The 72089-nt window shown below is 36.6% G+C and overlaps 5 protein-coding genes across 7 annotated transcripts in view; 4 read left to right on the forward strand and 1 right to left on the reverse strand.

Moving 5' to 3' along the window:
- Positions 1–2981: 2981 nt before the first annotated feature.
- Positions 2982–10648, forward strand: LOC144704565 (Molybdenum cofactor sulfurase family protein). The gene is made up of 8 exons (XM_078577027.1): positions 2982–3156; positions 3773–3922; positions 5264–5440; positions 7494–7582; positions 7675–7739; positions 8613–8715; positions 9116–9226; positions 10364–10648. The coding sequence occupies exons 1-8, from the start codon at positions 3063–3065 to the stop codon at positions 10490–10492; spliced, it is 918 nt and encodes a 305-aa protein (XP_078433153.1). The 5' UTR covers positions 2982–3062; the 3' UTR covers positions 10493–10648.
- An 8349-nt stretch (positions 10649–18997) lies between these two features.
- On the reverse strand, positions 18998–25375 carry LOC144704133 (ALA-interacting subunit 3-like). The gene is made up of 8 exons (XM_078576395.1): positions 25002–25375; positions 24855–24913; positions 24689–24763; positions 24066–24182; positions 23118–23188; positions 21912–22209; positions 19938–20227; positions 18998–19228 (listed from the first exon to the last, which is right to left on the reverse strand). The coding sequence occupies exons 1-8, from the start codon at positions 25105–25107 to the stop codon at positions 19174–19176; spliced, it is 1071 nt and encodes a 356-aa protein (XP_078432521.1). The 5' UTR covers positions 25108–25375; the 3' UTR covers positions 18998–19173.
- A 10079-nt stretch (positions 25376–35454) lies between these two features.
- Positions 35455–41486, forward strand: LOC144704858 (S-adenosyl-L-methionine-dependent methyltransferases superfamily protein). The gene is made up of 8 exons (XM_078577418.1): positions 35455–35605; positions 36139–36364; positions 37215–37349; positions 38297–38519; positions 39331–39517; positions 39629–39813; positions 40284–40421; positions 41250–41486. The coding sequence occupies exons 1-8, from the start codon at positions 35491–35493 to the stop codon at positions 41376–41378; spliced, it is 1338 nt and encodes a 445-aa protein (XP_078433544.1). The 5' UTR covers positions 35455–35490; the 3' UTR covers positions 41379–41486.
- An 11094-nt stretch (positions 41487–52580) lies between these two features.
- CTF7 (protein) lies at positions 52581–55471 on the forward strand. Of its 2 annotated transcripts, none has more exons than XM_078576875.1 (7): positions 52581–52669; positions 52819–53064; positions 53431–53926; positions 54058–54153; positions 54618–54692; positions 54787–55133; positions 55224–55471. In XM_078576875.1, the coding sequence occupies exons 2-7, from the start codon at positions 52895–52897 to the stop codon at positions 55360–55362; spliced, it is 1323 nt and encodes a 440-aa protein (XP_078433001.1). In that variant the 5' UTR covers positions 52581–52669; positions 52819–52894; the 3' UTR covers positions 55363–55471. The 2 variants fall into 2 exon arrangements, with proteins under 2 accessions (XP_078433001.1, XP_078433003.1); XM_078576877.1 differs by having other exon boundaries at positions 55208–55346.
- A 14168-nt stretch (positions 55472–69639) lies between these two features.
- The window catches only part of LOC144704429 (uncharacterized), a 5768-nt gene continuing 3318 nt past the window's right edge, over positions 69640–72089 (forward strand). For both annotated transcript variants that reach the window (XM_078576847.1, XM_078576848.1), the window contains exons 1-3: positions 69640–70619; positions 71581–71702; positions 71865–72089. The exon at positions 71865–72089 is cut by the window's right edge and continues 108 nt beyond it. In XM_078576847.1, coding sequence (XP_078432973.1) covers positions 69933–70619; positions 71581–71702; positions 71865–72089 — 1034 coding nt within the window. In that variant the 5' untranslated portion in view covers positions 69640–69932. The remainder of the gene's footprint in view (positions 70620–71580; positions 71703–71864) is intronic.

Consider the following 72089-nt stretch of genomic DNA (forward strand, 5'->3'; position numbering starts at 1 on the left):
AACGATTCGAAAACGCCTTGGCATGGGCGAAATGTACATGCCCTAGATTCATGTTTTGAATGCATCAGCACTTCTTTTTGATTTGGCTTTGAGATCTGACTTTTGATAATTAATTCTTAATCATTTTAGGACATTTCTGCTTCATTACATTTTTAATTTAGGGTTAAATTGGGGCTTTCCCCAATTTCTTCACTTTCTCTCTAGGTTAAATTGATTTGTTTCTCGCTCTACATTTCGGTTTTTATTGTTTAGGAATGATATTTAATCTACAAAGAAAACCCCAAAATAAAATTTGAACCGAAAATTCATCCATTTTGAACTCCAATTCAAAAATCACTTTCTTGATTATTAATTTCCCAATTTTAATTCTGAAAATTATTATAAATTTTATTAAATTGGGAAATTAATAATTTATATTTTTATGAGCTTAAAATAATAATAATATTCTTATCTGGAATTATCTGACCAAAATCAAAATTAAGTTTTACTTAATTTTGATTATTTTAAGAATATTATTTAATATTAATTGAATTAAATATTGCAAAATTCAAAATTACTTGACTTGATTCATAAAAATTGTTTGAAAATTCTGAATTGTTGCCTCCTTGCGGATCGACCCCTTGCTTGCTCTATATTCTTATTTAGTAATTAAGGGAATTATAAATTTATTGCATAAGTCTAAAAAGCGCAACGACCACGTAATTTTACGTGATTTTTCGGCTTATCAACGTATACAGAAAAGAGAGATACACATATAGAAGAGTGAGAGAGATACAGATAGGAAAGATAGGATAGATAAATACATATAGGGAAGAGAGATATAATTATAGGGAAGAGAGAGATATATAGAGGAAGAGAGAGATACATATAGAGAAGAGGGCAAGAGATACATATAGGGAATAGAGAGATACATTTAGAGAAAAGTGAGAGAGATAACTATTGGGAACATAAACGGATAAATAAAGCGAAGAAAGATATATACATATAGATAAGAGTGAGAGAGATACATGTAGGGAAGAGAGACAGGTACCTGTAGCGAAGAGAGATATATACATATAGAGAAGAGAGATACATAAAGAGAAGAAAGAACAGAGAAACATGTGAAGAAAAGATCTCTAGAGAAAAGATATGCATATAAAGAGAGAGAGTTGTAGAGAGAAGAGATGGATATGAAAAGAGAGAGAGTTGTAGAGAGAAAGATGTGTATGAAGAGAAAAACGAGTTGTACAGAAAAGAGATGTATATATATAGAGAGAGAGAGTTGTAGAGAGAAGAGATGTATACAAAGAAAGAGAGAGAGAGTTGTAGAGAGAAGAGATGTATATTATGAGACAGAGATTTCTAGAGAGAAGAGATGTATATTAAGAGAGAGAGAGAGAGCTGTACAGATAAGAGATGTATACAAAGAGAAAGAGATTTTTAGAGAGAAGGGATGTATATAAAGAGAGAGAGAGAGAGAGAGTTGTTTAAGAGATGTATACAAAGAGAAAGAAAGAGTTGTAGAGAGAAGAGATGTATATAATAAGAGAGAGAGTTGTAGAGAGAAGAAATGTATATAAAGAGAGCGAGAGTTGTAGAGCGATGAGATGTATGTAAAGAGAGAGAGTTGTAGAGGTAAGAGATGTATATCAAGAGAGAGAGAGAGAGTTGTAGAGAGAAGATATGTATATGTATTATATATAGAGAGAGAGAGTTGTAGAGAGAAGATATATATATCAAGAGAAAGGGAGAGAGATTGTAGAGAGAAGAGATGTACATAAAGATAGAAAGAGAGTTGCAGAGAGAAGAGATGTACATAAAGAGAGAAAGAGAGAGTTGAAAAAAAAAGAAGAGATGTATATAAAGAGAGAGAGAGAGAGTTGTAGAGGATGAGATGTATATGAAGAGAGACAGAGAGATGTATAGAGAGAGAGTTATAGAGAGATATGATGTATATAAAGAGAGAGAGAGAGTTGTAGAGATAAGAGATGTATATAAAGAGAGAGAGTTGTAGAGAGAAGATATGAATATCAAGAAAGACAGAGAGTTGTAGAGAGAAGAAATGTATATACAGAGAGAGAGAGTTGTGATATATATAAAGAGAGAGAGAATTGTAGAGATAAATGATGTATATAAAGAGAAAGAGAATTGTAGAGAGAAGAAATGTATATAAATTGGGAGAGAGTTGTAGAGAGATGTATATAAAGAGAGAGAGAGAGAGTTGTAGAGAGAAGAGATGTATATATAAGAGCGAGAGAGAGTTGTCAAAAGAAGTGATGTATATAAAGAGAGAGAGAGAGAAAGAGAGAGTTGTAGAGAGAAGAGATGTAAATAAAGAAATAGAGAGAGTTGTAGAGAGAAGAGACGTATATAAAGAGAGAGAGAGAGAGAGAGAGAGAGAGTTGTAGAGAGAAAAGATGAATATAAAGAAAGAGAGCAAGAGTTGTAGAGAGAAGAGATGTATATAAAGAGAGAGATAGAGAGTTGTAGAGAGAAGAGATGTATCTAAAGAGACAGAGAGTTAAGGGAAAAAGAGATGTATATAAAGAATGATATAGAGATTGTACAGAGAAGAGATGTATATAAAGAATGACATAGAGATTGTACAGAGAAGAGATGTATATAAAGAATGATAGAGAGAGAGTTGTAGAGAGAAGAAACGTATATATATATATATATATATATATATATATATATATATAGAGAGAGAGAGAGAGAGAGAGAGAGAGAGAGAGAGAGAGAGAGAGAGAGATAGATGTAGAGAGAAGAGATGTATATAAAGAGAGAGAGAGAGAGAGAGAGAGTTGGAGGTAAGAGATGTATATCAAGAGAGAGAGATGTAGAGAGAAGAAACGTATATAAAGAGAGAGAGAGAGAGTTGGAGGTAAGAGATGTATATCAAGAGAGAGAGATGTAGAGAGAAGATATGTATATAAAGAGAGAGAGAGAGAGTTGGGGGTAAGAGTTGTATATCAAGAGAGAGAGAGAGTTGTAGAGATAGAGTGTGTGTGTGTTTGTTGTAGAGAGAGAGAGAGAGAGAGAGAGAGAGAGAGAGAGAGAGAGAGAGAGCTTGGCAGGAAGCCATGGAGCTCGCCGCTACAGTTTCTGGTCTGTTCATCTACCCAATCAAAGGGTGCCGCGGAATTTCTGTATCCCAGGCTTGCATCTCGTCGACTGGTTTGCTACTCTCTCTCTCTCTCTCTCTCTCAAAGAACTCCATTCTGCATGATGTGCCAGAAACTCACATCTCTTTACTCGGTTGAAACTGCTTATGATCGAAAAATTTCTTTTTCTGGTTTAAATAAGATTTGAGAACGCAATAAATGTTTGAAAACGCAGAAATTTTGGCGCGAAGGAAGCGTGGGATGAAGAAAAAACGAAGAAATTGGTCTGGCTAATTTTTTGAAGCGATAGACTGTAGGAAAAACCAAACAGCTTTAAAATCAGTCTAAATTCGACATTAAACTTAGAAAGAAAAGTTAAGATGATCTTAAAATTTATACCATGGTTATGTAGAGACGAGGAAGAATTCGATTTTAGTCATTATACCATGGTTATATTTCAGAGAGGGTTCAAATTCAATGAATTATCTCTGGTTGTATCTTTTCTCGCTTAACATTTGCAGGTTTTATAATTTCTCTCAATAGATGGCCTTGTTTAAAAGTTTCCAAAATTTTGACTGGTGTAAATCAAATTTATAATCCGCTAATACATCTCTTTACGTGCTCGGTTTGACGTTCTTTTGTGGATGTGATCAGATAAATTTAATTTTTTTCTTGTTAATCGAATTTAGGTTTCAGATGGGATAGACAATGGATGGTTGTAAATTCAAAGCTAAGATCATGTACGCAGAGAGTTGAACCCAAGCTTGCGCTCGTTGAGGTAGAGTTACCAGCTGAAGCATTTTCAGGAGGATGGGAGCCTGAAGGGGATTCTGTCATGGGTAAAATTCTCAATAATTCTAGTTAAACAAAAAATTTTGAGGTCATTTAGCTGAAATTTCAGTTTTCTAGTACACTCCTATTTTTATGATTCCTTTGTCATCAGGTTATATCATTCTAGCATGTTAGGTTTTGGATTGTCTCTTGGGCCACTGGTGGTCCGAAATCATCACAAAACAATATAATTATATTGATCTAGAAAATTTATCAACCAAAGTAGCCATTAGTAGTTTATAAACTGTATTTTTGGATAAAGCCTGCCAATGTGGATGGGGGAAAATGACAGAAATGATTATTTTCCCTGGCATTGGTCATGGGGACTAAATTTTCAACATGAAATTTTGAAATTTCTTCTAATGCGAATTCTTTTCTTTAGAACTTCAATCATAGAAGAGTCCTCTTGACTACTTGTACATAGAGAAAATTATATTTTGAAATAGCAACATAATTCATGGATAATATATTAAATGAGAGAACAAAAATCTGGGGTCATGCCACAACCCTAGATTAAGAGTTTAGAGCCCTTTTCTGTTTCAAACAAATTGCAGAACAGCCTTTCCATTAATGGGCTAGGATATGCCCATTTGGTCCATCCAATAACTTGTTTTCCATCTCTTCCATGTTATAGCATATTTTGGGATTTCTGCTTTAATCTTTGGATATATGTTTTTGTTTTTGCCATGTTATCTTAAACATTCGAATATTTATTCTCTTTCACTGTAATGATCAAGGCCCCAGGAATGAACCCTTTAATCTAAACTGTATTTGTTTCTTTACTACTCCATTAGTAAGATTGAAATGGTCCTTATCCATATGCTCCTTATTTGAATTTTCTTTCTCTGGCTTTTGTGTTGTGAGCCCATTAGCCCCTCTCCTCTTCTCTTTAAATGGCTGTACTGGAACCCTAATTAATTGACTTGTTCAGTTCCCTCCTCTTTGGGTGTCATAATCCTCTCCCTCAACTTCTACGCATGGAAGAATTTTCTTGTGTTCTCTAGTTAAGATTGAGCATAGTGTACCCGGAAATAGCGACAGAACTCATAAATAAGTTTATTAAACAAGAGAGAACAAAAGATGGGTCCAAGAAACTACATGAGCTCAAGATTTAGGATCCATCTTCTGTTTTAAATTAATTATGTGGTAACATTACTTTAAATGGGCTGGGATAGGCCTGATTAACAAATCCAATAACTCGATTTCTCTAGATGTTCCCACCTTCGATCGTATTCTTGTCTCTGCTGATTAAAACTTTGGATATATATTTTTTTCTCCATGCTATTTCCAATATTTTAATATTTCCTTCATTTTGTGTAGTTATTTTTTTAAAAGATATGTTTCTGCAGTTATTAGGGCCCCAGGAATGTATGCACTCAAGATTCCACTAAAGAAAGAGCATTTAGTTGTAGACAATGTTTCTGTCTGGGAATGGTCTGGTTCTGTGCTGGATGAAGGCCATGAAGCATCAGAATGGTTTTCTAATTATCTTGGAAACCATTGTCGTCTTGTACGATTCAACTCAGGTCAGTGTCTTCTTTTTTCTTTTTTTGAAAGATGATTTGGGCGGCCTCGGACAAAGCAATAACTACCCAATTTTATTGTCTTATCTTTTTCCTTTTTACTAACTTTACAAGTAATAAAATAAATATTTTTTACTTCACTTTCTTGTTGGGTAAATGAAATGACATTCAGAGGAAAACTTTAGAGAAGTGTCAACTAATTTTTATAATTTGAAAAGTTATAAAATTTTCCAGCTGACTGACATTTATTCATATTTTATTATAATTCAAAGAAATGTTTATTAATAATCTTAAAATTTTTTATGTACTTCTGTAATTTTCATTTCATTGTTATTGTCTATCTTATCCAGATACGGTATGTTGTAGTCAGCTGGAATACTCAGATTTCTTTCTTGAAAATGTCAATATCATCTCATTTATGTGTCAACTTGAGCATTGGATCAAGTGCAAGAGAAGAGAAAATGGGTTATGCTGAGTAAAAGAGAAAGAAGCCAGTTAGGTTTTCCATTTACTTCAAAACATATATGATAAGAGCTTCAAGCAGGCTTATCGGAGACGCCGTTTTAGGAGGGCGGGAAACGGCACAACGGGCGTCGTTTCAACTTCAACTAACTTATAAATTAAGTGGGTTTAGAAGGAGCGGGCATGAAAGATTTTGACTAGAAGCCCAAGAGGCTAGAGGGGGCCCGGAAGCTGGAGCAGTCAGAGCAGTTCCTGTCGGCCAGCAAGAGATTGAGATCGATCTCTGATAAGTCCCTTACAAGAATGTACCAATCGAAGAAGAGGAGGACTAAGTCTACGTCCGTCACACATGCGAGCTGATCTGGCACATGCGAGTTTGGAATAAAGATGCGCGGGAAAGGGGCGTCGCAAGGGGGATGATAAATAGCCAAGAGGGAGTCAAGAACGGGGGATGAGATTCTTTGTTCGTGAACTACCGGAGATCCTCCGCGCTGGTGCTGCCCGATCCAGACGGCAACTCTCCCAATTCAGGGAGCTGTCTCTTTCTTTTATTCGATTGTTTTTTCTATTTGTGACCTCGACACTCATTTCTATCTCTCATAACGGATCGTGAATGGTGAATTGGAATGATATGATTCCATTCTGATTGTGAGCGAAGACATTGTGATTTTATTGATCTGAAGTGAAGAACATTGTCGAACTCTTATTTCTTCCATATAACGGTTCCCGTCGGCCAGCAAGAGATCGAGATCGATCTCTCCCGTCATCAACTATCTTCTTCTTTCCTTTTGATTTGAGTTCTCTACTTGTTGGACTGGTTATCTACGTGAATTTTCATTGTTACTGAGATGTCGTAACAATTTATAAATACTGAGTTGTAGTGGGTTGAGTCAGGCACAACCCAATACAAAGTTACAATGGCTAATTCAACAAGAAAATCTGCCACGAACTGTGTGTAGCACATGCTACGAAATAACACCATAAAAATCTGAAACCTATCAATCAAAAACATTTGAAAATAGGTTAAAGTGTTTCTTTTCCTGTGTTTGTGTATTTTGCTCTTTTAAGATGATTGGCGCATGAAAGTAAACCATCAAAACTCATTAAACTTGGGTAACGAGTGTTTTAGAGTTGCTCTTTCCAAACCTGTCTACCATTTTCTTACGTCTAGAGGAAAACTATTAATTTTTTGAGGAATCAAGGTCATGATGAGAGCTTGTTATTGTATCTTGTGTGTGTGGCAACTATGCCATGGTTCCATGGCGCTCTTTTTTTAATTTTCTGGCAATTTATTTTTCCGAGATGTGAATGTTTCAGTGTCAGTGTGCTGAATAAAATATTGAAGTTTTCCTCGTTATAAAACGCCTACAGCTGAGTGACCGATGGGGAACTATGATATTGTTATCAGTTATTATTCTTCTTCGCATTTACTTGATTTTTAAATTAATGGACTGGTTATGAAGGTGAAAAGGAGGAATGCTTCATCAAGATTCAAAATTTATATTTTCCTTTGATTCATGTTTCGGTGAAAGCTTGGTTTCCAGGTCAAATCTAGATCATCCTACAATTTACTGGTTGCCAAATTATGTGACAGATTCAGAGGTCAGGGCTGTGGATCCCAAATACTCTCCTGGTTACAAAACGATGTTCTCAGATGGGTTTCCGTTTTTGTTGATATCCCAGGTTTTTTCGATACAGTTTTGATTTTTTTCATTAAATTAAAGGTATAAAAGATAAATGAGAGACTAAACCTGTTAAGTATTTTTTTATTTCAGGGTTCTTTGGATGCATTAAATGAACGCCTTGAAGGAACTGTACCTATAAATCGTTTCAGGCCAAAGTGGGTTAACTAATCGTTTCAGGTTTTTTTAGTATCACTTTTTTTTACAACTCAATGCATTCTTCTTTATTACCACTATGTAGTGTAGGCCGATTGCCGACAGACAGGCACCATTTTTTTGGGGTTCTGAGGGCTTAGTATTGATTTTTCCTATAATTTAGTACCTTTATTATGAATAGGCGACCATATTTATTACCATAATATATAGGATCCGCCCACGACAATCCTTAGAGGCAGTCCCATCTTGAAGCCAAAAGGGTTTTTCATGTCTTTCCCTGAAGGATAGCAGCCAGGGAAAGAATTATTATGAAGTTGAAGCTCTCTTGTCTCTCCTCCCTTCAACATCAACATCACATGTCTCCCTCTATGATTATCATCCCTTCTGATCATCTCTATCTCACTGCATCTTAGGCGGCTTGTCCCTGGTCAATCCCTACCTCATCCGTTTGACCTCTTCTCTGACCATTCCTGTTCAACTCTCGACCTAAGGAACCCATGATCTCTCTTCTTCCTCGTCTTTTATCATTCAGCATGGGAGTGACAGAGAAGACGATGCAACCTACTTGGATCATATAGATGTCCTATGAAGAATGAGTTGAATCATGATGCCTAACAAATTATGAATGACATACGTGATCATAGGATATTGAAGGGTTTGAATTTTTTCAGTTGCGTTTATTTTTTTTGTTTCCTGGATCTTAGGGCATTAAATCAATATCTACTCTTCAATGCTTCTTTGTGTTGCATAGGCTACCATATTTGTTACAATTATAATATGTAGATTGATTATTGTAATATTTCCTAGGAAGAAATCCATAGATCGTGGTGCATATGAGGTTATGATTGATGTAAACGGTCATTTTGGTCATTTAGCATCGTCGTTGATGGATGTGACCCATTCTCGGAGGACCTTTGGACTGTGTTCAAAATCTGCGAGATTGAGTTCCACGGTGTAAAGCTCTGCTCCCGCTGTAAGGTGAATCATTCCGTTATGTTTGTAATTATGAGTTAAAAAGTTTGGGCCATGTATTCTTTACAAATTTTTGATTTCTGAGTTGAATATTCAGGGACAAATATTGCATCGCGTCCGTAATTTTGAGTTATGAATAGATCGCTTGTCAGTTATTCTCTTTTGGCGAAAATATTGTAAATTAAATCATGGCTTCTTGTTCTTTGTCAAGACTAAAGAATTCAGTGATCAGAAATGTGCATTTAAAAAAATCAAGACAAATCTGTCTGCTCTTTCTTAGGTTGATTCAAGAATAGTTTATTGTCAATTGGTTCTATTTTTGTTGAATGACGCTGAAAAATTGCAAGTAAACGTGCGATTTGGCTGTTTTCCAAAATAAAACAAATTTGAGCTTTTTTCTCTGTAGGTGCCCACAATAGATCAGGAAACTGGAGAAGGAGGCGTTGAGCCCACAGAAACACTCTTGAAGTTTAGGTCAGATATTATCTTACGACCTGGGAAGAATCACAAAGGAAAGGTAATTTATGCCCCATAGAATTTCTGTCCTTACAATGTAAGGAGAGGACTAGAGAAAGAGAGAGAGAAGAAAAATGGAATAACTGATTTATATTTATTATTATGTTGGAGGCATAGAGAGAGATAGAAAGGTAAAGACACAGATGAATGGCGGGATGGATGAAGTATTGAATAGATGAACTCATGGATGGATGTCTTGACAGATGGATGGTATGCTGGCTAAATGGAGCACGGATGGATGACAAATGGGTAGATAAATAGATGGAGAAAAGGATGGATAAGTGGGCATATGGATGGATGGATGGATGGATGGATGTGTCGATTAGTCAATAGATGCACAAATGTCAAATGGGATGGATGGATGGATGGATGTGTCGATTAGTCAATAGATGGACAAATGCTAAATGGGATGGATGGATGGATGGATGTGTCGATTAGTCAATAGATGGACAAATGCTAAACGGGATGGATGGATGGATGGATGGATGTGTCGATTAGTCAATAGATGCGCAAATGTCAAATGGGATGGATGGATGGATGGATGTGTCGATTAGTCAATAGATGGACAAATGCTAAACGGGATGGATGGATGGATGGATGGATGTGTCGATTAGTCAATAGATGGACAAATGCTAAATGGGATGGATGGATGGATGGATATGTCGATTAGTCAATAGATGGACAAATGCCAAATGGGATGGATGGATGGATGGATTGGGGGGTGGATGGATGGACAGATGAACCAACAGATGAATTGATGGATGACTGGTTTGTCCAATGGATTAATAGAGGGATGAATTAATAGATGGATGGACGTATGGATGAACAGACAGAGGATGATTGTTAGAAAATTAGGTGGAACAGAAGAGAGATAACGAGATGAGTGTATGGATGGACAAATGGATACCTGGTAAGGTAAGGAGATATTCAAATTGGTAGTTATAGAGATGGATAGATGGAGAGAGAGGTCGGTCTTTGTTGCCATTTGGATATGTGCCTGTCTTCTGAGATAGTCCAGAGTCGACAGGCGAGAAAAAAAAACGAAAGGTTATTGGATTATGTTAGTGGTTTTTCATTTGAGGGTATATGTTTATTTGTAAAAATGTAGGTGTTATTTTGACTTTGGAAGTATTCACAGGTATACTTTGGTCAAAACCTCATCTGCAAGGATTCCCCCATTTTGGGTGAAAATTGGCCCACTGTCAAGGTTGGTGATCCTATTCATGTCTTGCAAAAGCTCTCCTGTTTTGCTGATGCTGCTGTCTGACCCATGATATATTAACATATATTAACATATGTTAACATATAGAGATAGAGAGAGACATAAAGACCTATGTAATGTTTATTCAAGTAAGTTTTTCCCCTTAGACCATAAGGGAAAGAGACCTTTGTAGTCTTAAATCATTACATTTTTTTCCTTAGAGCATAAAGAGTAAGAGAGGCCGATGTTGTCCTTTTTCATGTAGTTTTTTTTCCCCATAGACTAAGTGTTTAAGATTATGCCTAAACTAATCTCCATATGCTTGAAATGACATGAATAGTGAGAGGAAAATTCAGTACAATCCAAAATAATACAGTGACCTTAACCGTGTTCTTCCAAATATCACAACCCTGACAAATTTAGTCAAAAAATTCAAGGTATTAGTGGTATTGATCCTTCGCATTCAATTAACCAAATGATCTAGTTCAATCAAAAAATAACAAGTTCTTTATTGATTATTATCATCCGGTCTAGTTTATTCTCTTCCTAAGAACATCCTTATTTTTCTAACTTCTATTTCATATTCAGTGTTACATCATAATTGGTCGGGCCAGTCGATGGCGATACACAGTCGATGGCATTTTTTCTTTCAGGTTTTAATACATGTGAGATTTAAACTCAAATCTTTACTTGCTTCCCATGTCAAGTGGAGTGGAAATTAGATGAACTTCTGCACATGATGAGAGATAACAAGAATCAGCTTAAAATTTTGGAAGAAAAATGTATTTGGAGCTATTGAGTAAATGATTGAATATATTACTGAAAATTAGCACATCTAGAAGAGGATCCCAGATTAATAGTCTCTGTTATGATTCAAAATGTAGTAATCCCTGGGTAATATGAATTAATCCCTGGGTAATATGCTATCTTGAGTCTCTATAAACTTTGGCTACATTATAGATGGGTTGATATCAGAGAAGATTTTAGTAACAATGATGTTAATATCAAAGATGAATGATTTGACAGACTTAAAAAGATATTTTCTTAAAAAATGCCGTAGATAGACCAATAAATAATGAGTGAACGACTATCAAAGAAGAAATGTAACATGACTTTACGACTAAATAATAATGAAAGCGAACAAGTGATCTAGACCATGACCTAAGATAGTGCAAAAATTCACATGATTTAAGAGTATGAATTCAATTATATTTTTGGTAATTATTAAACAATATATCTCTTTAGCTGATCATATTTTTAATCTGAAGAAGCAATTTCTACTACGGTATGGAAAGCTATTATCATAGCCCTTTTCTTAATAAAAGATGGACCTTAACATTTTGCATATTCATAATCTAAGACCATAGAATATAAGACAAAATATATTGGTCAAACCACTAAACACATAGGATTTTTTTTTTAAAAAAAAATAATTAAAATGAAGAAATTTTATGGAAGGATTAAATACATATGAAAATTAATACCAATGAAATGGATTTGGAAAAAATTAAATATGTTTTAGATAATAGGAAACTATTCAAAATAAATTAATCTTCAATATCAAGTTTTAAATTTACCATGAAAATTGGTTTTGAAATTGAATAGTAATGTAAATTATTCTAGGGACCTTTTAACAAAGTCAATTATGTTCATTTGTCGCATAGTGTTCCAAGTTGATCTACAGGGATCATGAGCCTGGCTTTCATTGTAAAATTTACTTGAAATAATTGTAAGTTTAGCCAATTTTCCTTATACCTCAAAACATGAAATTAAGAAGAGATAGAAGTGATGACCAAAACTACATATGTTTTCTCCAAGATTAAGGGGTGTTTGTGTGTAAGGTTACCTCCAGGTCCACCTCCAGAATGTAATGGACAGTCATGATCATCAGGAGCTCCAGGCATGGTACTCGTTGTCGTGCACTTTTCTTGGATGCTGACATAGAGACCCAACCCTGATGCTACAAGGATGGGTATGGAAAGGAAAACCCTTGGAGATAGATGGGGGTAAGGAAATAGAAATTCTCTCACTGTGTTGATGTGGAAAAATTATTCATTCTTATGGGCATTTTGGCACTTATTTGCAATACCAGGTCATTTAATATATATATATATACATTTATATTTATATTTATATTTATATTTATATTTATATTTATATTTATATTTATATTTATATTTATATTTATATTTATATTTATATTTATATTTATATTTATATTTATATTTATATTTATATTTATATTTATATTTATATTTATATTTATATTTATATTTATATTTATATTTATATTTATATTTATATTTATATTTATATTTATATTTATATTTATATTTATATTTATATTTATATTTATATTTATATTTATATTTATATTTATATTTATATTTATATTAGTTTATATTTATATTTATTTATATTTATATTTATATATGTTACCCATAAATTAAAAAATGGAAACTGATATTTACTGTAGTCATTCTATTTATTTTACATTGAATATTTTTTATTTATAAATATGATGCAAATTTAGATTTAACAGGTGGCTAGTGTTCATCAATCCACAACCTCATAATCCAAAAATGGCAATAGAGTCTCAAAAACTGTCAAATGCTTTATTTTATAGTCTGCTGGCTATATTATTTATCACTGAAAAGCACCATAACACTGAAGATAAGTAATAATTTCTAAGATGAAACAAAAGTGCAAATAAAAATGATGGAGTCAACCAAGAATATGTCATCCCGTAGTTCAAACAACATGTCAATTCACTACTGCTAGTGGATGACCCATCTATAAATGGGCATCATGTTGTGAAAAAAAATCAGCTAATCTTTCTTGTGCAAAAACTGTTGGGTTCTAGAGGCCTTGATAAGGATGAACATATGGATTCCATGCAATGGAAGACTTATACAGAATCACAATTGCATCAATAAAACGTGATTACTTGGATCACATGTGCATGGATCATATACGTGATCACTTGGATCCCCGAGTGAGACATGCCAAGCTTCTCATGTGTGCAGTCTCTAGGCGTATGCACGCAGTCCATGGCATTGATAAGCATAAAAAGTGCTTGATCAAATTCAATTAATTGTGTCCTTAGATTTAGACATGGAATAAAATTTGTAATGCTTCCCTTTATCAAAATATAACAAGAATAGGATGAGAAAGGGGTCGGTCCACAAGGAGGCAACTTTTTACAAAATTATCATGTTTTTCTTTTGAATAAAATTTGAGAAGCCAAAGATGTACTTAGTGAGCTTCCTCATTATGATTTATGTTGTTGTGTAGTAACTGGAATGTATTTATATATTTTTTATTGGTAGTTAAAATTTTGGCCAAAGAAGTTCAGACATGAAATTAATGACCTATAGTGTTAGTAAAACCGAGATCAACATGATGCAGCAAAAGGACTATATGAAAAATTTTATGGTATTTAATTGAGAACGATTAAACAAAACAATTGAATTTAAAATTGGAATTCAAAATGAATGAAATTTTGTGTAAAATTTTTGGGGTTTGGTAGAGTATATATGGAATTGAATTGTTCAACAATTAATTTCCAAGTCTAGAGAGAGACAGCCGACGAAATAACCTAGAGAGAGAAAGTAGAGAAAATTGGGGTAATGAATTTTAGGTTAAATTCGAATTGGATCTACAGATCTAAGATAACAGATGAGATGAGAAACAGAGTAGGAACATATTTTTGCACTAAAATCTTGTTCCAGAATCAATATGCAATGCTCTTCACCATTCAAAAACCTCGAAGGGCATGTATATCTTGCCCATGCCTTGACATTTTGGAAACATTGAAGAAAGTATTCATAGGTGAAGAAGAAACTTTAAAAAAGAACTCAGGAATTAAGAAGACTCGACTTCAAAAGCAGCTTTTGTGTCCTTCATGGCCAACCAAGTTGGGGGAGAGCTTATGATCCAACTGTATGGGTTGTGGAGGGTGAAAAGACACATAATCTCCAAATTTGGGCCCAATCTGACAGTTAGATCTCAAGATATCACGATTTTTAATTTTGTTTAATCTCGGCCGTTAGATTCATTTTCTATCTCCTCCAGGGGGGGCACCACTCAGATAAAATACGTGTTCTGATTCACCAGAAAGTTTCCTTATTTTTTCTGCCATCAGATCATGTGCCACCACCTGTCCTGTGCGCTAAAAAAAACGTAATCAAGGACCGTTTATAAAGAAAATTTCACCTATTGGACAGCTGAGAGCATTCCCCATGTTCTGATCTGCATCCGCACTGCGGTGTAATTAATGCAAAAAGCTACTTTCAAATTCTTTCTATGTATAAAAAAATTTATCTGTCGCGTGCATTTATTAAACAAAAAGTGAGGATTTTTTTATCGGGCTACATTTGTGTCATCATTACATTTAATTATAAAAAACAAAGGTCAATGTCGAGCCATGGACAACATGTACATAGACTAGCGATGCCATAGTTATTCTATGGTGAATGTTGGCTATGCCAATCTTTGGCCGAGAGATTGGCGAAATGTATGTACATGTGGCGGTAAGTTTAAAACCCTTTAAAAATAATTAAATGCATTTAATAATCATAAAATATAGTCCCTTAATTCTATAATGTATTTTATCAGCTAAATACCAGTCAGTAAATTATAAAACAATAAGTAAAATTCCAAAAAAAATAGTAAATGCCTTTATAACTTCTAAAAAATTATTTTCTTACCTGCAAAAATTAATTCCTCAACAAAGTTTGAAATGTTATGTAAAAAAAGAATCTTAAAATGTGAAAAAAAATGTAAAATCATAATAGGAACTATTTTGGTTTGTTTAACCATGATAACATGCAAATATGGACAATAGGTCGCATATATTTATGAAATATGCATAAGTTTTCAAAGTTATTTTGCAAGTTATCAAGCACCCACTATCTATCCTTAGTGTATCTACACTAATTCCTACAGCACAAGCCGTACTCATCATATAAGTAAGGGTAGATAGTGTTAGTCTATCCAGATACTTAGATACCGTTCTGAAGTATCCTTCGAATACGAATATTTAGAATACATGCTTAAAGACTAGTGATCCCTGTATTAGAATCCCATCATAATTCCATAAGTCCAATCATGTATTCATGTACTTCTTTATAACCATCACACGTGCACTATAATGAATATGTTCTATTGATGAACATCCAACGAGATATGGAATGAGTGATTGGCTTGCCGACCACATGAATGATAATCAGAAGAACCTCATGCATTAAGAGTTGGATCCTGGCTCAGGATCACGTTCATTCGGCTGACCTGGATTCAATTACATACAAGTTCGGCATAGTGAGAGTAAGTTACGAAGTAAATAAAGAGAACAAGCAACACAGTCTAACTGCTTGTGTCAACAAGGTGGAAATTCTCGTATTTCGTATGTACATGTTCCTGCGGCTCGGATGAGTATAGTTGTATATATAGCAACGGCTATAAACAGTTCCTTGTTCCCATTAACAAAACATCCCCTTTATCTTCGCTTTTCCGGAACCGGTACAGAAATTGGTGCTTTTTCTACGTTGTTTACCTTAGTTACTGGGGGGTTTCGGGGAAGACCTATGTGGGGTACCTTTCGGGTGTGGGATGCTCGTTTAACTTCTGTATTCATCTCGTTCCTTATTTACCTGGGTGCACTGCGTTTTCAAAAGCTTCCTGTCGAACCGGCTCCTATTTCAATCCGTGCTGGACCGATCGATATACCAATAATAAAGTCTTCAGTCAACTGGTGGAATACGTCGCATCAACCTGGGAGCATTAGCCGATCTGGTACATCAATACATGTTCCTATGCTCATTCCAATCTTGTCCAACTTTGCTAACTCCCCCTTCTCAACCCGTATCTTGTTCGTTCTGGAAACACGTCTTCCTATTTCATCTTTTCCCGAATCTCATAATTTCCATAAAAAAACACTGCTTAAAAATTATTCGAGATGCTCACGGATGTGAAGAAAATAGTCTAAAGCACTTTGCACTAGACAGGCCAAGTTTTTCTCATCGATAGTGGTAATACAGTCAATAATTGTCAATTGGATCAATGATCAGTACACTATGAGCGAATGTGTTTTGAGCTTAGAAGATCTATTTGGCTACCATTCTAGTTAGATGATGGGAAACATCTTAATGAAATCATTACATGAACTTGAGATCTCCAACAAGGTGAAACATGTTTTTAGCATTTTGAATTACCATTTCGTCATTTAATATATTTATTAAAATCATGTTTATTTATTAAAATCACACTTCGGCGTTTAAGATATTTATTAAAATCATATATTTTTTTAATTGTGAATAGTTGGATACCACCATAACTGAACACATATGAAATAGTGCAGTGTTGTCGTGATGTGAAAAAAGGATTAAAGGAAAAGGGTAACACATTTAATGCAAGATATTAGATGGTGTGTATTTCTCGTGTCTTAAATTTCGCTGCACAAGAAGGATTGAAGAATCTAGGCATTCCAACATAAAGTATCAATGATGAAGGCTATCAACTAATGGATAATTCTTCACTGAACAAGTACAAACGTTTGGGACGAGTAACTTATATACATTAGGTGAGTAATAAATGTGATCAAGAAGTCACCACAGAAGTTTTAAATATACAAAAATATGTGAAAAAATGTACAACTTCAATATTAAAAGAGGGTAACATTGGATACCATACCAAGGTGTAACTCAAAATTGAAAATGTTAGATGGTGTCTTTACCAAAGAAGAGGGTTCTTGATAAAATTTCACAAGATCTCTCAAATATACATGATGAGAATAATAGATATTATGTGGCCTTCAAGCTAATCACCATACCATTTCTTGTTTAAGTTTACTGAATTTAGTCTTATGCATTATCATTATTCCTCTTTATGTTTATACTGAAGTCCTTGAATACATGAAATGACCAAGGGCATTATTTTGCGATCATAATATGGAAATCCCTGATCTTTACACATGTGTTCTTAATTTTCCTACTTGAAAGATACTTCTAGGAAAAATGAGTGATTAGTACATACACGGTAACTAATGACAGAAAGTTTCCTTGAGAGAGTTATCAAGTTCCTTTGTATCTTCTGGGGCATAATGTGTAGCTTGGCACCCCATGGGTCAATGACCTAAACAACCTATTTGGTTAAATTGATATCATTAATTAATAAAATAAGGTTAACTAATCGAGATAGTAATTAGTTAATTAATGAGGCCTTAAAATTATTAATTATACTAATACATGGCCCTCGAGTGTCACACACAATAGATTTTTGGGTGTAGGATGATAAGCTCTAAGTTTGGAAACTTTTATTATATATTCCCAAATATGTGAGCTTTTGTGATTTTTTTCCGTACAATATAAATGCAAGTCATTGTTGAGTGCCCCCTTTGTTCTCTTGCTCTTTCTTATTGAGTGTTGCTTCCGGAGAGACTAGTTGGTGAGAAAATCCTCTCAGAATTCCAGGTGTCCCAGTTCAAGGGATCGAAGTGGAGATCTGGCGCATTGAAGATTGCATGGGTACTTCTAGAAAATCGTGCATCTGAATGGGTTAAAAAAACCAAATTAGAATCGTAGAGTGGTTACAGAAGTCATCCCATGCTAGGTGGTATGATAATTCCTGTGTTTGATCTTAAGATCCATTTTCAATCAAATCGTCTGCTGCACAATCAATTTCAGATTTTTGATCAAAGCCACAAAACCTAAGAAAGAACCACTCTTTGATAAGCAAAGAGTGAGGCCTGATAGATGTGTTTTTTTAGGATTTATGGTATCTTCTGTGATGACAGCAAATTATTTTGCAATTTGAAATCAGTATTTGCCTTAGGTGAGTTATTAGTTTTTTAATGCTAGATAAAATGGTGAAAGAGAGTATGGATTCTCTAGGTAGTGTGGGAACTTAGCATGGGGCATCTATTACATGCCAACATTTGGAGTCTAGTCAATTACCCAACCTCAAAAAGATAGATGAACTATTCTTCTAGAAACAACTTTCATTTTCAAAATCTAGAGAGAGAACTCAGATTACCATCTTTTTCCATTGCGGTTAACTTACAAAATCTACTAAGAGAAATTAGATTAAAACATTGAAACTCCATTTCTAAAATTTCGAGCTTAAGAGCAGATTTTGCCGTTCATTTCATCGAAGCCAGTGTCTAAAGTTTTCGAGAGAGAAAGAGCACAGCCCAAGTCATTACCTTCATTGTTTATTTTCATAATCAAAATAAATCAAAGTCATTTATTATTCTCTAATTAACTGTGGCAATCAGGAGAAAAACATATGTTTATGATCTCTGTTTCAAGAGAGAGAGAGAGAGAGAGAGAATGAGACACAGAAACAGTGAAGGAGCCGACAAAAAAGCTCGTATGATGTTCCCGAAGTTTTGAGATATTCTAGAGAGAGAAAGAGAGCTTCACCACTGGATCTGGGTCAGTGAGGGACTGTCTAGAGACCAAAACGATGCATGGACATTTCAGAGAGAGAGAGAGGTCAAGGGCAACATAGCACCCAATTTTTAGAGAGAGAGTAAGAGAGAGAGAGAGAGTGAGTGAGAGATTGGCAAAGATGAACAATCCAAACGCATTATACATAAAATTCAAAGGTCTCTTACAAACCCAAGAAAGTGGTTCCCCTTAATAAAAAAATTCTGCACAGTGTGTTAAACAGGCAGAAACATATGATAGAGAGATAGATAGCAAACCTGGAATGCTACAAATGTTTGATTCATGTCTAGATCCATGAGGCTAGTGTCCCCCAGGATTTCTATTCCATGATAGGTACGAAGGATCTCCCAATTTCCTGAAAAATGGGTGTATTAACAAATTTTTCAAATTTGCGTACTTCGACGAAGAGAACAGAAAATTTGTGTTCAACTAAATTGGAAGAAAATGGAAAATTTTCAAATCAAGCAGAAATCCAGAGACAAACTTTGGTCATGTCAAGGATGGGTTTCGAGAAAATTAAACAAACACAAGGAATTTAAACCAAAATTCAAACTTACCACGCTCGAGCATTAATAGCTAAAGATGAAAACTGTGCAACTCAAGACAAGGACAAAAAATACTGAACATAAAAAGTTTCAACCGTCGTCCAAAGCTCACCTAGCTTTTATGTGCTCGAGAATGAGAAATTTTGAACGCACATGCATGCATAAATTTAACAAAATTTAATATTTCCGTGCTCGAGGATGAATTTGCAAAGAATCTTAAAGGGTATAACTCAAAATGAGGGGAAATATCATGACACGAGAAAAGTTTCACCAGTCGTACAAACTCAACGCGATTTAATAAACCTGAACATGAATAAATTTGAACATACAAGCATTAAAATTGTCCAGGTTCAAGCATAAATAGGAGAAGAATAGTAAACTGTACTGCTCAAAATGAGGAAAACTAGAACACAAAATAAAAGCTACAACAGTCGTTCAAAGCTCACCCACGTTTTCTAGGCTCTGCACGAGCATAAAAAAACTTGCAATACGAAGTCAAAGTTTCATTACAAAGCTCACCTCGGTTTTATAAGATAGACGACGGTGAAGGCAGCAGCGAGAAAAAAGCAGAGCCCACCCACAGTAAGATACGCAAGACCGAGGAAGTCGTTCTTCCCTCCAAGCCAGGTTGCCGTCGAGAGCACGAGCTTCTTTTTGCCGCCAAACTCATATGTGTTGTAGTTGTTTTCTATGGTCACAGTTATCGTCTGGTTCGCCAGAAGATCAACCTCAATCTTGCCGTACAGCTTTCGGAATGTGGGGAGTGCGGCAGTGCGCATCCATACTATGAGATCTTCTTGTTCACTCAGCTGTAAGAGGAGAGAGAAACCTCAATTGATGCAAAGAACAAGAAGAACCCAGAAAAGATAAGCTAGGAAAAGATAAATGAAAAGAATTAAGGCATTGTATTTCTCTATATATTTATAGAGAGAGAGAGATGTAATCCTATCTCTTTCTCTCTCTACCCGGTCTCCACAAACTATGGGACTATAAGATATCAAAGTGTCTCTTCCCAGGAGGAGCCAGAAGGGAGAAGCTTGAAAAGAAATAGTACGAATAAGACTATGTATTTGTACATAGAGAGAGAGAGAGAGAGAAAAAAGGGGAAATTATGTGATCCATCTCTCTCTCTACCCTGTCTCGTTGCACTGTGAGATCTTCCTGATCGTTCAGAGATAAGAAGAGAGAGAAACCTCAACTTGATGCAAAGAGCACTGAGAACCCACAAGAGAGTAGCAATGAGCAGTATAATGATAACCATAAGGTTATATATTTCTACATAGGGAGAAATTACGTAATCCTACGTATTCTAATATGAAACAGTCTCTCCATAATAGGAAATAGCAAGATCTCAGTCTCTCTTCGAGAATGAACCAGAGGAGAGAGAAGCTTGAAGGACTACATGAGAATGGATAATGCTACGTACTTCTACATACAGAAAATCATGTGATCCTGATAAGGCAACACCTCGGACGTAAGAAAGCAAAAGAAGGAAGGTTGCCACGTCACGTGACAACCTGGAGCCAAGAAGTCCAATGGAATAAAGACGTTACGGAGGAAAGTGAATAAAAGGAAGTTTTGGCCGAGGAGGGAGCAGGCGTTGAAGAATACGGTTTTGAATCGACGTCTTGAGGAGCTCTCGAGGAGGAGGTGTTGCTGATTCGGCTCGCCTACGAACGCCAGGGTCGATACGACCTTGTACGCGGATATCTTTGAGTTTGTTATTGCCTCATTGTTGGAACGTTCAGGGCGGAAGTCCTCGTTTTATTTGATCACGATTTCTTCTTTTACGATCCACGTCTTACTTGGCTACGTATACTGCATCTGGAGATTCCGAGAACGTATCCAGTCATATCTCTTCTGTTCAGGATATCTCTCCGAATTAGAGGGACTTATCAGATCCCATCCCATACTCTCTCTACCCAGTTTACTATAGATATATAAAATTATTATTAGGGTTCGGCCTCTTTGGGAATGATGGATCATAATGATGAATTTGACAATGATGATGGAGGATGAGAATGACAATGGCAATGCAAACCCGTCATCATTACCACCATCTGTACAATCATCTCGACGACAAAGTTGTCATCGTCTCATCATCGACCCATTATTTGTCCAGTACAAAAAATGGTTTACAAAATTTGGGTATGACTATGATCATGAAAAATTCTTCATCTTCCACAAACCGTAATAGTGATCTCATATTTTTCTCTCCCTACCCAGCCTCTCTTCCTTAGCCCCACAACTCATGTCTGGGCGCATGTCCACATCTCTTTTCCACACAATCAAATTTTTCTCCATATCTCTAGAAGGCTAGGTAAGAATCTCAACAAGCACTCTCCGTCCCTCTATTCCTCTCTCTATAACTCTCTGTCTCCTGAACATCCAAAATCACAAAATTAAGAATCCTAATACACACTCTTGCTATCCCTCTTCCAAACACATTCATAAGCACAAAGACAGGAAAGAGAAATAGAGATGGAAACTTACAGGAATGCTCTCGTTGAGCTTGGCGCCACCGATCAACTTCCCACTTTGGAAATTCCGGGGAAACACATTATTGCCAAACTTGCTGTCCCTGTCGCTCTTCCAGGAGATGCCCTTCTTGTTCACTTCCACATTTCTGCTCCCAACACTGAATCTGTACGTGTCATTGAACAAGCTCCAAGCAATAAGCCCACAGGGGACAATGGGCTGGCCCCCAGAACTATCCTCCGGATCACACCCACTCGTGTCATTCGCCTTGCTCGGGTCACGGAGCTGATAATCATTCCGGCTCTTCACATACCTAAAAAAGTTTAAAATTTTGATTTTAATTTTCCACAAGTTCATCAAACATTGAGGGAAGAAAGCATGAATATTATGAAGAAATTTTATCTGGAAGTGGTATCTGGGACAGGTTAATAAGCTTGACGGATAGTGAAGTGATCATCATCCGTGGGTGGCCAGACAAATGACGATGATCACAAAATCTTCATTGACAGTTGGATGTCAAGTATGATGACAATGAAGAATCTTGGAAACTCGATGATATTTATGGTGACACATTGTGTTCCTCATTTTAATCATCAATTACCAAATTAAGGTTCGCAGGATGATTAAATCATGGTCGTCATCCCACTAAATTTCATCACTGCAATCTGCATCCATGGCTGACTTGGATGAATCACGAAATGATCATTAACGCTCAGACGATAAGGACAATGACCATGATGACAAAACATTTAGAATACGAAATAACGATGATGAAACGTCATCTGCATCATTTGCTGAACGAAAGATCACGGTAAATGATGAATTTGTCATTGTCATACATGTTTGGGCTTGAATGAATGACAATGATGATCCATCTTTGTCATCATTGATGTTAATCACTAGTTTTATAATACAATAATAGCACTAGCGCCAAAGTTGTGTCATTCAATTTGAAGTTTTCAATTTTATATAATATGATGAAGATATTTTATAGTGGCACATGTCAATAGAACTTACAGATGATGACTAGGAAAGAACTAGAACAGTATATCTAATCACTAAAGAGATCAACATTTCATATGAAACAACACGCAGAACCCAGTTAGTAAATACATCAAAGAATGAGAGCGGTTGAGAAATATAAATAAAAACAAGAGAGTACTTGACATTGAAGGGTAAAAAATTTATTAAAGGTCACAGTAGGATTTTTTTAATAATCACCTTCGATGATTCTGATAGAAGTTGTCAAGCTGGTAATACACATAAACTGGATTTTTCATGCGCTTAGGCACCTGCGAGTTGTTGAGAAGACAAGAGTCAATACAATGGAATGATTTTAAATTCTGATTGAAGTTCAACTCGAAATCATTTCAGACCATAATCACCCAGAAATAGTACAATGATATGATTTGATTTATATCATGTATCATTTAACAGAAGAACCATTATAATATTGTACATAAAATTCTTATTTCTCGGCATAAACATCATCAAAAATCTATGGCAACCCTTGGAGGATATAATTAGATTGGAATTAAAAAAATTCAAAGTACAATCATCAGGACATTTAAAAAAAAATATAATCATCAGGATATTCTATCAAAAGAATTTCAGAGCACCCCGGTGGAAATGACTACGCAGATAATAAAAAACATCACAAAGCATTGTCATTCTGATATTTTGCATAAAATTGTCATCAAATAAACTTCACCATTATTTCACAGCATGGTCATCACAGAGTGCTACAGTGACTTCTCGGAGGGTATGATCAGATTGATATTCCAAAATAAATTTCGATCATGATCTTGAAGGAAACAATCATATAGAAAATCAAAACTATTACAAAACATTATCCTTGATATATTATGCAGAAAAATCTGATCAGATACAAGTTCAAAATTATATCGCGGCATAATCATCACTTTTTTTTGATAAACCACAAGGAGGGGAAAATAAGATTGATATTCAAGCTCGGATAAAATGTTTACAAAGAGAATATAAACAATCAAAAAACATTATCATCAAGAAACTTCGGCCCAATCATGCCAAAATTGTAGAACGACTATCAGAGGCTAGGAATAGATGATCAAAATGATTTCATATCATAATCATCAAGAAATTCTCTGATAATCTCTTTTGCACAAATCGACACAAGTCGACAGCCTTTACCATCAGCGTTCTGGTGCACGTCTTGCTGATATTTGCGTTTTGAATGTATGAAAGCTTGTTGCCAGAAAATCTCTCCGGAACACAGTCGGAATCATATCTGAAGATAACTTCCACGACCTGAGAGAAAACGGGAATCTTCAGAGATAAAATTCTAATAAACTGGAGAAGAAGAAGAAGAATCAAAGTTTCCAACAAGAAGTACGGAAGAGTAAGAAGAAGAGATAAGATTTGAATAAACATGAAAAGAAGAAGAAGAGGAATCAAAGTTTCCACCCATAAGAAGTACAGAAGAAGAAGAAGAAGAAGAAGAATCAAAGTTTCGACCCAGAAGAAGTTATATAGAAGAGTAAGAGGAGCGATAAGATTTGAATAAACAGGAGAAGAAGAAGAATCAGAATCAGAATTTCAACCAAGAAGAAGCTAAACTGAAGAGTAAGAAGAAGAATCAGAGTGTCAACACAGAAGTTATACAGAAGAGTAAGAAGAAGAAGAATCGGAGATTCGAACCGGAAGAATTTATACAGAAGATTAAGAAGAAGAGGTAAGATTTGAATAAACAGAAGAAGAAGAAGAAGAAGAAGAGAAATAAGAAGATTTATCGGCAAATCAAAGTTTCGACCCACGTCGCGAGAGGCAAGCAAAGAGGCCACGCCGATGGGGATGAAGATCACGGTCACAATCGCGAAGGCTGAGATCACCTGCCAAGTTCAATCAACCGAAGAAACAATCAATATCAAGAAATCACCGCATAGTATTTTTTCGCAGAAAAAAACAGAGATTTCTCTTTACCCATTGCGGGGTTAGAATCGGCTTACACGCCGGAAGCTCCTGCTGAGTAAACCTCGAATCTGAACAAAAAAAAAACAAAAATTTCACAATCGGAACCAAAATTTTCCATCCAAATCACTCGGATTCGATCGATTAGTAAGATCATACACTTGGGGCGCTTGGAATTCCTCCTGGGCCCAGATCCATCGGCAGATCCATTCGCCGCGGAGGTCGACGCGGCGGCGGCTCCGCCACCATCCGCGGAGTTCATCATCTCGAACCGGCGAAACCCACGAGAGGAGAGATCAAATCGGAAGAACCCAGATGGGAATTTCGAAGAAAAACTCGAATTTGGGGTTGGAAAAGGGGGAAATCGGCGTTTTGGCAGGGATTTGGGCTTGTGGGGAGGGGATGAAAGGGAAGGGAAGGGGTCAATGGAGGGGAAGCTTCGGTGGGCAGGCGGCAAAGGCGACGCTTTCCTCTTCTTCGCTGCCAACGCGACGCTGAGACGCTGACTGCGGGAGAGGGGAGAGAGAAGGGTCTTCTGATCGCTGTCATTCAAGTCAAATACGCTACAAAGATGGCCGTTTTTTTTGTGTAATTTGTTGTATTTTGACTGATAGATTTGGTTTCTTTTTCTTTTTTGTTCTCGTAAAAATGCTCTCTGTATCTTTCTTTCTTCGCTCTCTCTCTCTCTCTCTCTCTCTTTCTTTCTTCGTTCTCTCTCTCGCTCTCTCTCTCTTTCTTTCTTCGTTCTCTCTCTCGCTCTCTCTCTCTTTCTTTCTTCGTTCTCTCTCTCTCTCCCTCTTCCATCTTTCTTCGTTCTCTCTCTCGCTCTCTCTCTCTTTCTTTCTTCGTTCTCTCTCTCTCTCCCTCTTCCATCAATATTTTGTCTCTCCTTCTATCTCTTCTCTCTCTTCTCTCTTAAATATCTCTCTCTCTTCTATGTATCTCTCTCTTCCATGTCTATTCTCTCTCTTCTATGTATTTCTCTCTTCCATGTCTATTCTCTCTCTTCTATGTATCTCTCTCTTCCATGTCTATTCTCTCTCTTCTATGTATCTCTCTCTTCCATGTCTATTCTCTCTCTTCTATGTATCTCTCTCTTCCATCTCTATTTATCTCTCCTTCTATCTCTTCTCTCTCTTCTCTCTCTTCTATGTATCTCTCTCTTCCATCTCTATTTATATCTCCTTCTTCTATCTCTTCCATCTCTATCTATATCTCCTTCTTCTATCTCTTTCATCTCTATTTATCTATCCTTCTATCTGTTCTCTCTCTTCGCTCTCTTCTCTCTTAAATATCTCTTTCTCTATGTTTTCTCTCCTCTCTTTCTTTTAAATCTCTCTTTCTCTCTCTCTTCTATGTATCTCTCCCTCTCTTCTATTTCTATTTCTCTTCATTCTATCTCTTCGTGTAATTTATTGTATTTTGACCGATAGATTTGGTTTTTTTCTCTCAAAAATACTGTCTCTATCTTTCTTTCTTCGTTCTATATATATATATATATATCTTCAATGTATCGCTCTTCGATTTCTATTTCTCTCTTCGTCTCTTCTCTCTCTCTTCTCTGTCTCTTCTGTCTCTCTTTTATCTCGTCTCTTCTCTTCAATCTCTCTCCCTCTTATATCTCTTCTCTTCTCCCTCCCTCATCTTTCCCTTCTCTTCTACCTCTCTCTTTTCTATATTTCTCCCTTTCTATCTCTTCTATCTCTTTTCTTCTCTCTCATATCTCATTTCTTCTCTCCCTTCTCTCTCATCTCTCTCTCTTTTCTCTCCTCACTCATCTATCTCTCTTTCCCTTCTCTTCTATCCCATTTTTATCTCTCTTATCTCTATTTCTCTCGCCTTCCTCTCTCTTCTATCCCATTTTTATCTCTCTTATCTCTCATTTCTCTCACCTTAGTCTCTTTTCTATCCCATTATAATCTCTCTTATCTCTCATTTCTCTCGCCTTCCTCTATCTTCTATCTCATTTCTGTCTCTCTTTTCTCATATCTCTCTCCTTCCTCTCGCTTCTATCTCATTCTTTCTCCTTCCACTCGCTTCTATCTCATTTTCTCTCTTTCTCTCTCTCCTTCCTCCCGCTTCTACTTCATTTCTCTTTCTCTCTTCTTTCATCTCTCTCTCCTTCCACTCTTTTTTATATCATCTCTCTCTTCTTCCTCTCTTCTCTCCTTTCTCTCATCTCTCTTTTCTCTCATCTCCCTCTTCTGTCTCATTTCTTTCTTTCTCACTTCTCTCCTTTCTCTTCTATCTCATTTCTTTCTCTCTCTCTCTCATCTCTCTCCTCATTCTCTTTTCTCTCTTTTGTCTCTCTTCTCTCTCACCTATTTCTCTCTTCTCGATCTCCTTTCTCTCTTCTCTGTCACTTCTCTCTCCTCTTTTTCTCTTCTATCTGGTCCCTCTCTCTTCTCTCTCCTCTCTCCTTCCTGTCCCTTCTCTCTCACCTCTCTCCCTCTCCATTCTCTCTCACCTCTCGCATCTCTCTCTCCTCTCTCATCTGGGTCTCCTCACTCTCTCATATCTCTCTCTTCTCCCTCATCTGTCTCTCCTCTCTCTTTCATATCTCTCTCTTCTCTCTCATCTGTATCTCCTTACTCTCTCTTCCCTCTCATCTCTCTCTCCTCACTCTCACTTTTCTCTCATCTCTCTCTCCTCGCTTTCTTCTTTCTGATTCCTCTCTCTAATCTCCATATCTTCTCTGACCCAATGTACCTACCTTCTGCGTCTCTTTTTTCTCTCTTTCCATCCCTCCTCACTCTTCTCTCTCTACCCTTGTACTCCCTCTGAGCTATCTACCTATATCTCTCCTACCTCTCTTTCTTTTCTCTCTCTCTCCTCGCTCCCTCTTTTCTCTCTTAACCTTTTCTCCCCTCTAACCCTATCCTACTATCTTCCTCTACGACTCATTCTATTTCTCTTTCACACACATTCTTCTCTCTCTTACCCTTCTAATTACCAATCTTTTCTCTCCTAATCTTTATTTTTTCTTTTTCATCACCTCATTTAAAGTTCAAAAACATTTTAAGGATATTTAACAAAACTTTCCATGTATCCATATTTTTTTGTAAATAGATGAAAAATGCTTCACAAATATCAATGATGGTTTAGTCAGCACTGTCTTGATATTATACTTGACATTGGTTAAATCAACGTATGAGCTTTGCAAGAGTAACTAACGACAACATAAAATAAATAAACTTAAGTGCTTTGATATTTTTTATAATAAATAATATTTATATGTGGCATCAATGTCAACTTTTTTTTCTACCATTATTTCCTAAGTTCTTGTGATAAAGAAGCTTCTGCCCAATATAAAGTTGAGATCGGATATTTCGAACTTTCCAATTTATGGTCAATGTAAATAAAAGACCATTTATTTGTCATATATCCCCCTTATTTTCCATAATGATGCAGACTTTTTTTACAAGAAACAGCGTGCTATATTATGATATTAAATTTTCATGTTTCTTACAATAAAATAACAATGGGCTCGCTTCTCCTCTGCCTCTCAAGGGCTTTAAATTAATAAAATATGTATATTTGATATTTAATAAAAATGTTTGCCTGATGAGTTTATTGACGGCTTGGTTGATTGACCAAAAAATACTCTGGCACAAAAGGATAAGTATGGGCCCGTCAAATTTAAAGGCAGAGCATATTCGAGCATTCAGATTATTTATTTTCTGCTAAGTACAAAAGTCTGGGATTATGAAACATTGCTTTCAGCCTCTTGAAAACCGCAGGAGTCTCCCCATCTATTTCTCTCTCCTCTTATATCTCCCTCCCTCCCTCCCTCTCTACCTTTCTCTCTCCATCTCTCCCTATCCCTCTCTCTACCTCTCTCTCTCAACCTCTCTCTCTCAACCTCTCCCTACCTCTACCTCTACCTCTCACTCTCTCTATCTATCTCTCTCTACCTCCCTCCCTCCATCTCTCTCATCTCACTTTCCCTCCCCCACTTTCTCTCCCTCAATCCTTCTCACTCCCTCCATCTCTCCCTATCCCTCTCTCTATCTCTATCTCTCTCTCTCTCTCTCTCTCTCTCTCTCTCTCCTTCCCTCCCTTTCCCTCTCTCTCTCTCCCTCCCTCTTTCTCTCCTTCCCTCCCTTTTCCTCTCCCTCTCTCCTTCGCTCTCTCCTTCTACCTCTCCCTCCTCTCTCCCTCTCCCTATCTCTCTCTCTCACCCTCTCTCTGTATATTAAAATAAATATCTACACATGAAAACAAAATTGATTAATAAACAGCCATAACCTTTCAGAGATGACCGATACTTTATGATCTCTTTTTTCCATGGATTAAATAAATGACGAAGCACAATAAGCACAAATAGGAAATTTGTGTCTTGTATTAGGAGGTTTTAAAAAATATAAAAGCATAAAATTAAATTTACAACTAACACAGTTGAATTTAGCTTTAACTTTGTCTCTCAATCTCTCTATCTATCTCCTTATTAGTGTTTGTCCATCAGTTCTCCATTAGTTATCGAATATTGGACAAGTGATATCCAATATACGAACTAAAACAGTGTGGTTTCAGAGAGAAGATACATATGGATATTAAATATCTGTCTGATACTGGATATCAAAACGAATGTCGTAGGCCTCCGGATGTGGTATATGATGATACTGGATATCCAATCTGATATACGGATGTAAGCCATCGAAATACAAACTGAAGAATTGTATCTGGATAACGATATCGAATATCAGGATACTGGTTTAAAAAATGAGCATCCAGTGCCCGTATGGATAAAAAATTGAAAACAATATAAATAATTTTGAGCAAAACCTAATTAAAAAACTCTTTGCTCTATCCATAGTAATATTTAAATGTTTGGCAGACATATATTATATCCCACGCACCTTGTGATTGAGCTCATTTTTGTATTGAGCCAAACTAATTACAAAATATTAATTGAATGTTGACGCAAACCTTTCAGAAATATAAAAAATGCTCAAACATGCTATATAGAAATGCTTGTGCAGTGTCACAGGAGGAGCTAAGAAGAATGCTGCTTGTGCAGCGGAAGTCTCTTTGGACATCTTTAGATCATTTTGAGGTTAAGGAGAGAGGGTAGGTCTAGGTCCTTAGCATCAAATGTCCATTGTATTATAATCAAAACGATCACATCAGAGGCCATAGCGATTACATGGGGGAAGCCCATGGATGATACCAAAGTAATGAGATGGAGCGCAAACCATGCCGTTGGGTAGTGGTGCTCATGTGCCTTGAGCGTTGGATCCCCACATGTGCTTGCAGTCACCACCACTACAAGCGTGCCCTCTAGTCGAGCACCGCGCGCCCGTGGGTCATAGCCCTCGACGCATCTGCCAGTCAGCCATATCACACGCCCTGACGTCCAACCGGTTCACCCATGTCTTTGGCCCCATCCGTGATGCTCAACATGTCACTTGTGTTGATACCTCTACTGCTTCATCCACATTGGCGCCATCGTGTTCAACGCCCCAAGCCTTGGTGCCACGCAGCCATCTCGGCACTCTCTGGGCCATGCCTTAGTCTCTTGGCAGAATGTCTCCCACCCTGAGGCCTAGGCGCATAGCTTGCATGTCCCACATGCACGCGGTGCTTAGCACTCGTGTCCACGAGCCTGTAACAGTCTCATGTGTGCACCGCTTGCGTCCTGCCATACATCGAGTGCAGCCCACACAAGTGCGTGGCACGTAGCGGCCATGCCTGCACCCACACATCCTCAATGGCCAGCATGCACCCCCTACCCTGATCTGCTGCTGTTGCACGCTAGCGAGTACGAGCACCGAGTGGGCATTGGCTTTAAAGATCAGGGTTGGGCGTCACCATCCATGATGTGTGTAGTGTCCAAGCTACGAACTCAATCTCCAATTATAACTCCAAGTATATGGGAAAGTTGGTGGAGATTGCAAGATGAACGACCCCATGTTCGTGGATGATCGATGTCGTTGGAGTAGCAACCACCGCCGCCCTCTTCCCCCCCACTGTTCCCGCTTTCTTTCTTCACCTCTATAGATCTATAAGATCCCAAACTCTCCTTGTTTTCAAGGGTGAGTTTGATTTGAAGAAAAGTTTCCTTCGAGAAATATTGCCCATCAGTTTCTCCTCAGCCGGAAGTGCTGCCGCCGCTGCTGATGAGGGGATGCCCTCCTGTTACCGTCTCCCTTCAGTCAACCAGCCACGGACCGTTCAATAATTCTCTCTTTCCCTTTCTCTTTCTCTTTCTACTGCATTCCCTCTCTCAATCTTCTCTCTTTGCTGTTCGCTCTTTCCCTATCACATCTTCCCTCTCTTTTCTATCTCTTGTTCTAACTCTCTTGCTATCAGGCTCTCACTCACTCACTCTCTCTATTGGACACATTCTATGTATCTTTTTCTTGCTCTCTCTCACTCGCTCTCTCTTTTCCCGTTTTCTCTCTCAATCGACTCTCTTTCTAGTTCTTTCTCAATCACTCTCTTTTTGCCCGTTATCTCTCTCAATCGCCTTTCTTTCTAGAGCTCCCTCTCTCTTCCCGTTCTCTCTCAATCGTCCCTATTCATGTTCTTTCTCTCGTACTACCCCTCTCTCTATCACACTCTGTTTGGCGTTCTCCTTTTTTCTCTTTCGCTCGCCGTTTCTCCATTGCGTTCCCCTTCTTGAATCGTGCACTCTCTCTTTAAAGTCCTCACCAATTAGCGCGCATGCATCTATGCAAGAATGTCACCTACTTTGGGGCCTTTTAGTTAGTTACACATTTACAGGTCATTTAAAATGTTTTTCTACTTTGACGTCAAATTTTAAAAAACCCAATAGAGGACACCGATATCTGATATTGTCACCCAACCTTTGAGATGAAGACAAATGCTGATATGGGGACAGATCAGTATTAGATATTGGCATTTTAGCAACCTTATTCGATATCATCATGTGGCATACGGATATCAGATATCCCACTTCCAGTATTCGGTCCTCCATCTATCCCAACATTATCTGATATTGGTCTCGGGATGGCGAACACTGCCCTGTATATCTCTATTTGTACCTCTCTCTCTCTCATGTGCTCAATAAAATTGCTGTTGAATGTGAATTCCATCAAAATTTTCAGTGACTTATGATTATATTTCTATTATTATATTTACTGTCTTCATCTTTAGATTATCTTTATTTCATATGGTGACATTAAGCTCTAGAGATCTTTATAATATCTTTTCTTCTTTGTTTTTGTAACTTTTGCTTCTTGGCTTTTTTAGTAGTTTCATGTTGTTGTACTAAGTTTCTTTGGTGTGCATAACCCAGTTTCCCTGGTGATCTTGTGTTTTCAATATTTTCTATTTCACTTGGTGTCTTTAAAAAAAAGCCTTATGATAAAAGGTGGGAAAGAATAAAACTTCTAACTTCTAATGTTGAAATCATCACTTAAAAAACACTTCTTGCTTACAATTTTCCAATTAAATCTCTGATGTTATTCAATATGCCAGTTAAATTTGGTAATAAGTCATATTAATAATTTATATTCAGAACAATCACACATCATCAAATCTCTTTTTTGAAATATCACATATTTTTTTATGTGTTTTTATTGGTTTTTTTATATTATTTGTTTATAAAAATTGTAACAAAATGTAAATAAAATAAAAAAAGAATCTTTTTTCAAAAACTCTTCCTATTCTCTCCCTTCTCTTATATCTCTCTTTCTATGAAGTGATGTATTAACTATCTTTCCTTAATAAAAAAAAAAATAAATTAAAAAAAAAAATTATTAAATTTCACTTTACTTAATTACTAAAAGATAACTCAAAATTAATTTGATATTCAAAATTAACTTATCATTTTATTTATCTATACATTCAATGACATATCCATAGTTCTAACACATAAATCATATATAACATTTCTGATTATGATTGTGAAACGTGAAACTAACTAAAAAAAATAATAAATAAAAAAATAGTTAAAAAACCTATCTCATCTCAAAGGTTTTTCTTTCTTATTATTAGTTCAAATTAATTCAAATCAAATAATAATGCAAAAAAATGCAAAATGTTATATGAATATATCTAAAATATCAAAAAAAATTAATAATATTTATTAAAACGTGAACTTATACAATTTCATTGAAGAAGACATAAACTTCACCTTTCAATACTTTCACTCAATAATCAATGAAAGAGTGATAAATTCCTTGAATGAACTGATTAGAATTGTATTGATGCATAATAGGGTTTTTTTTTTTCCAAGGAATTATTAAAAAATAATCATAAATGTTGTTAATGTTGTTAGTCATAAAAATCAAAGAAAAAAATCAAGTCAAAGTCATCAATTTAAATCCATACCTATAAATAAGCATGCATAGGTTTCATTCTGGTTGGGATGAATGCTCTCTGTTTTTGTGTCAGTGTCCCATACAGAGTTGTTGTTGCACGAGCTTGCAATGGCAGCATGTGCTCAAAGACCGCCCCCTGGTTTCCTCTCTCTCCTCTTCTCTCCGGGTGCCTTTCCCTCTCTCTGATTTTTGTATGGATGCAGGCCAGGACAGACAGGTACTCGCTCGTGCTTGAAAAAATTGGGATGTCAAGAATTTGATATGAATGAATTAGAATCAATTATGAGCTGGATTCTGGATTTTTTTTTTTTTGATTCCATGGACAAACCCACCATGTTGTTAGACTGTCTGATGACTTGACTATGCTTTTTGTGTGTCCCCATCCCTAGTCATCTGGAGAAAGCTGCCAGGGCAAATGCTCTATACATGTCACACAGCAGACTGAGTAAGTAAATGCTGATGCATGGTGCACGGCATACCATGCATGCTCCGTTAGGACGAGAAGAGAATATCTTGAGAGAATATCTTTCAGACCGGTTTTCCTCCAGGGACAAAAATATTTCAGATGAGATGAGATTTTGTTTAGGCGATTCAACGGACCGAAAAAAAGTGGGATGGAGGATAGTACAATCTTTGTCCCATCTCGTCCTTCACTCCCAATTCCCTTGCTCTCTCTGTCATTTTCCATTATCCTTCATCTGGGGGGATGACTGATGACGGAAATGTCTTGTCCAGTCATCCAAATGAAAGACTGAACAAGTTTTTAGTGACAATGACGGATGATCATGACAAAAGGCCAGTGTGAACGATAATGATGACGATGATGAAGGAAGATGATCTGTCATCCAATTCCTCAGGTTTGTTGTGGTCATTACCATGGTGGATGCTGGTGATGACGATGTCAATGATGGATGTCAGATAATCTTCTGTCATCTGTCATCTTCTACCTCAGGATTGTTGTGATGATGATCATCCTCACCGCAGGATGATAGTGATGATGATGATGGACAATGATGATGGATGATGACGATGAAAGACCAATGTTGACGATGACGATGAAGGACCAATGCTGAAGACCACGATGAAAGATCAGTGTGGATGATGATGATGACGACGACGAGGACGATGACGGGGATGGATGTTGGATGACGGATGATGAGCTGTCATCTGTCATCCTCAGCCTCAGGCTTGTAGTGAATACGATGATGTTGGACGATGACGATGAAAGATCAGTGTGGATGATGATCATGACGACGACAAGGACGGGGATGGATGTTGGATGACGGATGATGAGCTGTCATCCGTCAACCTCAGCCTCAGGCTTGTAGTGAATACGATGATGTTGGACGATGACGATTAAAGATCAGTGTGGATGATGGATGATGACGACAACGAGGACAATGATGGGGATGGATGTTGGATGACGGATGATAAGCTGTCATCCATCATCCTCTGCCTAAGGATTGTCGTGACGACGGTGATGATGGACGATGACGATGAAAGACCAATGTGGACGATGATGATGAAAGATCAGTGTGGATGATGATGATGACGACGACTAGGACGATGACGGGGATGGATGTTGGATGACGGATGATGAGCTGTCATCCGTCATCCTCAGCCTCAGGCTTGTAGTGAATACAATGATGATGGACGATGATGATGAAAGACCAGTGTGGAGAATGATGATGACAATGATGAATGCTGGTTGACAGATGACAATGATGATAAGCTGTCATCCGTCATCCTCTGCCTCAGGATTGTCGTGACGACGGTGATGATGGACGATGACGATGAAAGACCAATGTGGACGATGATGATGAAAGATCAGTGTGGATGATGATGATGACGACGACAATGACAATGACGGGGATGGATGTTGGATGACGGATGATGAGCTGTCATCTGTCATCCTCAACCTCAGGTTTGTAGTGAATATGATGATGACGTACGACGACGACGGCGACGATGATGATGATGACAATGACAATGACGGGGATGGATGTTGGATGACGGATGATAAGCTGTCGTCCGTCATCCTCTGCCTCAGGATTGTCGTGACGACGGTGATGATGGACGATGACGATGAAAGACCAATGTGGATGATGATGATGAAAGATCAGTGTGGATGATGATGATGACGACGACGAGGAAAATGACGATGATGATGAGGACGTTGACGATGATGATGAGGACGTTGACGATGATGATGTGGACGATGATGAGGACGACGACAACGATGTGTCCTATACTCTCAAGATTGTAATGTGTACTGACATGTCATTTAAAGAATTAATGAAGGTAACGTATAAATAGGCGGAGGAGTGGGTTTGTTGAGAAATCATCCAAAAGCTGGAGTCATGCTCAAGCTAAATCTCCAAGCAAGGGTCGTTAAATCTCTCGCTCTCCCCGCTTCCATTGCCGCCGGCGCTGCCCCAGCATCCGCCTTGGAAGAGATTGCCAGTTCGCGCAAAGGTTTGTCTCTTGTTGTTCCATCTGTTCTTGTAGATGTTTGTTTCTTGTTTACCTTCTTTGCAATTGTTGCTTCATGTTCGATTATTCTAATTTTTTTCTTCGCGTTAATAGTGCAGCTTCGTCGGCGTAGTTTTCTTTGATTTGGTTGATACAGTTGTATAGATTCGCGTTCAGTATTGACCTATGCTTGACTCTGGGAGTATGGATTTTTGAAGTTAGAACAATGATTTTCTTCAGAAGAAGGAAGTTAGAACAATGAAATAAAGTTGAATTGGTTAATGCTTAGCTCACATTGCTTCGATATGCATTGGAAAGTTGAATAGCGAGCTACTGGACTAGGTGTAGTGAGTTCATTTCCATTATTTTACTGTCTGAATGATTCTAATTTATGCTCAATAGGATTGACTTTGTGCGCAAATTCATTTTGTCTTTGGTGAATCGTATTCATTTCTGGTTTGCGTTACCTGATTCCGATTCAACGAACCATCTATTATTATGAATTTCACAAGTAAATAACAATGGTTTATTACTAGGTTTGGCTAGAGTTGTCCTGAAGAAGGGAAAAACACAGTTATTTCGTGATGGAAATCCAATGGTGTACAGCGGTGCAGTCGATAGAATTATAGGTCGACCCCCTCCAAAGACTGGTGATTTGGTGCTTGTGGCGGATGGATCAGAGAAGCCCATTGGCTGGGGTTTATATAACTCGGTATCCATGTTCTGCGTACGGTTAATGCAGCTGGAAGAAGAGGTGGCCAGGTGTAAACTCAAATCTTATTCTTTCATTATCTTGTCCTGATGAGTTATATTTTTTGCTGGAACTACCGTTTCTGTGAAAATGCAAACGCTTGTGAAAACCATTTCTCCGCTGATAATAAATTGTATGTTAGTGCCTTTAAATCATTAACAATATTTTGTACTCTGATAAATAATTATACAATGTACGTTCATTGAACGGCTAGTGCAGCTTGAAGAAGAGACTGCCCGGTAAGAGCTTATATTCCTTAATTTTCTTATCTCGTATGAGATGCCTTTGCGGCTGATACCACCATTTTCTTCCAAAAATGTAAAATCCAAACGATTGTAAAAACTGTTTTTACAATCATTAATGATTGTACAAGTGTGCCTTCAAATAGCTTGTTTACGGTTGTAAATGTCTTCAAATATTTTTTTTTCGGTGATAAATAATCTTACATTTGATGTAATGGGTACGGCTAAAAAAGCTTGAAAAAGATGAGATTATCCATGTTCCTTCATTTTTCTTGTCTTGATGAGTTGTATTTTCGCTGACACTACCATTTTCTTCTGAAAGTAAACACTTTTAAAAATTGCATTTTAAGTCACAAGTATATGAAAATGGTTTTTACTCATAAATAATCATACAATCCAGGTTTTCTGAAAATGGTGCATATCCCTAGTTTCTCATTTTCTTGTCTGGTATGAATTATACTTTTCGCTGGTACAATCACTTTCTAGTGAAAATGCAAACACTTTAAAAAAATTTCTAACATTGCGTAATAATTTGTATATTTATGATTGTAAATACCTTCAAATTATCTCGTGAGAAATATTTTTTCACTGATTAATAAATTTATGTTTGTGTCTGTAGGGATCCAAGACATGCTCTAAACATGGAGAATCTTCTTGAAGCAAGAATCTGTGAAGCAGTTGAACTCCGCCGGAGCATGGGTCTTCCCTCCAAGGATACAAACGCTTTTCGCCTTATCAATAGTGAAGGGGACAGGTGGAACACCTTCATTTCAATAATTTCTCTCGTTAAAATTTTACTTTTAGGTAGATAATGGAAGAGAGATACTAGGGAAAGGCGAGAACAAACCAAACTAAATTAACATCCTTGGTTCATTACCCTTGTATAGAGATGGAAACTGTAAAAGTAAAATTTTCCGAAATTCCCTTATAACCTGACACATCTAATGTCAAGGTGTTCTTTAATATCCATTTGAAATTTACTATTTCTATTTTGGTAAGGAGAGAGCAGAGACAAGATAGTAGGGAGAGATGATAGCAGGGTGGCGAGAATCCTGTCTCTTTGGGAGTTGGCCTGTCACTGAACATGAAAATATGTACAATAAGGTTCTTTAGCCTTATATAGAGATATGAATTATAAAACTAAATTACAGAAATACCCTTTTTTTTGAAGAATACAGAAATACCCTTATCATGTCATGTTTCTAATGTCAAGGTTGTTGTATTTCACTAGCCACATGGAAGCTACTCTTTCTTTGCGTTGGAAAATGGAGATAGTGGAGATGAGATACTGGGAAGAGATGAGAGCAGGGTGGGCAGAGGAAACCTATTTTCCTGTGAATCAGCTGTTGAAGATGTAAAGCAAACAAAATTAATATTCTATGTTCCCTTACAGGTATATAAGGATAGGAACATTAGAAGTAAATATTACAGAAATGACCCTATTGTCTAACATGTCTAATGTCAAGGGTTTTGTATTTAAGTCAAAAACTTAAAATACAATGCTAGTTTAGCTCGGAGTCCAATATTTTTGAGGAAGCAGGCTATTAAAACTATCAGGAAAAAATAGAAATCTTCTAATGTCATTCTAATGCTAAATTCCGTATGAGGATACACTCTATTTCCTTTCCTATTTTTTCCTTTGGTTGGAGCTGATTTCATTCAGAAACAACATATGAATTTATTACTATTTTCGGTTTGCAGGTTGTCCGGCTTGATTGTTGATGTCTTTGGAAATGTTGCTGTGGTAGCATCATCAGCTGCTTGGGTAGAGAAATACAGGGAAGAAATAGAACTCTGCCTTGGAAAGATACAAGGCATAGAGCATGTGAGATGGAGGCCATCCGTTGATATTTTGAAAGAAGAAGGGCTGAATAATTTGGATGAACGTGATATTTTGAGCTCCAACATTTCTGGAACAGTAAAGGTATGACGACTTCTCTAAGTGGAGCTTTGAATGAAGCTCTGATGCTAACCCAATCTCTGTGACAGTATTTCTATCATTTTTGCTAATTAGGGGTTTTCTCGTCTCCCCTAATTAGCAATTGTTAATACTTAGATTTTATAATCTACGCATATCAAATCTTCCAGATTATCTGATTCCGTAAAATATTGTGACCTGTGAGTGCGGAAGCCATGGACGGTCTCCAAGGGGTCGAGTGTGGGTGTGATGATGGATAAATCTTGAGTATTTAATATTTTTCAGAGTAGGGTCTTCTTGTAATTTTCCTTCTTAGGGTTATTATCCCTATAGAAGGGGTAGTGAACCTTAGCGTTCACTGAGTTTGACATTTCTTTTCTCTCGCCTCTCCAACTTCTCTCTAGTTTCTTTGTTCTATCTTCCACTTCCTTATGGAGTTTAACAAATCTTAAATGGAACTCAATGGGTTGTGGGTATGAACATACTTTTATATGGTAAGATCCTGGTAAGGATCTTATCAAAATTTAATTGGATTAATCATTTATTAGGTGAGCCAGACATCGATGATAGAAAATTCTAAATGATTCATTGATTTCCCAAGTATTTAAAGGGAAACATAAGTAAAATACTGACGGAAATACCCCTGGAGGTGTTGGGGTTCTTATCATCATTGTATTCATTTTGATGTCAAATTTCAGGTGGGAGATAGTCTTAGTACTTTTCATATTCAGATTTACTGATTTATCCTTCAAAACCCTCCATATTAACTAAAAACATAATTATTCATTATTTTTTCTTGATTAAATCGCCATGATAGGTGAAGGAAAACGGGATCCAATTCTTGGTCTCCTTGGAAGGTCAGAAAACTGGATTTTATGCCGATCAAAGAGAGAACCGGCAGCTGATATCATCAATATCTGAGGGGAAGAGAGTTCTTGACGTCTGTTGCTACAGTGGAGGTTTTTCTCTGACTGCTGCAAAAGCAGGCGCGGTCAATGTGCTTGGTAGGTTAACTATGCCAAGGATTTGACAAAATCTCGAGATATTTTTCTTTTGATCTGTAAAATATTTTCTTCAATGCTGATCAAGATTTGGCCTTGTGGAATAATTTTTAGGTGTGGATTCTTCGGCGCCAGCACTGGAGCTTGCGAGGGAGAATGTTCTTCTTAATGGAATGGATCCAAATTTGGTATCTTTTGTTAAAGAAGATGCAACTGCTTTCATGAAAGAAGCAGCCTTGAGAAAAGAATATTGGGGCCTGGTGATCTTGGATCCCCCAAAACTTGCACCTAAGAGGAAGGTTAGTCATTTGAAAACAATTTATTTGAAATTAACTGCGTTCCTTTTACCTTTGAATTCTAATTTATTTCCATAAAATTACGGCAAAAGAATTAGTTTTTCAATGAACTTGGATATTTTTTTCAATGAAAAAAATAATCTCCTCACAGTTTGCTGTAAAACAATTTCTAGACGCTTTAAAACTTTCTTTCTTATTTGGAAGACCGTGTCTCTAAGATGATTTGAATTGTTTGTTATATTTTTGAACTCAAAATGTTTAATATATTTGATCGCTAAGAGAAAAAAAGAAATCTAAATTGAGAAAACCCATCATTTATGATCCAGAAATTCTCTTTGCAGTGAAACATTTACCGATGTTGATCTAATGTACACAAGGACTCTTCTTGGAGTGATATTTAGAGCGAGAAAGTGTCATTATAATCTCTGCTTATCAAGTCAAAAATTTTATGGGTTTCATGTGGGTGTTCTTAGGTTCTACATAGTGCATCAGGAATGTACAGAAGTCTAAACTCCCTAGCCATGAAGATCATAAAGCCGGGCGGTCTGCTTATGACTTGTTCTTGTTCTGGAGCGATGACACAGAGCGGAATCTTCTTAAACATTCTTCAGGTATTAGAGAGACCTAACTATTTTTTTGCAACTTAATTTTACTACTTGATCATGCTAAGAACTGAGTTTACTCACCCGGATTGTTAGTATGACTTCCGAATTAAATTCTGAATTAATGTATACTGTTGAAATCTATAAGGGAGAGAAAAAAAGGAAAACAGAGCAGGGAACTTTTTGTTCATCGATGAACAGAGTCTACATTTTTATTTTTTTTCATATTTTCTTTGTTTTTCTACTGTGAGCATACATAGACTGAAAGATCCACTCTATCGGTTCATCTCACGAGCTGGAGAAAGAAATAGTTCTGAAAGTGATCATGTACTAGATTTGGTCAAAACCCATGATCATGTTCTGAAATTTTTGTCAGCCCACCATGGAGGGGTACATTGGTCATTTACTTGCATATATGTGTAGCCCTGCTCATTGGATGACGGCAAAGAATAGATTGAAGATTGAGGTTTTGCTCAACTTCTCGTCCTCTTACCTCTCGTCCCTCGCCCTCGACCCTCTGTTATCTCTATCCTACATCAAGGGTTCCATCAGTCTGACCCATAACTTCCCAGATCATTGAGAAGGGATAATAAATAGATGGAAAAATTGCCAACTACCTGATTGATTTTTCGTTTACCATTTTGGAAATGGGTAAAAAACTAGAGGGTTTCTCCATTTTCACGGATTTTGATTTTGTGTTTCATGAGTGATTTTTTATGTTTAGATCATGCCCAGGAAATTGAGATGGTTATTGACTTCTAAGAATTCTCAGAAGCTTGTCAAAATTGAGTTAAAATTAAGTTAAAATTGAGAGTTTTTATGTTAATTTCTCTTTAGAGCGCTGCTGCAATGGCTGGGAGGAAGATTACTGTTCTTCGGGAAGCTGGAGCAGCTTGTGACCATCCAATCGATCCTGCATATCGAGAAGGCGCATATCTTTCCAACGTGTTGCTCAGAGTCCAATAGGTAGGCTTTATTTTCCCAAAAAAGCTATAAGTAAATCTGTTTTCTTGTAAATGATTTATTCTTTTACTGTTATCTTTTATTAATCCTTTTTTCGTACTTTCCCAAAAATTACTCGATTTTTTTCTTTCAGTTTTGGTATTTGTTTCAATGAAAAACATATCTTTATTTATTCTATTCAATCCTTGAGGTGTTTCATTCTCCTGATATTCTACCAATTACCATTCTAAGCCCGAGCAAATTCTATCAACCATCAAAGAGCTCTTTTTTTTGTCCATAACTTTTAAATGCGAAGTCATATTGATACATAATGTGATCTATTTTTCTTTCCGCAAACTTTTTGGCCTGGTAGACTCTTGTCGACAAACTTCCCACATGGTCGCCCATCCTAAATTAATCCCACCACACATGCTTAACTTTGTAGTTACCTTCTTGGATGTATCCACTTTGGCACGCCGGGCGGATTAAACATTGAGAGTTTTACCCTCCAGCATCAGTGGGTTTTATCTCTGTGTGTTATGCAATGTAGAAAATTAGACGATATTATACTTAACGTGCTAGACCTGGTAGACTCTCGTCAACATAGACATGGTTGTTCTGTTCTGTTCGTTTGAAACGAACAAAAAATTCTCACAAAAGAACCACAATATCCTTGTTCTTTGTTATGTTCTTTTTTCTTTTATACGAACAAAATTCGCACATTCGCACAAATTTGCATGTTCGCACAAAACTTGAACAAAATTCGCACAAAGCGAACAAAAGGAACGCACATCGGTCTGTGCAATGTTCTGTTCGAATTTGTTTTTGTTCTGTTCGGAAAACCGAACATAACGAACAATTCGCACATTCGCACAAATTCGCACATTCGCACAAAACTAGAACAAAATTCACACAAAGCGAACAAAAGGACTGCACATTGGTCTGTGCGATGTTCTGTTCGAATCTGTTTTTGTTCTGTTCGGAAAACCGAACATAACGAACAATTCGCACAAATTCGCACAAATTCGCACAAAAAGAACAGAACGACCACGTCTCCGTCAACAAACGTCCCACGCGGTCACCCATCCTAAATTGCTCCCACCACACATGCTTAGCTTTCTAGTTACCTTCTCATGGTATCCGCTTGGCACGCCAAGCTGATAACAGCTGTACACCTCGCGCATCACTGGGTTTCATCTCTACATTTTATCAAATGTTGAAGTTAGGTGACATTATACTTAACGCGCTAGGGCTTGATTAGTCAAATATGAATCTTTGTTTAGTCACCTGGGTTTGTGTTACAGTCTTCTCAGAAATCTTTAAATATGGACCAGAAGTAACTAGAAGAAATGTACAATATTTATTTATCAGGATTGATGATACAAGTATGCAGGCCCTCACTCTCTGGATATGACCCACTAGACGATCACTCGTCTCCCTATCTCTTAAGGATTAACTTAAGAGCCTTAGGAATCACTCCTCCTTTGAGTGTTTTTCCTATCATATACAACACTATCTTCACCTATTTATACTATCCTAATTGGGCAGTTACACTGTTGCTTCAGTTGTCTCTTCAAACATATCCAAGGGTGGTGTCTGTTGGACACCTCCCCTGGATTCTTCTTCAGGAGATGCCTTAGTTGGTTGTGTCTCTTCAGATGCCACAGTTGGTTGGCTGCCATAACTGCCATTTTTCATAATCAAAATCGATTTTCGTCTTTTGTATACTTTAGGAAGATTCGTATCAGTTTGCTAATGACATGTAGCAATGAAGGGTTAATAGCACGAGAGAGAGAGGCGTTCTAGAGAGAGAGACATTCTAGAGAGAGAAAGAGGCATTATAGAGAGAGAGACATTCTAGAGAGAGAGAGGCGTTCAATGTTGATATTTGTTTTTCGATATGAGAGAGAGAGAGGCGTTCTAGAGAGAGAGAGCGAGAGAGAGAGGCGTTCTAGAGAGAGAGAGCGAGAGAGAGAGGCGTTCTAGAGAGAGAGACGTTCTAGAGAGAGATGCGTTCAATGTCGATATTTGTTTTTTGATACGAGAGAGAGGCGTTCTAGAGAGAGAGACGTTCTAGAGAGAGAGGCGTTCAATGTCGATATTTGTTTTTTGATACGAGAGAGAGGCATTCTAGAGAGAGAAAGGTGTTCTAGAGAGAGAGAGACATTCTAGAGAGAGAGACGTTCTAGAGAGAGACATTCTCTTTCTCTAGAACACCTCTCTCTCTCTTATTGAAAAACAAATATCGACTTTGAACGCCTCTCTCTTTCTCTAGAACGTCTCTCTCTCTAGAATGCCTCTCTCTCTCACTCTCTCTCTAGAACGCCTCTCTCTCTCTCTCTCAACTGGGTTTGATCGAGGTTAGAGAGAGAAAAGGGTTAATCCCGGTTATGATGTGGAATCCATCGTGCCTGCATGGTGGATTCCGCCAGGTCAAAATCTGGCCGAAAATCCACCTGGCAGCCATGACGAATTCCACGTCATAACTGGGATATGTCGGAGTCTACTTAGAGAGTTCGGGATATACCACGCCAAAAAAATAGTTTGGGATATATCTCAGATTTTTGAAAAAGTTTGGGACATTTCGTGCTATTAACCCAGCAATGAATTAAGGGAAATGCAGGTGCTCATCATTTTCAATGATTAAACTTCTTTATTGAAATTAAACTCTTAAATAAGAACCTTGATTATCTTTTCTTCAGTTCTATAAAATCTCAAAGAGAACTTGGAAGTGATTTTCCTCAAATTGATTTTAGACTCAAGAGATTCATATGATTCAGTGCTGTATTGTCTCCCATAGTAGGGAGACATATAGATGCTCTTGCATCTATGTCTTAAAGGTTACATAGATATAATTATATTGCTTAATAATAAAAAAATATTTGTCTCATAATACTTTGATATAAAATTTTCATTTACTTCAAAATCTATGACAATTTGTAATTTTAGAGTGATCATCTCAAAGATGAGATGCATTTAATCAAAAGTTTGTTCATTATGTGATAACCATCTAATGGGATAGATTTTGGCAATTTCATATCCCCATTAACTTCTTAGAGTCCATTGGAACATTTTCAATATCATATGACCTATTTTATCTTTTTTCTTCAATTTGAATAAAATTGATAAGATCACTGATAACATGAAACAATATAATTATTTCTATACAATTCACATATTTTTTATGCATTTAAATTAATTATCTCTGTGTGTTTTCAAGCTTGAAATGGTTAAAGGTTTCAGAGTTAAATTCTAAATTTGTGGATTTGATAGTGTTTTTATGGATTCTTCTGGCATTATATTCTTGAACAAATTAATTAGACTACTATTCTTAAACAAACATTATAGATTATTTAAGATTTTTTTTGACATTATATATATGAAAATATTAATTTTCCAAGTTGGAATATATATATTTATTATATTTTCTGAATGAAAATTTAAATTATGATGATCTCTTAATATATTTTTGCTTAAATTGCACCATGACATGCATCTCCATTTGATTCAATGGAATGTCGACCAATCAAAAGCGTCAGCAATGATTATCTGCACTAATAATGTCAAAAGGTTGCAATTAAGGCATTGCCTGAATCATTGACTGAGAAGATCTTATTTTTCTATTCTCAGTGACATGTACCAATAAAAAAAGAACGAATTTAAATTGCACTAAGCGCTATTTGAAGATTGAGAAAAAATGCTTAAATAAATCATTTTGTAAAAGGTCAAAAGTTGCCGCAATACACTTCGTGCGCACGTGTACCAACACAATTGATTAAAAAAGAGGATGATAAAGACATGGCACGCAGAAATGTGTTGCCATGTCATGCAATCACTGACGACCATTTTCTTTTTTCTAACTTGAATGTGTCATTCAATATAAAAAATCAAAAAATAATAAATAAAAACTTCTTCTGTCTTCTTTTTCTGTGTAGGGACACTTGTCACCTTCTGAGTTGGCATTCGCGAAAGACGAGGGATCTCCGCCAGTCATTAAATAAATTATTGTTTAATATTTTAATGGGAACAAAAAATGAGAAAGCATTAGCACCAATTACAAAGAGAGATAAAATAGACAACTAGGATATCTAATGATCTAACGACCAAAGCGTTAGTTCCAACTTCAATGCTTGATATCTAATGATCTAGAAGGCCCATTAAGCTGAAATTTTAACGGACACTTCATCTTCACCCTCTTTTTCCATATATACCATATGATCTATAAGTAGATGCCCCATAGGTAAGGGTGCGTCAATGTGAAAAGAACCCCTAGGGTATTGTATTATAGGTAAGGCAAAGCACGTTCTTTTAAAGAAACATTTGGTTCCATCTTTGTTTCGTTAGCTGACCCCCCTTTTTCTTTAAAGGCTGTAAGTAATTCGGGATCTATACTACTTGTAATGGCACTCTCATAGGGAGAAATTCTTTCTAGTGGTATTCAATCACACAAGCCCTTGAAAGCATCATAGATAACTAAAATTTGTTTTTCAATTTAAAGTAGTGAATATTGTGGTTGTTTGGGCACTTTTGTAACCCTTGCACCTCTATTTAGTAATGCCTGAGTAAAAACACCAAAGGTCTAACCCAAATTGAGCGAAGGAGGCTACTTCATGATATTGTGCCAATTGTAGTTTTGAACTTCTGCAGACTTGTTTCATGGCTTTCAACTGAGCAGCATAACTGACATGACTGATAGATAAGCCAACATTAATAGATGGTTGAATTCCACGATAAAGAGCTCTATTTCCAAACAGATCTGTCCATCTGTTATGGAGAGCACTTGATGGGGATACATGACGATACGTCTCTAGCTTGTGTCTCCTTGTCAAATTCATCCTAAAACTTGCTTCATACACTTGTGGGATGATTGAAAGTTAGTGAGTTTTTGAGATTCATCAAGCCTGTTCTTGGTGTCCTAGGAGAAGAAGCATGTCTTACCGTACATTGATTACATGCACTCACAAATTGTCGTGATCTTGACAGAATGTAATGATGTATGGTAAGTATTCTCGCCTAACATTGCCTGTTCTCGACATCATCGATAGCTTAGATCAATTTCACCATCATGTTCCGCTATCCAGTTACATCCATATACCCTTTGATCATGTCTTACCATTTTCATGTCACTGTATCATTGTCATCTCATTTGTCATTTGTCTTATACGAATTGGTTTTAACATCACTCCCGTGCATTTTTGTAATTATTTTCACTCCATCCTCCCTCTCGCTCAGTCTCCTAAAATCATATCAATTATCATTGTCTCACATTGCATATTCTTGTCGCTTGACTCCGTATTTCATACATATCTCATCTCATCTCACTAGTGACTATTTGAAGAATTACAAATCCTTAATACCCTTTATTTTTGGAGACACTATGTACTCATCAATAGATAAATCTACTTAACTACAAGTTTATATTTTCGAGTGATTAAAGTCAAAAACACCAACGACGAAATAAAACCCTATTTTTTATGTTATCAATCAGCATTGTTGCCATTAGATATTTTTTTATCTAGTAATTTTCTTATCCTGTACTAAACTCTTCTACGGGTGAATTTATTCAGCCAAGGACGAGGATATTATCATTGTTAGGTATAAAATTTTCTCTTTCCTAACACTGAAAATATTCTTAGATGTCTTTTTTATAATTTTGTGTCATATAGCATTAATTGATTTCATATCTTCATAAAAATATGATTTATATGAGAGGATATGTGAGAGAAAATTTGATCCTCATTTACATGAGATTTTTAATTATACTTTTCATTACCATTATTTTATTTATTTCCCTAGATATTCTTTTAAGAATCATGAAACTTCTCATGGTCTTCTGAAATGCAAAAAGGCATATGTTCATAAGCGAAAGTGCATGAGTTTTCTAAAAGTAGAAATAATGATTATGTATCCATTCACAATAGAGTTTAAGAAGTACCATAACACAATAGACCAGAATGATTTGTGTGAAATTGCCCAATATATAACATATAATTTTAAGAAGTACAACGAGGAATTGAAATATACAATATATGTTTATTTATATATATATTCCGAATGAAAGTAATTCGAAATATGGTTAGGAATATATTCCTTGTAATTGACATTTATGAAAATTATAAAGTGGTGGAAGGCTGAAATGAATATATCCATACAAGTATTTCCTTGGTTGCCCTCCCCGCCTTGTGCAATTAGAAGGGTGAGATTATCCTAGAGAAATGGCAGTGCATATCAAGCGAAAGCGAAGGAAATTCAAATAGCTGAGGGCTGCACTGATAAATCAAGAGTCTGGACACTTGTGAAGCTTGTGATGACACATTCAAGGAACCAAAAATGATAGGGTATTCTAATTTAGACATTGTCATTCAATCAATATTTTGACATAGTTTTAAAGATGCAGTATAACTGCATTTTTAGTTTTGTACCACATGAATAATCTTTGGATCATTTCTTACAGCCGCTAATCCATAAGACATTAACCCCATTTTTCAATTAGTATCAATGTCATATGTAGATTAAATTAATATTTATTTTTAAAAATATCACACAAAAAAATAAGGATCAACAAAAACATAAAATCAAAAATAAAAGCTCAGAATGGATATCAAAAGTGGAGGCTTAAACAATTACATTCCCATGAGTTTCAATATTTTAAAATCCAGTAGGATCTAGATGTTTTTACAAAGAGAATATAACTGATCATAATTTTTGAAAAATTTAACTTTAATTATTCAATCTGCTTCCAAAAACACTCTAATGACGTTGCATCCTCAAATCTATGAAGCTGATGCATAAAAAATTTACCACTTTTTTCTTGTGTTTTTGACTTTTCGCTTCATTTCCTTTGTAATTTTCTACTCATTAATACATTATGCGGACTGGAAATAATATTATTCATTGTTTACTGTTTCTTGGTCATTTTACATAAATTTTAAGTTTTGTGATTGGTTCTCAAATTCATCTTATGGAAGAGTAAGCAATAAGAGAACTATTCCTCAAACTCCTTTTATTCAAGGATATAGTAAACAATCGAAATTCATGTATTGGTGGATCTATGCATATTCCAAGCTATTGGATATCCTAAAATCATAAAAATATGAAATCATAAAACTTAATTATTTACTCAAAATCAAGTGATTCCTTTTGATAAATTTTTTTTATTCAAGAAAAAAATTCCCAAATATAATTTATTATATTTTTATTCAATGCCATGGAAATAATAAACCATGATATTTAATTAAGCTTTAGCAAAAAGGAAAAAAAATATTACGCATTGTAAGCATTTTACAACCTATTTTACCATCAAATTACCTTTACTTTATTTGCATCTTTAATTTTTTTCTTCAAAATTAAAATAATAAAATTCCCCTTATTATGTAACGCATCTCCCAGTTTCCCTTTTTACTTAGATGTTTATCGACACATGTATATCAAATTTTGTCGTGTTCCTCTCTTCATATATTTACTTGACATCACTGGGCTTCTCTCACTAAGTAAACAAACCTCGATCTTTACCTTCCCTCTTTCGGAATCTTTATAGAATTTCAACACCATGATTTATCTGCATTTATGTATCTAAAGTACATGAACATTGACTCCAGTCCATGTTTTTGTGAGCCATATGATATAGTCAATACATTAACAGAATTGACTTGCTCTCCCTCTAGAACTGACCAAAACCTATAATGACGGGTTGACAAGCCCCTAAAAGAGAAAATTGGATGACATATTATCCCATTCTGTTCGTAAAATAAGATAGTCATCTCTCCAAACTAGTCTATTATCACTAATCTTTATCTTCAGTGAAACTTTATTCTAGTCCATGTTTTATTTACCCGCATCATCTAGTCAGTAAACTGCCAAAAAATGATAAATTCAATCTCATTCGACTGATGTAAAAGACAGTGATGGGGCCCTACCAAAAGAAATTACCCTCCCACTACCTCTCTATTAAACTAGGCCAATTATATCCCTGAACTACTACGTTATCCCTTTAAACTATCTGAATCTTGGATTTAGTCAACTTTTTATTTGGCCAAGCAAAAAAATCGCATGAAAAAAATCACTCACCATCTAAAGATGGAAAAAAACCTATTATGATGGGGTCCTACCAAGAAATATACCCACCTGCTATCTCCCTAAACTAGGCCAATTATATCCCTGAATTGCTACATTATCTCTCTAAACTATCTGAAGCTCTAATCTAGTAAATGTTTTATTTAGCCAATCACAAATCCCAGGGCAATAATAAATTCACTTTCCCTCTACTGATGAAAAAAAAAGGTATAATAATGGAGGCCTACCAAGCAATCGGCCCTCCTGTTATTTCCCCAAACTAGATTGATTATATCCTTGAACTGAAACATAATATCTCATTATATGTCTTTACTACTGTAGTGTTGAATCTAGTCATTGATTTATTTAGCCAATAAATAAAATATTAGAAAAATAATAAGTTCAATCTCAATGTAATGATGGTAAAAAAACCTTTGATGATGGGCTCCTCAGTTATAGGGGGCCATCTAAGCAATGTACCTTCCCATTATGTCCCTTAAGGAAGCAATTTATCTCTCTTACTTAATAGAAATCTGAAAATAGTCAATGTTTTGTTTATTGATAAATAAACTCCCATAAAAAAATTAATTCACTCTCTCAAACGATTGCCAAAATCTATGATGATGAGCCCTCTAGCCGGGACGGTCCAATCAATTGCAGTGCATGGTGATGTGGTGGTTGCAAATCGTATCTCAAATTTTCAAACTGCACATCAGCCAACCTGTGCAGCACATGCTGCATACTACAGAGACCCGTGAGTAGAGCTGTTGTGCTATTTCGGCGTGATTATTTTTTGTTTCTCTCTATCTCACTCACTTTTCGCTCTCATCTCTATATCTTTCTCTGTAGTTTCTCATCTCTCTCTCTTTCTCTGTAGTTTCTCATCTCTCTTTCTTGTTTCTCATCTCTCTCTCTCTCTCATTTCTGGTCTCTCTCTCATCTCTCGCCTCTCTCTAGCACTGTTGATCTCTCTCTCTCTTACCTAAATATATATTTCATTTATTCTTTCTCTCTCTTGTTTCTCATATCTCTCTCGTTTCTCGTCTCTCTCTAGCATTGCTTATCTCTCTCTTACTCTCTCTTCACTTCTCTCTCTCACTTAGGGTTTGACGGTCGCTGTCCGGTCTGGGTTTTTAGCACAGACCTAAACCTTACCAAAACTTCAGTCTGGTTTCGATCCGTTCTTGTTCGGTCCCGTTCTGGTCCGGGCCGGTCCTTGTCTAGTTCGGTTGACTAGTCAAAGTCAAAGTAGAAATTTTATGTTCATAGTAATGTTAAATATATTCTGCATCAAGTAGATGCCCACAGATGGTCAAATATATGGCGTCTACGCTGAGCTTTATAGAAACATCTGTGTCGAATTGGATTTGATAATTTTTGAATTTTAGTAAAAATATTAAATAAAATTTTAATAATTTACTTTTGATTCCAGTCCAGTTTGTCCCTTGGACCAAAACCTGTCTAATAAACTGATGCACCCAAAAAAACTAAAAAAATAAAAATAAAATAAAAAAGAAAAAATAAAAAAAATAAAAAAGAAAAAATAAAAAAAATAAAAAATGAAAAAATAAAAAAATAAACATAAAAAACAAGAAAGAAAAAACAAAAAACAAAAAATAAAAAGATAAAAAAATAAAAGAATAAAAAGGAAAAAAAATCAACTGGTCCACCCTCAAATGGGGAACATAAGGTCCTGGTTTGGTCTTGTAAAACTGGTCCTCGGTACTAAGTGTCCAACACTACTCTCTCGGATATATATATATATCTTTTATCATTTTTCTCTGTTGTTGCTCATCTCGCTCTCCTGTTTCTAGTCTCTCCCTAGCATTCATTATATATTTATATATCTCTTTCTTTGCTTCTCTCTCTCACTTATTTTTAAATCTTTATCATTTCTTTCTCTTGTTTCTAGTCTCTCCCTTGCATTGATTATATATTTATATATCTCTCTCTTTGATTCTCTCTGCCTTTTATTTTTAAATCTTTATCATTTCTCTATCTTGTTGCTCATCTCCCTCTAGCATTGATTATATATTTATATATCTCTCTCTTTGCTTCTCTCTCTCCCACTTATTTATAAATCTTTATCATTTCTCTCTCTTGTTTCTAGTCTCTCCCTTGCATTGATTATATATTTATATCTTTGCTTCACTCTCTCACTTATTTTTAAATCTTTATCATTTCTCTCTCTTGTTTCTCGTATCCCTCTAGCATTGATTATATATCTCTCTCTTTGCTTCACTCTCTCACTTATTTTTAAATCTTTATCATTTCTCTCTCTTGTTTCTAGTATCTCCCTAGCATTGATTATATATTTATATATCTCTCTCTTTGCTTGTCTCTGTCACTTGTTTTTAAATCTTTATCATTTCTCTCTCTTGTTGCTCATCTCTCTCTAGCATTGATTATATATTTATACATCTCTCTCTTTGCTTCTCTCTGTCACTTGTTTTTAAATCTTTATCATTTCTCTCTCTTGTTTCTAGTCTCTCCCTAGCATTAATTATATATTTATATATCTCTCTTTGCTTCTCTCTGTCACTTATTTTTAAATCTTTATCATTTCTCTCTCTTGTTTCTAGTATCTCCCTAGCATTGATTACATATTTATATATCTCTCTCTTTGCTTTTCTCTGTGATTATTTTTAAATCTTTATCATTTCTCTCTCTTGTTTCTAGTCTCTCCCTAGCATTGATTATATATTTACATATCTCTCTCTTTGTTTCTCTCTCACTTATTTATAAATCTTTATCATATCTCTCTCTTGTTGCTCTTCCTTCTCTAGCTTTGATTTTATATTTATCTATCTCTCTCTTTGCTTCTCTCTCACTTATTTATTAATCTTGATCATTTGTCTCCCTTGTTGCTCATCTTTCTCTAGCATTGATTATATATTTATATATCTTTCTCATTGCTTCTCTCTCTCACTTATTTATAAATTTGTATCATTTTCTCTCTTGTTTCTAGTCTCTCTCTAGCATTGATTTTATACTTATATTTCTCTCGCTTTGCTTCTCTCTCTCTCTCACTTATTTTTAAATCTTTATCATTTCTCTCTCTTGTTGCTCATCTCTCTCTCTAGTCCATCACCATACTGGCCCAATTAAATTCAACATGCTGGGCCCCACCTAGTGTTATGTTATAAATACCTCTGTTTTTCCCGCGTAGTCCGAATTTCCAATGGAAAGAACCGGTTGAATCCAGAGAAGCTTTCTGCTGCGAACGAGCGTAATCGTAGATCAAGAAATCGAAGAAATCGAAGGTATGGAACTGTATAATCCTATTTTCAAGATATTTTTCTGTGATTTTCCTCGTTCGATTTTCGCATTTTTGGTTTTCGCATGTCCGTAAATGAATTTCTGGTGAGAAGTGATTCGATCCTCCCCTTAATTACCGGTTGGATTTATGCAGTTCTGGGTAGTTGCTGAACCTATTATCTTCTGCGCGCCCCTGTTAGATTTGTGTGAATTTCCCTTCAATCGAGGATATGCAATCGAGAATCGACGCATTACTACGGCGGCATGCGTCTAGAAATCGAGGGTCTGGGGTTTCATTTCCCAGAAGCATTGTTCGTGAAGATGGAGACGGAATCATGAATGAAGAAGGCTTGGTGACTTACAAGCGCCGCCGCCAAGACCCAAACGTTGGTACAGAGAGGTAGTTTCAAGGTTTCATTTTTTGTTCGTCGAATTCTTCTTCTCTCTATGGTTCTCGTGTAAAAAGTATGAATAATTGAAATCTTTCATTCACGAAAAAGCTTAGCTGATTCATCTGTATCTGGTGGCTTACTGAATGTTTTCTGCTTATCTGAGTTTTTTTATTGCGTTAGTGTTGGGCGTACTTGTCATTTGTAATTTTGTACACAATATGAGAATAAATCCTTTTCTCCACCGTAATGAAGGAAAAGGTTGGATCATTTAAATGCTAAACTTAATTTGATAAACAATAATCAGACTAATATTTGAACCTGCATTCATTACTTCTCAGCTTTGTATACCCGAATGACTTTTTTTGTGCGTGCAGCGAACTTGATGAAGTGAAGAAAGATGATAAAATTCTTGATATTGTCGAAGATTCATCACTTGAAACTGTTAAATTAGTCGAGGGGAATGTTTTTAGTAAGCAGAGGATTTTTGCCCGATGCTTTCTTGAGGAAGAGAATGAAGATAAATTTCTTGATATTGCCGAAGATTCAATACCCGAACAAGTTAAATCAGTTGAGGGGAAAGTTCCTAATAAGAAGAGAAACTATGGTAGGCGCTTTCTTGTTGATGAGAAGGAAGATGATAAACTTCTTGAGATTGTTGAAGATTCATCAGCCAAACCTGATAAACCCATGAAGGGGAAAGTTCTCAGTAAGAAGAGGAGCTATGCTCAGTGCTTTCTAGAATTAGGACAGCCTGATTTCCTCCTCCGTCGATGTCCCACATGCGGAATGGAGTATACGTGTGGGGATGAAGACGATGAGAAAATTCATAGATTATTCCATGACAACCATCAACGTGGGATCCCATTCAAGGTATATCTAAATTCCTTTAAATGTGATGATCCATTCTACAGGGTTCAATCTGGGAAATATATATATATATATATATATTTGAAAAGTATCTGGAAAATATTTTTCTTACATTTTGTGGGTTGTATTCTCAGAGTTGGCGGAATGAGAAGGTACTTTTCAGGGACAGGCACACCGGAGATCGCATTATTCTGGTGTTAGATGATGACTCACCCAGTCACAAGCATAAGGTTAGAGGAACCAGTTGTTTTTCTTCCCATTCTTCTGGGTTTGTCTTCCAATGTGGACAAAGGAAAAAGAAAGATCAACTAGTGATCATCCTTTTTTGGTTGAAGAATAGACTACAAAAAAAATGATATCCTGCAATTGGCTAATTTTCTTGAACATGATCTTTAGGGGCACAACTTGTCTCTTCCCCGTTCATCTTAGTCTGTCTTCCAAGAGTGTACAAAGAAAGAAAAAACATAATTAAGTGATCTTCCCGTTAGTTGATGAAAACATAACTGTTATGCTCTTCGCGTCTTTTTGGATGATTTTCTTGAAAATGATCTTTAGGGGTACAACCTGCCTCATTCTGATTCATTCTTAGATTGACTTTCAAAAGCGGACAAAGAAAAAAAAGAACAAGCTCATGTAGTGATTGGCCTTTTTGATTCAAGTCAAGAGTGAAAATTTTTACTGATGTTCTATTCAGGTCTTGCAATTAGCTGATTTGCTTGAACGTGATCTTGGCTTAACTAGTGGCTGGCTCCTTCACAAGCTCTGCAAGGTATTAAATTGCACTCCACTCAACCATTTAAACTAAATTAATTCTTCTTTTTTGACTATCTGGCCCTCTCATTTGATTTTCTTTATTTTTTCAGGTGTACATGTTCATCTCCTGCAACCGAGTGGTTGGCTGTGTATTTGCTGAGCCAATCAAATCTGCCCACAAGATCATTACTTGTGCTTTGCCACCACCTGCGCCCTGCTCTGTTATGAAACCGCCGAGATCAAACCAGCATATTCTACAGTTTGGTAAGATAAATTTTCTGAGGGAGACTATGAAAAAAACCCTCCCTCTTTCTCCCAGGGCTTTAAATAATGATCCTGGAGAAGCAATCTTTTGTGAAGAAGAATCAGTGACTGCAGTATGCGGAATCAGGGCGATTTGGGTTGCACCATTAAAGCAAAGGCAACGAATCGCATCAAAGCTCTTAGATGCTGTCAGGTGATTTGTGTTCTTATGAAATTAAAACATCGGCATGTGTTGTTACTGACTAGTATTTTTGGTTAATTTATGAGATTTTCTTTATGTTAGGGAGAATTTTGAACCTGGGTCTATTGTGGTGCACTCCAAATTGGCATTCTCGCAGCCGACTTCAGCAGGGAAGGCATTTGCTTCTGCCTATATCAGAACTGGACCTGTCCTGGTATACAAATCCGAACGAAAACCCTAAAGTCCATTATTTTTAATAGTTTTAGGTTATTTGTTTTTCATGTTTTGAAAATTTTGAAATGTATTTATTTTTATTCTCTTTGCAAAATAAAATGTCCTTGGAATGCATTGTGGCTGTTCTTCTAAGAGGGGAAATTTTAATTTAGCATACATACTAGGGGTGCTAAGAACTGATACATTTTAAAAAAAATTCTAGAGTTGAGAATGGATATCATTGAGGCTCTTTAAACATTTGTTTCACTTATCATGATCTACCAGTTTGAGACTAATCTTTGATAATGGTGATGAAAATAGAACAATTCATGTCTGGATGTGTTTAAACATTGGCTGTTGATCGAGTGAAATATTACTTTCTGGGGAATTATGGAATTAAAATTATTTTATAGTTGACATCATGTTATGTCTCTGGCAGAGTGATTCGTGTTAATTGATTCAGAAACCATTCATCTATCTTTCTTCTGTAAAAATTGATGGCCATGAGAACTCCGGGATTAAATGATGTTTGTAATGGAAGATTAAGTACTTTTTGTTGGTAAGATATAAATAAAAGCCTTTACATGCAGTCGACAAATTAAATTAATGCCATGAACTCAACAGAGTAAAACGTTTGATTCCACGCATCCTTATCGTATAAACAAAAATACAAGATGGGAATACATTTTATGGATAAAAAATATCCATAAAATGTTTAAACCATGTTGGATGTTAAAACCATTTATAAGGTGAGTTTGCATTGATTCACTTTCATCCAGAATATCTAAACAAGCTTGATATCTTGATTCATATCGAACCTAATAAAAGCATATGAAAAATTTTGGGTTAATGTATAATGGGTGGTCACCAGATGATGAAATTTTTATACATTTTGGTTATTTTGAAAAATATATTCCATCTTTGGTAATGATGTTGGGAAATATGAGAAAATTTTCTTTTGAGATTATTAGTTTGATGTGATAGATAGGTTAGCTGGATAGATCAGTTTGGGTGGTGATCTCAGGCCAAAGTGTAATAATTAGTAATGCATTATTTAGAAATATGATAAGAATGTTATCATTAATCAAAGTTCAACCTGAATATAAAGCATTTTGTTCAACTAAAGAAAATGACACAGTTTTGCCTGCAAAATATACACCTTGGACATTAAATACTTTACCAATGAAAAACATTGCACAGCTTGCTAGAGAATTTTCATTTAAAATGTATTTTCTCACTGAAAATCCTGAAATTATATGAAATTTATAGCAAAAGAGCACGTCCTTCAACGTGACACTGACTTAGTAATTTTCATCTCATTTAATTTTCCTCACACAATATGAATGTTCTCTAATGTTTGGGTTAGTTAACCAATTTTATATGGGATTATTTTTTACAACTTAAGCTTGGTTGTTTATCCATTTCAGACCAAAAAAATATTTTTAGTAATCTGATGTTTTAATGATGTTGATCTTAATATATCATCTCATTTTATTTCTAAAGTGGTCCCAAGCTAACTTTTGCACATAGAAGATCTTATTAGTATATTTCCGCAATCTATTTCAACAATGATATCCTCTCACAGCCCATAGAATGATTTTTTAACGGTCAAACATAAGTGATGAGTTGAATTTTCCCCACATAGATCAGATATGAGAATCACTATTTTAATCAAGAATTCTAAATTGATGGAAGATAATATAAAATAGAGAAACTAACACCACATGAGGAAGATATAACAGGAAAAACAATCTACTAAATTGGAAGGAAAGAAGAATAGGACTACTAATATTTTAATTGTCTTGGATTCAGTTTACTGAAATATAAAATCTACCAATGAAGCAAGAACTGTTAAATAGTAAAGAATGACATGATGATGAACAGAGAACCAATAATGACCCAATAAGAATTGTTACTTACGCTTACCTTTCTTACTTCCTCTTCAGACTATTCACTAGGTTTTATTCTCAATGCCCTTAATTTCCATTTGTTAACCTCGCACTCCTGATTAATATGCTTATAAGTCTGGCATTACTCACCCTACATATTCTGTATCTGATAGCATCTGACATTAGATATTGTCATCTTTATGTAGAGCCAGGGTTATACCGAATATGTTACATATATTAGATACTGATGAAAAAACAACAATACAGATATTTGGTATTTAATATCAAGGTTGGATGATTTTTTTTGGATTCAATTTGCTCCGTTATTATCATCCATGTTGTTTCTGTACAAAATTTTTTTACATGATTATTTCTAAGAAAGAGAACTCCTTGTAAGAACATAATGGAACAATAATAAAAGAACTAATAAATATATTTTTTTCAAATAAATAATTCTTATCTTTGATTTCATAGGTCACATTCTTTGCCTAGAAAAGAAAAGACGAAACATTTTACTCTATACACATAGAATATAACCTCCTATAAAATCTTCCCTTTTTAGATTTTTATTTGAAAGGTGGTCAAATTAATTTTGTACATGTAATGTATGAATGAAAACTTGAAGTGATTAATCCATCATCAATAAATACCATTCAAGAAAAATGACTATTGCCTAATCAGTCCACCTTTATGGCAATACTAGGCTAGCCTAAAAAATTAAGTTATAATGTTTTATCACAGTTGTTAAAAATAAGCATAATTTAAAATTTTGAACTATTTTTCTCTAAGTTCTTGGTAGGGTTCAGGTAAGACATTTCAATGTCATGATTAGAGACGCATACATCTTAGTCACAACATAGCCTTCCCTGTGTGAGATGTTCCATTTCTGTTTAGGTATAATACCATTAAGGACTGATGTGGATCAATTTTATCAACTCTTTATCTAAAGAACACCCATTGTCTATCCTTAGTGTATCCACACTAATGGCCACAAAATTGGACATACTTATAATGTAAGTAGGATAAAATATTGCTATTCTTTCTAGATATTTCACTATCCATCCCAAGTGTCCATCAAATAGAAAAATTTGAAGTATGCGCTTAAAGATTAGTGATCACAATAATATTATCTCATCAAAATTCACCAAGTCATTGTATTTATAATAAAACTGCATTATAAATGTTACATGTGCATAATAATGAGAACATGTATTTCATTAAACCTAAATATAAAATTAAAGTGTGATTAGCTTGATGACCACCTAATATCCGTCTTGGATAACATAAATCATCATATCACCTGGCCCATAAAAACTTCTAAAAGACTTGGTTTCTTAAGTGACATCTTTGAGTCATCCAAACGTCCAACATTTATATTTATTTATGTAATCTTTAGATCACTATATTTATTTTTCTTTCTACATATTGGGCTGCCAAAATCTCATTCACTTTCCATCACATTTCCATAAGAAGCAAGACTTAAGGAAGAGGAATAAAAGAAAGAGGAAAAAAATTAAAACTTACTTGTATGGGTATCAAATGAGGGTGTCATTGGAACAAATTGTGTGGTCATTTTTACATAAGATTTGTCAATTCAAAACTAAAATTTTCACTTTTGGAGTATTCCAACCTGTTGTGACAGTTCTACCTTTTGTTTTGATGGACTGATGAGATTTCAGCACCAAGTAAAGCATCACCAAGCCGACAATTCAAATCACTCTATTATTGACCAGAGAAACACAACTATGTGCATGATCAATCAAGGATTTCTGAGGTATCGCTACTATGAAAAGAGAAAAAAAAACTAAATAGATTGACATGAACATGATTGATATCGACTGTTTCATTTTTTCAATAAAATTGGACAGTCAAGAGGATGCCACATGGCATCGAGGTGGAGGCCACATCCTTCATGTTGTGGAGGCGACAGCCGGGTCCAAGTCTTGATCATCGTTAAATGACTCATGCTTTTCCATGTATACATACTTAGAACTTCAAAATAGTAATCGATATGGAAATTCCTGGAAGAGCATAAAAAGCTGATAGTGAATATTATTTTGAAATAAAATATTTAGGCTTATTATGGGCCACTTTTTGTCATGTAGGTAATGCGATGGGCCCATATAGCTTTACTGGCCAGTTGGAAAACCAACAACCTAGTGGGCCAATTGCTATTATTGTTTCTTTGTTATGCCCTAAAACATCATTAAAATTCTGAAATAAATAATATAACTTAGAAATTTTATATTTAATGAAATTTTATGCATTGGTTTCTAAATTTTATCTTCTTTAAACCAATGCTACCTGAAATAATTAATTAGACAAAGAATATTAGTCTATAGGAATCAGTAGCTTGACTCGAAAAGTTGAAGTAGTTCAACTTGGATTCATTTGATTCACTTACGTCCTGAAAGAACTTAACTCAATAAATGTGGTTAATTTCAAATAGTTTGCACTCTTGAAAGGTTAAACATAAATAAGATATATAATTAAATTCAAGTAACTAAAAATTATGACTTGGTGCAATGGCATTGTAATGGCAAAATTATCATAAAATAGTTTGATAACATGCATCATAATAATGAGAATGAGTAAAAATTTTTAGTGAATGATGATATATGTTGAATACTCTATGTTTCTATTTTTATTTTTCTGTATCAATATCTTTCTTCTCTTTTTTTCTCTCTTGTGTTGTTCCCTCTATATGTACCTTCTTGAAGAGAACCCTAAAGTAATGTGTTTTTTTTTCTTCTACACTTTCTCTCTCCTCAGAGTTTTTTCTCTCCTCAGATCTTTCTCTCTCCTCGGAGCTTCCTCTCCCCTGCAGATTCTTCATGGTATCAGAGCCTTCTCCTCGGAGCCATCTAGACATCTAGCTCAATCTACCGCTCGATCTATTTCCATCGAGCTTGACCTTCAAGCTCTACCTGTCTAGTGTTCAAACTCGACCTAATGCCAACAAGGAACCTTAGGCATTCAAGCTCGACCTGCTCGATGTGTTCTCATCGCCTACCACCTATTCGACATTTGTCCTGAGTCAACATTGCTGCAGATTCAAGCACAATCAGCCGACGTTTCTTGGCCTTCATTGCTCGGCGTGTTCTCATTGCCTACCACCTGTTCTATGTTTTTCCTGAGTTGACATTCCTACAGATTCAAGCTCAACCGGCCGATGTTTCTTGGCCTTCATTGCTCGGCGTGTTCTCATTGCCTACCACCTGTTCGGCGTTTGTCCTGAGCTGTTCTTCGGTCAACCTTCCTGCAGATTCAAGCTCAACCGGCCGACGTTTCTCGGCCTTCATTCCTTGGCCTTCTATTTGGCATTCCTTGATCTTCATTCACCATCAGCGTCACTCGGCGTCATCAGTGCCATCTTGATTTCTCCAAGTCAAAGTATCTCCTCGCTCCTATAATCTTGTCGGATCTTCGTCGATAACATGGCATCAAATGATTCTACTATCTCTGCTGCCTCTTTGCCACCATGGCTGTCTCCTCATTCATCCGAATTGAGTTCTTGTCACTATTCATTGCCTTGTATACGTTCTGAATTTCAATTCACTGGGTTGAATCTTCTTCAATGGCGTCACTAGGTTAGAATTACTTTGAAAGCGAAACTTATGAAGCATCTTTTGGAAGAGCCGCTGCTTCCCATTGCCTCTATGATCAATCACACTATGATCATTGGCTTGATGTTGAGGGTGTGGTTCATTGGTAGCTTCTCGATAGTATCAGTCCATCATGTGCTACAGAATTCTTATCGCTAGACTCAGCCAAGGAGATATGGGATGCTGCTCAAGAATCTTACTCTAAGCGAAACAACTTGGCCATTATTTATGAACTCGTGACTCACTCCACTAATTTAGTCTAGGGCCGCAGATCTGTTCGGGCTCATAGCCTGGAATTGCCATCTCTTTGGGCTGAGTTGGACCACTACATGCCTCCTGACCCCAACTCAGTTGATCGTGGGTATGTTCTCCAACTCCAGCTCTTCAAATTTCTCATGGGTCTGAACCCCGAGTACAAGTCTCTACACAACCAACTTATTCATCGGGAAAAGGTTCCTACCTTGAAGGAGGGCCATCTTATCATTCAGATGGAGGAGACACGCCTGGGCATATTTCACTCCAAAACTGCCTCGGGAATGGCTGTGCAGCCGCGGGGGAACTCACAACCTACACCCACTCTCCTAGCTCTCATAAAGTTTGTACTACATCTGGTCAACTCCTACCTGTGGCCGGTGTTGGGAGTGTCCAACTCTCTTCCCATCTTACCCTCAAACATGTTCTCCATGTCCCCCGCCTTACCCTTAGCCTTGTTTCCCTTTGTCACCTTGTTCAAGATCTTGGCCAAGACTTATTTTTCAACCCTAATACTTGTTTCAATCGTGATAAGGTGTCGGGGCAGACGACTACACTTGCTGAGGAACGCGGTGGTCTCTACATCCTTCATCACTCTCCATCTATTTCTCCTTCAGCACCTACTATTGGTGCGGCTCTCTCCACTACAGCCCAGGACCCTCTTTGGCTTCTTCATCGTCGCTTGGGACATCCTTCCTTCTCTACTTTGAAACTAATGTTCCCTCGTTTGCTTCATGGACGTCCTGTGGATGGGTTTGTTTGTGAACCATGTCGGTTAGCTAAACATACTCGGGCAACGTATCCTCCTTCTGACCCCTCCTCACGTTCATCATCTCCTTTCTCCCTCATTCATAGTGATATCTGGGGGCCAGCCCCCATCTCTAGTACTTCTAGTGCCCGCTGTTTAGTGATATTTGTGGATGATTCCACCCGCTTTACATGGGATTATCACCTCAAAAATAAATCAGATCTTTCTGAAACTATAATTTCGTTCCATGCCCTCATCCATAATCAATTTGATACTTCTCTCAAACGCTTATGCTTTGATAATGCCAATGATTATGTTAACTCCACCATTTCCACATTCTTCACTTCTCATGGTATCGTCCATGAAACGTCCGATCATTACACAAATTTTGCAGAACACAAATGTTGGCACATCTTTGATACCACTCACTCTCTCCTTCTTCAGATGAATATGCCCAAATATTCCTGTGGTGAAGTTCTCTAACCGCTGTCCACCTCATTAATTGCCTTCCCTCTCGCGTTCTTCCTCATTTTTCCCCTCTTGATGCCCTACATCGGGTCTATCCTAGAGTTTCATTCAACACTAATCTTATTCCACGTATCTTTGGATGCACCTGATACATAGCTAAGTGTCATATTTCTTGGGATAAACTTGATGCTAAGGCGCTCCGTTGTGTCTTTGTGGGTTACTCTTCTCATCAAAAAGGATATAAATGCTATCACCCTTCTACTCATCACCTCCTCGAGAGCAAAGATGTTACCTTTGACGAGTCTACTCTGTTCTTCCTTCCTAGCTTGTTGTCCTCTCCTTCCCTTCCTCTTCATGCAATGAGTCCCTTGATTTACTTATTCCACTTACACCTTCCTCCTTTTCTCATCTCCCTGCTACTCCTCCATTGGTTCTCCCCACCTCCTCTCCTCTACAAAAATTTGATTGGACTATTTACCATTATCGTTGGCATCGTCCCTTGACTGCCCTCTGCCCAAAACCTGCACCACTCCCTACTGCGCCACCCTCTCGTCCCTTCTGCGATGCCCTTTCATCGGCCCCTTCACCCTCTCCACCTCTGGCTGCCCGAACCCTTCCCCTGCATGTATACATCCGGGACGCGGACGAGACAAAGGTTTCGTCCGGGGACGAAGTTTTTGTCCCGTCTGTCGTCCCTAGACGAAACCTGGGATGAACTTTATTCTGGAGAACCCCGGACGAGACGACTTTTCGTCTCATTGGATGAAAACTTGTCCGTCCGGGATGTCTGGACGGTGGACGATCGAATTGGATGAATTTTTTTTGTTTTTTTCACTACGAAAATGCCATTTAGATTAAACATGAATGTAGTCTGCTTATTCTTTTTTTTTTCTTGAAGAGATAGTCTGATTATTAATAAATTGTGTTCATCATTAATTGATGTTAATCATAAATTTTTTTCTCTGCGAGAATGCCATTGAGATTGAACACGAATATAGGCTGATTTTTAATAAATTGTGCTCATCAGCCCCTTTTTAATATTAATTTATGTTAATAGTAATTTGCATTCCTCTATTTAGTATTTCATTTACATAAAGGTGGCATTGAACTTCAACTCCAAGAAAATATTTAGATAAATAAGAAATTAAAACTCATGTTGTTTTAATTTACCTAAATCCGATAATACAGAAATCTCTTAGATTTCTGTCATGAGTAGTGTAATATTGATAATTATATACGATATTACAATCTCACTCAAGGTTTTCAGTGATTTATCATTCATTTGCGTTTCGCACTGGAGAACGAAGCTAAGGAAATTTTATAATAATTTTAAAATTCAGAACAATTGCCCAACTTCCAAAGTGTTCGCCACATTAAAAGAGATTAAATGTTGAAAGAACAAGGTCCAGAAACAGTGTGGGTGAAAGAGAAAATAATATCATTTTTGAGGAACTGGGACGGAAGGATGAGGCGGACGTCGTGCCCCCATCCATCGCCCTTGTGCAAAACTAGTCGACGTTGAGTTAAAAAACCTGCAGGTAATAGAAATAAAAGATAGAGAGTTAGAGAGGGAGATAAGTAGAGAGATGCGTAGATAGAAAGAGATATAGGGAGACGGAGAGATACATTTCAGAGAGATGTAGATGTAGAATTGATGAGAGATAGAGATAAAGAAAATAAAAGAGAGTAATTTAGATAGAGAGATAAGTAGAGAGATACTTGGATAGAAAGAATTTCAGAGAGATGGAGAGATAAGTAGATAGAGAGGGAAACAGAGAGCGAAGAGAGAAAGAGATAAAGAATAAAAGAGAGAAATTTAGAGAGAGAGATAAGTGGAGAGATGTGTAGATGTAAAAAATTTCAGACAGTCGAGGAGACGTAGATAGAAAGGAAACCCAGATCGAGGAGAGAAAGAGAAAGAATAAAAGAGAGTAATTTAGAGAGGTAGATAAGTAGAGAGATGCGTAGATAAAAAAAGTTTCAGACAGTCGGGGAGAGGTAAAGATAGAAAGGGAAGCCCAGATCGAGGAGAAAGGGAAGGGTATCCCCACACAGAAATATGAGAAGGACAGATGAACCAATGTGCACACATAGAAGAAGTAGAAATAGTACCGGACACGTAGTAATCAAGCACCTCTTCTTAGAAGAAAGGACACGCCGCAGCCAACCCCTACGCCTGCACCGACCTGCAGATAATGATGATATACTCAGATGTTTATTGCATTTCATTTTGGATGGAGTTATATGTGGTCACGTATTTATTCAAAAAATTAGATTTCTAGCAAAGTACTCATTCAAACAGAATAATAATGAGAATTCAGAAGCCAAATATATTGAAATACTCTATGGAAATTGACTTCATCAATGAAACAAGATGTCTAAAAATGCTTAGCCGACGTCTTCACATACTATCATGACAGTTTCCCCATTATATGATGAAATCATTGTCATCCTCATCACAACCATCCATCGGTTAATACTGAACAATCATTGCTAAAACTCATTCGTTCGAGCCCAAACATGGGTCGATCCGGGGATGGCGGTGATGACAACAAATTCATCCTCGTCCACCACAAGCTAAACCCCAAATCGTCGAAAAAGAACCCAAGAGAGAGTCCAGTATCTCCGATAATGAATAATTTGATTCATTATCGGAGATACGTAATCAGGCTGATGACGTTGACCGCTTGTGGACAATTTTGCTTCATTATCTGGCCTTTTCATCTGATTTCCAAGACACACATCATCAGCCCGCCATCAGCAACGATAAACCCATCCTCATTCTTCCAGGCACAAACATGGATGAGATTGAGAGAGATCGAGAGAGAAAATTAACAAATTAAAACGACAGTTTGAGGGAGATCGAGAGAGAACATTAAAAAATTAAAACGTGAGATTGAGAGAGACCGAGAGAGAAAATCAACAAATTAAAACGACAGTTTGAGAGAGATCGAGAGAGAAATTTAACAAATTAAAACGAGAGATTGAGAGAGATCGAGAGAGTTTGAGAGAGGTCGAGAGAGAGCATTAACAAATTAAAACGTGAGATTGAGAGAGAAAATTAACAAATTAAAACGACAGTTTGAGGGAGATCGAGAGAGAAAAGTACATAAATAGATAGATATATAGAACGAAAATCAGATAGGTAGATAGATAGCTAGATATATAGAAGGAAAGATTGACAGATAGATACATAGATAGGTCGAACTTTAGATAGAAAGAACTAAAGAAAAATCGGATAGAAATACCAATACATACGTACCTTGCCGGCACGATTCCGCGTCCCTGTCACAAGCTCGAAGGATCTTGAAGAAGACGTCAAACTCGCCGATTCGTGCTCCAGCAGGTTGGTTCCACCTCTCCAAGCCAAGAATGTGCTCGCCACTGGCAAGTCGCCAGACACCAATACGCAGACACGCAGTCCCGCCGATGCGATTTCTAAAAACCTAGGGCAGGCGCGATAATTTTTCATTTTTTCATTTTAATTTCGTCCCATGGGACCGATCGAAACATCGTCCCAGGGTATGCAGGACGGGACGATGCGGACGACATATCGTCCCGTCCTTCGTCCCGGGGGACTCACCGGACGGTCACGTGGACGAAGCTCGTCCCGTCCTCATCCACCGTCCTCATCCGGGACGATCCGGATGTATACCTGCATGTGACGATCTTCCCATTGCTCTCCGGAAAGCCCCTCGATCCTATACCTCCACTTCCCTTTACCCTTTGGCCAATTATGTTTCCTTCCATCGCCTCCCCCCGTCTTATCAAGCCCTTCTCACCCGTCTTGATTCGATTGCCATTTCGAAGACGGTGAATGCCACCTTGGCTTCACCTGAGTGGCGTCATGCAATGGAAGAGGAATAGACTGCCTTGGAAAAAATCTAACTTGGGATCTTGTTCCTTTGCCTTTGGGCAAGCACTTGGTTGGCTGTCGGTGTGTCTATACAATCAATACCAGTCTGACGGCTCTTTCGAATAGTATAAGGCTCGTCTTGTGGCTAAAGGCTACACACAGCAGTTTGGTATTGATTATCTAGAGGCATTTATCCCAATTGCTAAGATGAACACTGTTCGTCTTCTTATTGCCCTCGCGGATCATCATGATTGGTCTCTTCAGCAGTTGCTCATCATGGAAACACGTCCATCCTTATTCATTATCTTCCCTATCTATCCTCATCTATCATTCATTTCATGTTTCCCTACACCGTTATGATCTTGTCACCGTCCTCTCTCCTTTCGTTTATGAAAACATACACAACTATCTCTCCCACCTTAATCATCATTCTACCTTTTTTTCACCACCTCCATCACTACATCCACCACCGTCCACATCATGCCTTCATGATCCCTTCTCGTCTTCCCACACTCTTATATCACATTAAACCCTAAAGCAGTAAACCCTAAATCATTCATAACTAAAACAACTACTTCTTATCATAAATGATAATCTTGCCTCACGCCACCATTCCTGTGTACCTTTATCCTCTCATCCTATTCAATTTTCCACTACTAGTACTAACATAATACTTGTCCATCTTATTAAATTACTTCTACATCTATCACGATCATTATCTTTACACATTCACTTCCTTGTTAGCTAGAAATAATGATTCTGACCTTCTGGAATCCATTCGATGGAGAGAGCTCTTCCCCTAATATTCCTTCCCTTTGGGAGGACTCTTACTCATCACTAACTAACTAAATTATTTCACCAGTAAAGGTTTATACCTATTATTGATTAAACTCAATTTCAAAACAAGGTAATTTTTACCCTAATTTGGAGTTTATTAATGTTGATGGAGGTAGGGAGATTGATGAAAATATGTGTGGTCTCGAAGCCAATCACACATTTAATATCTTGCTCAGTGTTCATTAGTAAAATATATTATTTGTAATGCAAAAATGACGGTTTGGATGAAGTCCATGAATACATGGTTCATACTACTGAAATTTGGTGAGATCATAATATGATCTGTAGTCTCTTAGTATATGTTCTCAAAATATTTATATTCTAAAAATATTCAATAAATAAATTGAAATATCCAAATAGAATTACACTATCTAGTCCCATCCATACGATGAGATCTTAAAGTCATTGGTGTGTGGAGTTACTGAATATAGATAACGGGTGATCTATAGAATAATTAGTATACTAAATTGATCTATATGAATTATTTAATTATATTGTACCTTACTGTTAATCTTGTCGATTCACATCGTGGTTTCGTAATTAGTCCATAGGCTTGAGACACCAAAGACTTATTTAGGATAGACGGTTGTAGTTTCTCTATGACATACAAGTTCTTAATGATGTAATTCTAAATAATCATTGTTAGGGGTGCAACAAAAATTCTAGGATGATGGTTGAGCTGTCAATACGAGATTTTCATCCCTAGGTATAAGTGAAGACAACTTGAGAAAGATGATGTGGTGGAGTCCTGTGTTATGTTGTTTGGATGATTGATTAGGGTTTGATACTTGACCATACCCTAAAATTCTGCTAGGATTATCAAGGAAATAAGGGAGTATAAGTGCATAAGTCAAAAGTTTTTCATGAGTGAGTCAATACTCTCCTTTGTGTCCTTTTGAGCATTACGTGTAGCTTGGCAAGCCATGGACCGTAAACTCAATTTATCAATCGGGGTATATCTATATGTAATTAATAAACTATTTAAATGATGATATACATTTTTATTTTGAAAAGCCCAATACAAGTTATTGGGCAAATACCCTAGTTAACTAGACTGATAAATTAGCCTAGAAAGTCACATCCACATGGACTTCCACACATCAGAAGATATACTTAGAGTTCAAGAGCTTTAAAAATCATTCCCAATTAATTTAAGTAGGGGAATGCCTTCCAAAGAATTCATCTAGGTCTTGAATGCCCCACCATTCTTCTTCCTTATCTAGTTAGATCCTCTACACTCTCAATTGCATTGAAAAATGAGGGTCGATGTGCCAGGGATCACATGGATACATCTAGAGTCCATGCACGTGAAAAACTCAACACATCGCACTGTAGGAACCTAGAAATTATAGATTTGATCCATGGTAAGGTGCTTCAATTGTTGCTTTTAGATTGCCTTTAAGATTATGTTCACAGTTTTATACCACATGAATCTAGAACCCAAAAGAGAGCCCATGCTTTGCACCATAATCTCTGGAGGCGGTATTGAGGCTGATAGATCTAGAGGAACACATATGGTACATACTACACCTCAGGCCATTATGCAGGGTGCGCCATGAGGGGAAGTGCGTGTGGTGCGATAATAGATGGAATTCCTACTGTGAATTTTGTTAAGGGGGGAAATATGGCAAGATGATAGGTGGAGCATGCTTTCCAAATTTGATACTATTTTAAAGTTGCCAAATTTGAGTGTGACCGCCACTATAAGTTCTTAGTCAGTTTTACTCGGAGATCTGTATCAAGGGCCGACCTTGATACAACTTTATAATGAATGAATTATGCCATGGTGATAAAGGCTGATTGACCTTGAACTATTGTAAAGGGAAGCACACTGCTAAATTGCTGTCTCAGCTCATGCCAGTTTAGACGCATAAAACATATTCAATTAATAATGACCGAGGTTCAGTACTCAAGATTGAAATATTGGTTGTATATACAAAACTTATTCCAATAATAAACCCACTGGATCTATTAAGAGAACAAAAGAAAATTAAAATGGAGTGGCTGAAGTTCAAATAAAATGATAAAAAAGTCAGCGACGTGTGACAAAAGTACTAAAAATTCACCTCGCTTGATCAAATTTATGAGATTGTAATTTACATCAATCGAGGACTAATCAAAATCAGAAAAATTAAATCAAACTCTTGAATGGCCTGATTTCAATTGGATAAATCATCTACATTGGATCCCTAAACCCTAATTCTTGCAACCCAAAGAGCATCGCAAGCTTCCTTAGCTGAAAAAATCAGAAACAAGCTGCTGGTGCCTGAGGACTCCTCCCCGACTTGCAGTGGTCTCACTATTCTAGTTTTTAATACTTAATGTAATTGAGATATTTATGCTCGCTCCAGGCTATAAACTATCATAAACACTCAAAGTCTTACATCTATAAAACCCCTTGTGTGACGTCCTTGGCATACTAGGATCAGTCTACTAGCACAACAATTTGGTTGGTCGCACTGCGCACGCCGGCCAATTTTTAAATCATGTTTTTTTGTCAATTCTTATAAACACTCAATTTTAAAATCTTATAAACACTCAATTTTTAAATCAATTTTTAATTAACACCGGGCACCGTGTTTTTTTTGCCAATAATAATAAAATAACCTGAAAAATTCAAATCAGCCCAAATTTTAAATCATGCCCAACTACCAAACCTATAAATATCAGATATCCCCTCCAACTATTCAGTTCAAATCTCCAGATTTAGGGAGTTCGACCGTTGCGTTCCTCCTTCGGCAAATCCCTTCATCGGTCTGCAGCAATCCCCTCAAGAATGGCCGGTAATCCTCCCTTGATCCTTCTCCAAACCCTCTTCCGATCATCTCAAACCTCCCCAAACTTAGCCATCGGCCAACTGATCAGCGATTCGATCGGAGCAGTCCCCGCCTTCAAATTCCTCACAAATGGGCAGAAGAAATTTGCCATCTTGGAATCTGGGTAATGGCTTCTTCTGCTGTACAATTCCAATCCGAGGGTAATCTCTGGTTGGGAAGAGGTAATGCCTGTCCTTTTCAAGGGTGTCTGAAGGAAATTGTCACCAATGGTCGTAGTGATGATGGCGGTTCTGGCTGTTGGAGAAGGCAGAGATCTCACGTTATTGACCGCTGGGTTGGGTCTCAGGCGTCTCAGATTTTCATGGGTACTGAAGAACGCAAGAGTTACGAGGCTGAGATTTCGGTTATCTTTGATAGTGTTGAGCCGGTTTCTTCAAGAACTGCTGCTTTTATTAAGCAGGATACGCCGCCCAGCTCGGGTTCTCCTGTTTCTTGGACGTTGAGTGATCGTAGTGTGCTTGAAGATCTTCCCTCATCTGCCAGGGCTTCGTCTCTTATTCAATTGTGGAGAGAGATTGAGGCTGATGGAGAGAATTCGGTGTCAAATAAGCAGAGGAATTCTTCTTCTGACAAGGGGGCCTTCGAAGAGGAAAAGAGTTCCCGAGAAAGCCCTAATTTAGGCTCAGATTTGGGTGTGAGAAAAGAATTAGTGGAGGATGTGATTCCCCTGGAGGCTGTTGATAGTGGATCTTCTGGCCCTCTAGAACGGATGAGGAAGGAGCGCCAAGAAGAGCTAGATTTGTTATTAAAGGAGCACTGTGTCTCAAGTTTTTCGAATCGAAGTGGGATCCAGGTATTTTATCTTCTTTTTACATGTTTCTTAAATATGTTCAGAATCTGATTTTGGGGATGTTTTTAATGTGGACTATGATGGTTTTTTCCTAATAAGAGTGCATGCATTCAATGGTGGAACGTATATGTTGGCTGGATGTTCTTCATTTTTGATGATTGCATTGATTTGTTATCCTTTCATGTTATCGAAACTGAAAGATTGGATGGAAACAGAATTTATCGGCGTGTAATCTGGTTTCTGACCGTTTAATTATCTAATTATTGGTCTATTCTTTTTTTTTTCATTTCCAAAGTGTATTTAATGCAAACTTTGAATATCAATTGATGGTTAAAAGGTCAAAATTTCCTAATCCCTATCATCCTTGACTTGATTTGATTTGATAACTATATGTCATGATTTATCCTCAGATTCATAGCAGTATTCCTAGTAGGGTTTGCTGCCACTACAGATGATGACTCCAGGATGCTAAGGATTTGTCATTGTCCTAATTTATATTGAGTCGTTGGCTCATGAAGATGATAACTTGTCATCTTTTTTCTTGTCAATTCCTCTTTTCTTACTCTTTCAGCTGATGGCAATGGTGATTAATCATCGTCATCCTCACTATTTTTTCTGTGGCTTGGATGACGATGATTAATCACCATTGCGATTCTGTGGTCATTTTGTCCATTTGATTAATCAACATTTTTTCTGTGGTTATTTTGTCCTTGTGTTTCTGGCTGTGAATGAGGACAACTCATCGTCATCCATGGTACTCACCTTGTTAGTGAGCCCTAGTTGATAGTATGTGCCCTGCTGGTTTTCATCATAGGACTATATTTCTTGGCAATTGATCATGCTGTTCCGCAAGCAGATTTTTCCAAGTTTGGATATAATGTACTGTTATCTATGTATGAAGCATCTTGCAAATTGATTATGTGTTTGCGATCACCCTTTCAGATATTGACCCATTTCCTCACAGGCCATGCTCAGATTTCAGCATTCAGACAGGTTATATACAATTGCAAAAAAGCAGTTTCAGAATTCAACAAACAAGGAAATTGATTGTGTGCGTCGAAAGGGATCTAAAGTCTGCTCATTAAGGTACTTTCCTTTGTTTGCAATATTTGGACTATTCAGAAATGAAACTTAGGAATTAAGCAGTCATCAAGCATGTAACTATAAAAATGATGATGTGACTACCTTCATAACCTTGTGTAGTATAAAGATTTTATATAACGATATGAAACTAATATTTCTTGCCAGGGACAATTTTATTCCTGGGAACAAGCAGCTGGCACACAGTGTTAAAGTTATGCCTCGAAAGATGAGTAATTTCTCTCCAAGTGTAATGTCCGCTGATGCAACCAATGAATTGTCAATATCTGGCAAGGAAGTTAGGGTCACTGGAGCCAGAAGTGACAAACAATCAATTTTACAGGATTGCTTTCTGACCATCAGTCGTTGCGAAAGGATGCTTGATAGATCAAA

The sequence above is a fragment of the Wolffia australiana genome, chromosome 6 (genome assembly GCF_029677425.1).
Source record: "Wolffia australiana isolate 7733 chromosome 6, ASM2967742v1".
Taxonomy (NCBI): domain Eukaryota; kingdom Viridiplantae; phylum Streptophyta; class Magnoliopsida; order Alismatales; family Araceae; genus Wolffia; species Wolffia australiana.

Excerpts from the sequence above, each read along its gene's own strand:
- LOC144704565 (XM_078577027.1), top strand. The coding sequence starts at position 3,063 with ATGGAGCTCGCCGCTACAGTTTCTGGTCTGTTCATCTACCCAATCAAA. Across the intron at positions 3,923-5,263 it reads TGAAGGGGATTCTGTCATGG|TTATTAGGGCCCCAGGAATG; the intron begins GTAAAATTCTCA and ends ATGTTTCTGCAG. Across the intron at positions 5,441-7,493 it reads TCTTGTACGATTCAACTCAG|ATTCAGAGGTCAGGGCTGTG; the intron begins GTCAGTGTCTTC and ends ATTATGTGACAG.
- LOC144704133 (XM_078576395.1), bottom strand. The coding sequence starts at position 25,107 with ATGATGAACTCCGCGGATGGTGGCGGAGCCGCCGCCGCGTCGACCTCC. Across the intron at positions 20,228-21,911 it reads AGCTCAACGAGAGCATTCCT|CTGAGTGAACAAGAAGATCT; the intron begins GTAAGTTTCCAT and ends CTCCTCTTACAG. Across the intron at positions 19,229-19,937 it reads GTCTATCTTATAAAACCGAG|GAAATTGGGAGATCCTTCGT; the intron begins GTGAGCTTTGTA and ends CCCATTTTTCAG.
- LOC144704858 (XM_078577418.1), top strand. The coding sequence starts at position 35,491 with ATGCTCAAGCTAAATCTCCAAGCAAGGGTCGTTAAATCTCTCGCTCTC. Across the intron at positions 38,520-39,330 it reads ACATTTCTGGAACAGTAAAG|GTGAAGGAAAACGGGATCCA; the intron begins GTATGACGACTT and ends TCGCCATGATAG. Across the intron at positions 39,518-39,628 it reads AGGCGCGGTCAATGTGCTTG|GTGTGGATTCTTCGGCGCCA; the intron begins GTAGGTTAACTA and ends AATAATTTTTAG.
- CTF7 (XM_078576875.1), top strand. The coding sequence starts at position 52,895 with ATGCAATCGAGAATCGACGCATTACTACGGCGGCATGCGTCTAGAAAT. Across the intron at positions 53,927-54,057 it reads AACGTGGGATCCCATTCAAG|AGTTGGCGGAATGAGAAGGT; the intron begins GTATATCTAAAT and ends TTGTATTCTCAG. Across the intron at positions 54,693-54,786 it reads TCCTTCACAAGCTCTGCAAG|GTGTACATGTTCATCTCCTG; the intron begins GTATTAAATTGC and ends TTATTTTTTCAG.